Here is a 72,089-nt window from a genome sequence, read left to right as displayed (position 1 = left end):
TCTGGAGTATTTACTGCTCTTGTGGCTTTTCTATACCATACTTTAAAATGTGATCATTAAAAAATAATTTTGCAAGTTTACAAATGCAACATATGTTAGCCATTACACATCGGTATACTACACGCGGCATTTTGGCAGTCGCACAGCTTTTGAAAGCTTTTCTGCTGAGTATTGATTCAGTGCACTGTTGTCACTGAGAACAAAGAAATAGATTGGATGCAAACTTAAACATAAACTTTATTTCCAGTAGGGAAAGATCAGAAATGTGGCATAGAATGGTCTCTTAATCTAAAATGAAAATACAGTTCGTGCCACCAACACAATCAGTGAATTATTTTTACAAAGGATAGGACAACAAGAATTGGTACTTATAAATGTAAAAACATCTTTTGATATCATGGTGTGAATTTTCTCTCTCAAGTCAGAAGTTCATTGCCAGAAATGTTCCTGATGCAGCAAATCTGACTTGGATGTTCTCATTTTCATTTTGGAGGGACAGATATTAATGGGAGCCTTCACTTGGACCTTTGACATAGTGAACCTTATTCCAATGTATACAGCACAAGCCATGCTGCAGACATACAGTAGGAGTCTGTAGGTTTTACTGAAGACCTGATCACACTCGACCCCACCTCACACATCACCCAAGGAAGGCAGCATTGCATACAAGAGCATGCTGTCAACATAGTTCCAGGTGAAAGCACCCAGCTCTTTGCTGTTTTCTAGCCTGTGAGATTAATAACAAGAGGGCATAATTTTAAAGTGAAAGGCAGGAGGCTTAGAGGGGATTTTAGAAAAAGCCTTTTCACCTAGAGGTTGATGTGGGTCTCGAATGAACTGCTGGGAAGGTAGTTGAGGCAGGAAACCTCACAACCTTTAAAAAGTACTTGGATGAGCACTTGAAATGTCATAACATTTAAGGCTAGTGCAGGAAAGTGGGATTAGAATAGGTCGTGGTATATTTTTCATGGTACAGACTTGATGGGCTGAAGAGTGTTTTGATTCTATGATTATCTTTATGAATCATAACCCATGGATTATACTTTCAAAGTTGTCTGTGATTAATTCTACTGCACACAGATGACTATTGAGAATTATTGTCTTCTCTGCATCCCAGCTTGCTGCCTGCAATTCTCACCACAGCAGTGGCTCCTGATAAGCCCCTTAGCTGTTAGTGAACAGACACCCCAGGACTGACCGTATCTTAACCACTTTACCAACTAAGATGATCATCCTGACTGGTGAGTGACCGGGCCCCTGACCGATCTCTGTATACCTCATCAGTGACTTACTGTGAATCCCCTGGGCTGGATCTACAGGATTGACCATGGCCCACCCCTCGGACTGGAATCCCAAGTACTGACTGCATCAAGTGGCTGACAGACCATGTTCAAGCTCCTGGACTGAAATTGGATGCTGCTCTTGGCCTGTCTTGATTGACTGCGGCAGAAAGCCCTGGCTGATGAAACTTTACCTCAATGTGTCTGAGATCTACTGCCTTTTTGACTTTTAAGACATGGCCATTTGGCTGAAGCACATGAAATATGTTTGTGCAGAAGCTGCCGGCACATGGTGTTGGTGTGACATTGATGTAACACAGTGCAGTACAGCAATATTTCCACCTCCTTGACTGATCACAGCTGATGAGGCAGCATCCGAGGAGCAGGAGACTCTCCTGCTCCTCGGATGCTGCCTGACCTGCTGTGCTTTTCCAGTGCCACACATTTTGATTCTGATCTCCAGCATCTGCAGTACTCACTTTTTCCTGATCAGAGCTGATCACAACTACGACAAGTTGCCTGCATTGTCTCTGCATTAAACAGCAAGGGAAGATAGAAGGCTTAAAGCCCAGGCTCAGGGCTAAAGCACAAAAAAGGCAAAGCAAGACATGGCATAAATGCTGTGAGCATCCAAGTAGGCACAAATGAATGAACATTCAGGGAGCAAGTGAGGAGCACTGAGATTTCGCCTGGTCCAATCCATAAGCTAGTGCTTGTCTTTGCATGCAAAGTGGTCTGGCAGCAACATTACAATGAAAGGTACCAATGCACTCCAAAGTGCTGTCATGAAGTACAGCACTGTATTTTACAGGGATCAGAGATATTCTATGACGATAGGATGGAGCTGGTGTGTGTCTAGTGCCAATATCAACAGATGGGAATAGTGGAGAGGAGTCGTTGCCCATGGTGTGTAACCTGAGATGTTGGGGAATGCTGTCCAAAGTGAAGGCCCGGAGAAGCAAGCAATGAGCTGAAGTCACCAGGTTGTTGGAAAATGTTGCCATTAATTTCTCTTTAGAGCCTGGAAGAGTAGGAAACTACGTATGAATAAGGTGAGGATTGTTACACATGAGATGGGAATGCAGCAAGTCTCATATTTCTTATTGGCAATCTCATTTGTCCAATCTTGCCATTTTCCCCCAACTGACTTCTATTGCTCATGTTATTCAGGAGCTGTGAAAATTCAGCTTTTTGTCTCACTTGTCAAGAGAAAAGAAAAATTGTTCTCTAGTCCCCACCCTCTCATATTCTCTCATCTTCCCTCAGACAGTTGCATGCCCCGCCAGCCGTCTCAGGCCACCTTTTGTCTTCTATCCACCATCCATGGTCTTTCATACCATCCATACCTAAAAATCCTTTATAATCATTAAACTGTTTGAATCTGAAATTAAAGTCTGAGTGGACTCCTTGAGTGGAATGTAATCAGGAGAGTGTGTTTCTAGACTATGGGATGAGATATGTGCGCTACCTCCTCTCATGTGTCTCTGCAAATGATCTTTTGGTGCAGTCAATAGGAGGGCAGACATCTCTTTCTCTCCCTCCTTGTACCCCACAATCAGCTGAATCAGTAAAAGGCCCATCTCAACAAATATCCAGACTCATGCAGTTTTTGCGGGAGAATCTAAAGCAATTTAATAGCAAAATTCTTCACGTGCAAGGCAATTAAATATTTTTTCCTTTCTCCTTGATAGCTTTCCTGTATTAACACTTGTCGCACTTCTGTGTCATCTGTCAAACAATGTAAAAACAAATAAGCTGGGAAAACTCAGCAAGCCTGGGTAGCACCTGTGGAGGCAAAGGTTATACAAATTTGGAATAGTTTATCTAAAAACTTTGGGGCCAACTGTTTGTTGGCTGAGGGCTATGTTCACATTTTGGATATACTATTCTTACTCTCTGTTGTCTTTTACTAATCATTTCGCAAGACAAATCTAAATATTCAATTAGCTATTGAACTCATTGCATCCTAGCCTTTTGTGAAATGGGTTATCATTGTTTTTTCTAAAACCTGAGGGTATCTGTACATGTTTTTTTTTCTGTTATCTCTGCACTTATTAATCTTTGCCTTCATTTGTGGCTACATTTACCATATGGGTCCAGTTGGATCAAGCAATGTTTGTTATTCCTGCACATGGCCTGTCTACAGGTCAGTTTGGGTCTGGTTGGGTCCATATATGAAAAGGACCTCAGATATTAGGTCTTTTAATTTTACGGATGTGCAGATAAAGGATACCTAAACTGTAATGTTAAGTTGTGGAAACAGTGTTGAGTACAGAAGGCTGCAGACTGCTGAGAAAAAAACGATAAGACACCGATAGTTGAGCTTGTATTAAATTTCACTGGAATACTGTTGTGAGCCATATATAGAAAGGTCAGCATGTCAGCAAGGTGGAGAAGTAAAATGACAAGTAGCTAGTCTCTTGGGCTCATGCATAAGCACTATACAAAGATGTTCTACAAAATGGCCCCTCAATCTGTGTTCATTCTATCCAACAAAGAGGCCACTTCACAAACAGGAAATTCAATATGCTAAATTGAAAAAAATGAATGAGGAAGGTCTTTGATAAAGCAGCTGATGATGATTGTGTCTAGGACTCCACCCTTAGAAATGTTCCGCGAAAGTGATCATTATTTTCCAACAACCGTAACTATTTTCCTTTGTATCAAGTGTTACTCCAGCCAAGAGAGAGTTTCCCCCAATTTCCAATTATTGTAGCTTTGCTCATGTTCCTTGATGGCACATGCAGTCAAAATGCTTCCTTGATGTCAAGAGCAGTAACTAGCACCTCACCTTTAGAGTTCAACTCTTTTGTTAATGTTTGGAAGAAGGTTGTAATAAGGTCAGGGGCTGATTGGTCTAGATTTATCCTAAATTAAATTATTACTGAGCACTGTTGATGACACCTTCCATTATTTTATGATTGACCATTGAATTATGGGACAGTAATTGGCCAGACTGGATTTGCCCAGCGTTTTTATGGACAGCACATACCTAGCAATTTTCCATATTGTCAGCTAGATGTCAATGTTGTAACTGTACGGAACAACTTGGTTCAGGCACTGACTGGAGGTTAGAATTTTTTTTTAGAATTAGAATTAGAATCCTCCAGCGTGGAAATAAGCCCTTCAGCCCAATAAGTCCACACCGACCTTCCGGAGAGTAATCAAGTCCACACCAGACCCATTCCCCTATCTAATATTTGCCCCTGACTAATGCACTTAACCTACGCATCCCTATGGGCAATTCAGCATGGTCAATTGACCTAACCTGCACATCTTTGAACTGTGGGAAGAAACTGGAGCACCCAGAGCAAATCCACACAGAGTCAGGGAGAATGTGCAAACTCCACACAGACAGTCCCCCGAGGCTGGAATCAAACCCGGGTCCATGGCGCTGTGAGGCAACAGTGCTAACCATTGAGCTATCGTGCCATCTAAAAATGCCAGCCAGAAGAGGGAGTTTATATCCAAGCTAGTGTTGAGATGTATATCCATCTGTGAGAAACCAAATTTTCCTGATAGTCTGAGCTTCTTAATGTCTTTTTTTTGTTGTTCTCTGCTGCAGGACACTTCCAAGGGCCATAGGAGAAACTGAGAATCACATCTCTCATTGTGTGTAAGGACTTCAGGATCATGGAGCTACTTTGCACTGATGTCACAAAACTGCACAGAGTATAAATAGTACTGTGTGGGTGGAGTCAGGCATACTAGAAAAAGCTACACCAGACCACACAGGAACTTTAGAGACTCTGGAAGACACACCATACCAGCCAACAATATGCACATAAACTCATAAAAAAATTAAGTTTATTCCTAATCTAATGTAACAATCAGTCAGAGCCCGGTTCTATGTATGATTACAATGTATAATTGCATTTAGAATGGAGGTATAATAAATGGCGTTAGATTACTTACAGTGTGGAAACAGGCCCTTCGGCCCAACAAGTCCACACCGACCCGCCGAAGCGCACCCACCCATATCCATTCCCCTACATCTAACATTACGGACAATTTAGCGTGGCCAATTCACCTAACCTGCACATTTTTGGACTGTGGGAGGAGACCGGAGCAAACCCACACAGACACGAGGAGAATGTGCAAACTCCACACAGTCAGTCGCCCGAGGCGGGAATTGAACCCGGGTCTCTGGTGCTGTGAGGCAGCAGTGCTAACCACTGTGCCACCGTGCCGCCCGTTACTTTGAAGTCTAAGCTTAAAGCCAGTCCTTGACTCTTCCTTATCCTTGATTAGTCTGTAAAGAATCCAATATCATAAAGTGGCTTCAAACTATGCAGTAAAAAATAGATAATAAAAACTAAGAATATTCTGGAAATACACCACCACTTGCTTCTCCCTCATTCCACACCAGCACAGTTACACTCTTACACGTATTGAAGGATTCCTGTAGAAAATCATTGGACCAGCTGGTGATGACCTCTGGAACATGGGAGTAGACATGGGAGTCTGTCTCATCCAAGGTTCCTTGCCATTAGTGATATGGCTCACATTGAGCTACAGGTTGATGTATTGGCCACAAAAAGCCTGACGGAGATTTAGAGACAGGCAGTGAGAAATCTAGGTGAGGTGTCAGTGGCTGCGGAAACTTAGGAAGATGGTGGGAGGATCCATTCAAGTTGGGTTCTAGCATGTGAGTGTGTGGCACCTTCCATGAAGACACTGGCACAATGAAGAACCAGATCTATCAGATGACACATAAATACCATTGCTCTTGATTGGATCATTACAGGACAGGTTAGGAGAGAGGGGAAGAAGGCACCTGGATATGCCTCCAGGTGGCCCTTCACCCATGAGATACATGGAGGTACAATTGTGCTGGCTTCAGGCTTGAAGACATAGGCTCACATTCACAGCAGGCTATGTCTTTCAGATGATATAGTGATGGTCAGGTGGTTCCCTGATTACTGACCAAAATGATGATGATGAAATCAAGTCTCTCCTTGGCTCTGGTATTTCTGTCCACTTCCTTATAATCCCCTCCACCATCATCATCTGAGGAAGGCACTACTTCCTATGCCCTTGCATAGCAATTCCTCTCCCCTTTGCAGTGCAAGGTTTCAAAAAGCACAGCAGATGTGGGCGGCACGGTGGCACAGTGGTTAGCACTGCTGCCTCGCAGCGCCGGAGACCCGGGTTCAATTCCCGCCTCAGGCGACTGACTGTGTGGAGTTTGCACGTTCTCCCCGTGTCTGCGTGGGTTTCCTCCGGGTGCTCCGGTTTCCTCCCACAGTCCAAAGATGTGCAGGTCAGGTGAATTGGCCATGCTAAATTGCCCGTAGTGTTAGGTAAGGGGTAGAAGTAGATGTAGATGCAGATGTAGGGGTATGGGTGGGTTACGCTTCGGCGGGGCGGTGTGGACTTGTTGGGCCGAAGGGCCTGTTTCCACACTGTAAGTAATCTAATCTAATCTAATCTAATCATGACAACTATCCTGGACAGCCTCTGTTTGACACATTGCAATGCTCTGTCAGTGCAACAAGACAGCGGAAGCACATTTTCAGAAAGCCAATGGTCAGCCCAGTGATTGCCCTGGTTGAACCATGTGCTGCATGTGATGCCCTTTCACTTGGCTATAAGTAATGAGCCTTGTCCTGAGGGGATAGTCCTTGCCACTCGGGATCCAATCTTGTAATTGGGCAGGGGCCTCAGGTACGTCTGGTATGTATGAATTACTTAAAATGCTTGAGTCATGAAAGAGCTCCCTAGGAAACAAGAATACACCATTTTTTTAACTCCTAGCTTCACAGACAAGCTAAATGTGAAAGGAGTGAAACTCTTTCCAGCAGAGCTCCAAGAGTCTTTCTCAGAGAGTTGTCGAGCCAGAGTCACTGAATATTTTTAAGACAGAGGTAGATAGATTCTTGGCTAACAAAGGAGGCAAAGGTTATCAGGGTAGGCAGGAGGTGAGGTTGAAACAATATGGTTTTCAAGACTCCCATTCCCCCTCCCCAGTGTATTAATAGCAAATGTTCAGGCTATTGAGAACAAAATGAATGAACTCAGATATAGACTTACCTACCAGAGGGAACTGAAAGACTGTTGTGTGCTCTGCTTCACAGAGACTTGGTTCACCCCTGCCATTCCCAACTGCGCCCTACAAGCTGATGGGTTCGCTATACATTGCGTGAACGACATGGCGTCCTTCGGGAAGGCGAAGGGTGAAAGGGTATGCTTCATGATCAACACTTCCTACTGCTTGGACACAGTGACTCTGGCAAGCCATTGCTCCCCAGACCAAGAATACCTTACAGTAAAATGCTGTCCCGACTACCGACTGCAAGAGTTCACCTCTACTATCCTGACAGCAGTCTACATACCACTCTATGTGGGTGAGAAGAATGCCCTAAACATGATTTACACCACCACAAACACCCTGGAGACGAAGTTCCTTGAGGCCCTCTTCATTGTGGCTAGCGATTTCAACCAAGCTAACCTCAAGAGGGTGTTGTCAAAGTACCATCTTTGCCCTATTAGAATACTGAATATCCTGGACCACTGCTGCACAACCTCTAAAGAAGCCTACCGTTCCAAACCCTGCCCAAATTCGGAAAATCCAATCACAGCACTGTGTTCCTCCTCCCAGTTTACAAGCAGAAAAGAAAGTACAATACTGGCCTGAGGCAGCAGAAGAACGTCTCCAGTACTGCTTGCAATTGGTGGACTGGATCGTATTCAAGTACTCAGCAGAAGACCTAGACGAGAACATTACCACCATCACAGACTTCATTAACAAACGTCTGGAAAACTATGCACCAAAGAAGTCAATCCGAGTGTTCCCCAACCGGAAACCATGGGTGAACCAGGAAATCCACTCGTTACTGAAGACCAGATGGGCAGCATTCAAGTCAGATGACCAAGAACTATACAGGAAATCCAGATATGACCTCCGAAAAGCCATCAGGAATGCCAAGAGGCAGTACCAAACCAAGTTAGAGGCCCAAATCTACCAAACAGACTCCTTGGCAATACCTAAATAACATTATGGGATATAAAATGAAGCAGAGCAAAATAGCAGATAAAGATCCACCCCTCCCTGATGCGCTCGATGCTTTCTATGCTTGGTTTGAGCAGAACACCAGCGGTATGCTATTACCTGCCCAAGCAGCCCCTGTGCCCATTTTCACTGCTGCAGACATCAGATCAGTCCTTCCCGAGGGGTCAGCCCAAGGAAAGTGACAGGCACGGACAGAATCCCTGGATGAGCTCTCAGATCCTTTGCAGACCAACTGGCAGAGGTTTTCACCAACATCTTCAACTTCTCCCTCCTACAAGCCAAAGGTGCCACCTGCTTCAAGAAGACCACCATCATCCCCATACCCAAGAAAGCACATGCAATATGCCTCAATGACTACTGCCCTGTGGTTCTGACCTCCATAAAGTGCTTCAAGAGGCTGGCCATTGCCCACTTCAACTTCAGTCTCCCAGCCTGCCTCAATTTCCTACAATTTGCCTACCAATGTAACAGGTCCACAGCAGATGCCATATCCTGCACTCATCCCTGGAACATCTGGCCAACAAGAACACCTGTGTCAGACTCTTTCTCATGAACTACAACTCTGCCTTCAACACCACAATCCCCTCCAGACTGATCTCAAAACTCCGAGACCTAGGTCTCAGCTCCGCCCTCTACAACTGGATCCTCAGGTTTCTGACCCACAGATTGTAATCAGTGAACAACTGTACCTCTTCTAGAATAACACTCAACACTGGACACCCCCCCCCCCCCCACCCAAGGATGCGTCTTCAGCCCCTGATACTACTCCCTGTTCGCCTATGATTCTACAGCCAAATTCCAAGTGAACGCCATCTACAAGTTTGCTGATGACACCACCGTAGTAGACGGATATCCAACAATGACAAGGCAGAATACAGAAAGGAGATAGAGGGCTTGATGTCATGGTATAATGATAACAACCTCTCTCTCAATGTCGACAAACTAAAGAACTGATCATTGACTTCTGAAGGGAAGGAGGAGAACATGTGCCCAGCTACATCAATGAACCTGAGCTTGAGAAGGTAGAGAGCATCAAGTTCCTCACAGTGACAATAACTGACAACCTGTCCTGGACCTCCTGCTTAGATGCAACGGTCAAGAAGGAACAACAATGTCTCTCCTTCCTCAGGCAGCTCAGGAGATTTAGCATGTCCATAAAGAGCTGAAAATGTGTTGCAGGAAAAGCGCAGCAGGTCAGGCAGCATCCAAGGAGCAGGAGAATCGACGTTTCGGGCATGAGCCCTTAACGTCGATTCTCCTGCTCCTTGGATGCTGCCTGACCTGCTGCGCTTTTCCAGCAACACATTTTCAGCTCTGATCTCCAGCATCTCACTTTCTCCATGTCCATAAAGACCCTCACCAATTTCAACAATTGAAAGCATACTGTCTGGGTGCATAACGACCTGGCATGGCAACTGCTCTGCTCAGGACTGTAAGACACTACAGGAGGTTGTATGCACAGCCCAGACCATCACAGAAGCCAGCCTTCCATCCATGGACCCCATTTACATGGCTGCCAACATCATCAAAGACCCATTGCACCCCAGTAATGCTCTCCAACAAGCTCTTCCATTAGGCAGAAGATACAGAAGCTTGAACACATACACCAGCAGGGTCAGGAACAGCATCTTCCCGGCTGTTATTAGACTGATGAATGGACTCTCTAGCCTCAAATAATGGTAATCTTGCTAACGTTGCTCTCACCTAGCACCCGCCCAGAACATCTTTTCGATCTGTACATCCTTGCTTACTATGCTTACTAGCACCCGCCCAGAACATCTTTTTGATCTGTACATCCTTGCTTACTATGGTTTGCCTGTACTGCTCATAAACAAAGCTTTTTACTTTACTTCCATACATGTGACAATAAATCAATCAATCACAGAGTGTGGAGTTGATGCCACAATCAAATCTTGACCTTATTGAATAGTGCAACAGGCTTAAGGTGGGAAATGGCCTGTACTTGCTTCTAATGTGTATGCTCGTATGGTTCCATATGCCACTTCACTGCTTGAAACACCTTACTGGATCACCTAATTTGTTGAGCTAAGAAAGCTCTCAGAGAACCAGGTTATTAATTGAATATGGCAGGCAACTCTGGAATGGGAGAAGTTCTGGGTGTGGCCCATGTGAAGGCCATGCATTCCCACTGGGTGAGGACAGCTGCCCTTTGAACAAAGTCTATGTAAACAGGTGTTCAGAACAATTTCATATTGTGGGTATGTTATGGTCCTCATACATTCAATAGTTTAACAAACTCATGCAGTGGAAGAGAGGATTCACAAGAGCGGGACTATGGCTGCACAACAGTATAGGTTTCAAGATCACCAGTTGGGGAGAAAGATCAAGAGGAAGGCCATGCAGAGTGTGACCAAACTGTATCAGTCCATCCGCCTCAATACTTCTCCACCTATCCTTGACCTACCTGCTATCATTCTGAAGCCACCCTCCCTGTGCTTGTTCTCCTTTGACTTTCCCTCAGTGGTCCTTGAACTACCTTCTCACTCACTCAAACTAGATATACTTCTCTGACTGTTGACCTGCCATTTACAATCCAGTTGTATCACTGAGACACACAATTTGTAATGCTGGACCCTGTCCTGTCAGCTGGGACTAGATTTCTTGCAGAAATTTCTTCTTCCCACCCTAGCCCCACACATACCAAAATCTTGATGCACTGCCATTTGAGGAATCAATTATCTGACCCTCATCTTGTTGCAACAGGCACTCCAGCCTCTCCTGCTCCATCCCCCTGTGCTGCTGAGTTAGACAAAGGACGAAACTTTATTAAAACCTTCTTCAAAGTTTGAACAATCTCTCCAAGTTCACTCCACCTTTAAGCTGTCAGAAAACAGGAGGCATGCGTTTCCTGTGTGCCTTTGACTTAATCTTGAAGGTAGGATAAAATTCAGTGAAGTTTCCATTTAATGAATATTCATGTGATTCAAATGCATGACAAAAGGTTCATGCCACCAGAGATGGCTGCTTCATAAAACACTGCTGACAAGTTTCTCAAATTAAACGTCGGGAAATTGAGATTTCTGCATTTACCTCATTAAGTCCACCCACCCATCTCATTTCTTTTTCTGACAGGCCCCATTAAATTCTGCCCCTTAAATTTTCAAATGTGATGGTTATTATCTATAGCAATGCTGCAGTTCAATGTAGGTGACCACATCCTCAGACATTGAACTCTCATCTCATCTCATTAAGACTTGAGCAAAATAACAAATGAAATCATGGTTCCATATGTCACTTCACTGCTTGAACTGGTTTACTGGAGCTCATCACCTATTCCATTTAGAAGTGAAACGATTGGCTGATTTAGACAAGTTATTCTTCTCTTACAACGGAATCTGCTTTTTGGCTGATTAAATACCACGTATTGGTCCATGGATTTTATTATTTAAGCCAAGGGGACTTTAGATTTTGCTGCATCAGTCATTCAACCTTCAAACTGCATCTCATCTGCCATCTACAGCTGAGCTCGCTGAATGCTAGCAATTGGGCTCTCTGATTAAATACAACATATAGTTTATCTACTATGGACACCTCTCTATCAGCTCGTTTTGAAAGAGGAAAAACAGATAATAATAGCAATTTAGCACAAGGTGGCTTAGGTATCCAGGATGATTATGAGGTGATGTACTTAATATAAGTTTATTATGAAAAAAAGATTACTGTGGAGCAAGTGGAGAAAGAGACCTGCTCCAACTAAAGACATAACAGAACAGTAGCCATCAGCTACCTGATATGAGCTGGTGAACCTAAAGTAGTTAATTTGTGTTGGCTACATGCTTACTGTGTAGTTTGTCATTTTTTTATGAAGTACTGAGCACAGTGTTGAAATATGAGTTTGGTGTGTATTTGAAAAGTAAGTCTGGGGATTGCTGTCCATTCTCACTCTAAGAGATCCAATAAACATATTGTTCAATGTTATTATAATGTTGTGAATACAAAGTGTTCAGTTAACATGAGCTTGCTTACTTTGACAACTTGTTGGCTTTCAACAGATTCCTCCTGCATCATGATCTGATTTTCAGGGTTCTGGCAACAGCCATGCTTTCTGTTACTTTCAGACTGCTCTCATGCTCCACCTCAGAAGGTGTGATTCAATGCTCCAAATGAATGCCAGCCTCCTGTCCAATGTTCCAGCTTTTAGACGTTTCAGGTCAGGAATGTTAAAGAGATGGAGGAGGTGTTACTCATAAGGGGGAATATCAAAGCTGTACTGAGGGAGGACACCTTGGAGAGCATATCCAGGGAGGCCAAATGGGTGGAGCTCAAGACCAAGAAGGGCGCAATCACTTCGATGGATTTTACTACAGGCCTCCCAATAGCCAGTGGGAGATGGACGAACAGATATAGGATACAGAGTAGCGGGGGAAGGGTGTTTTCTCTGACTGGAGATCTCTGACCAATGGTTTTCTTTCGGGATGAGTGCTGGGAGCCCTGTTGTTTGTTATACATAGAAATTATTTGGAGGAGAATGTAAATGACCTGATTAGTAAGTTTGTAGACCACTCAATGATTGGGGGAGCTGCAAATGGTGAGGAAGATTGCCAGAGGATACAGCAGAATATAGATAGGCTGGAGACTTGGACAAAAAAATGGCAGATGGAGTTACATTTGGCCAAATGCAAGGTGATGTACTTTGGAAGATGTAACGCAGTAAAGTATACAGTAAATGGCCGAACCCTTAGAAACTTTAACATGCAGAGGAATGGAGGCGTACAGGTCAACAGTTCCCTGAAAGTGACAACACTAGTTGAAAAGGTAGTCAAGAAGGCATACAGCATTCTTGCCTTCATCGATCGGAGCGTAGAGTATGAAAATTGGCAAGTCATGTTGCAACTGTATAGAACTTTAGTTAGGCTATGTTTGGAATATTGTATTTGGTTCTGGTTGCCACACAACCAGAAGGATGTGAAAGCTTTATCCAAATGTTGCTTGGTTTGGAGGTTACTAGCTATGAGGAGAAATTGGACAAACTTGGTTTGTTTTCAGTTTAACGTCAAAGAGGTGGGGTGATCTGATAGAAGTTTCCAAAATTATTAGAGGGGCATGGATAGAACGGGTAGTCAGAGAGTTTATCCAAGGTTAGAAATATCAATTATTAGGGGACATAGGTTTAAAATAAAAGGGGATAAGCTTACAGGGGATGTGAGAAGCATGTTTTTTACAGAAACTAGTAAATGCCTGGAATGTGCTGCCCGAGGAGATGGTTTATACAGTAGAAACATTTAAGTGGCACCTTTACAGATACACGGACAGGCATGGAATTGAGAAATACAGATCGCATCGAGGTGAAAGCTTTTTAGTTTAGAAAGGCACCAGGCATTGACACAGTCTTGGTGGGCTAAAGGAAATATTTCTGGGCTATCGTGTTCTGTGTTCTTTGTTCCTGCTGCAGCTGAACATCCAAAACTGCAACTCTCGTTGTAACCATCTCTACTCTTCAATAGCATTATACCCTCACGGTGATGAACAAACCTTGAAAAGTTACTTGCAACAATAATCTTGTATATTAGTTTAAATAAGATGGCCTTATTTGAGATGAAAATTTAGCATCTAAAGAGCAGATCCTCCTACCAGAGCACCAGGAATATGTTTACAACCATCTGGTTCAAGAATTCTATTATTGCAGTAATCAACAGAAACTCCGCATCTTCTTATGGTAAGCCTGCAGCATAAAAGAATGACTTCTAAAGGGGCCCTGAAATGTCCAAATATTGTTGCACCTTCAACAGCTTTCCTTGTTAGAAAAGCTAATGAACAGTTCCCAGTCCCAGGAATCTCTCAAGGGCCCACAATGAAAGTCCCCCGATTTTCTTCTCCCATTACATTAGCACTTCATGGACCACTAGATTAGACATCATTAGACTGAGAACAAAATCTTTGCCATTACGATGGGAAGCTGGAGTCAATGAATTTTCTGACTCAGCAGACTGGTTTCCTCTGGTAGACGGGCAGGAGGCTGGAAGAATACAGCAAGCCAGGCAGCATCAGGAGGTGGAGAAGTCAACGCTTCGGGCGTTAATTGGGGGTAAGTTTTGGGAAGTTGCAGATAAAGGGGGTGGCAGGGGAAGGGTGTTGAAGTGGGGATAGGTGAAGACAGGGAGAGGGTTGGTCAATGGGAGGAATAAATCTGGTTGGTGGCAGGGAGGAGTGGAAGGGAGGGGGATGCTGCCTGGCTTGCTGTGTTCTTCCAGCCTTTTGACTGTCTAGTTTGGATTCCAGCATCTGCAGTTTTTTTTGTCACTGTTGGTTTCCTCTGGTAGCATCCAGCCTGCCTTATTTTAGACATGTTGAGGTGGGATTGAATCAGGTGTACTGCCTTCTGAGGTAGTTTGGAAATGACTACTCGACAAGTACCAAGTTGGACGAGTTAGAAGGCATCCTCTTCCCTCACACCTCACTCACTCCCCATGACATCTCCTTGCCTTTTAGGATTGAATTAGAATCCCTACAGTGTGGAAACAGGCTCTTCGGCCCAACAAGCCCACACCAACCCTTTGAAGAGTAACCCACACCAGACCCATTCCCCTACATTTACCCCAGACTAATACCCCAACCCATTCCCTTACATTTACCCCAGATACCTAACCTACACACACTGTGGGCGACTTGGCATTGCCAATTCAATTAACCTGCACATCTTTGGATTGTGGGAGGAAACCGGAGCACCCAAAACCCACGCAGACACAGGGAGAATGCGCAAACTCCACATAGACAGTCGCCCGAGGCTGGAATTGAACTCATGTCCCTGGTGCTGTGGGGCAGCAGTGCTAACCACTGAGCCACCATGCCGGCCCAAGGCCCTCCTCAATCTTCCATGGTCACTCACCCAGCATGCACAATGGAACTAATGAGTCATATAATAACAATGGAAAGTTTTGAAATGCACTTACAATATCTCATTCAAAAATCTCCTTTCGAAAAAATCTGCTGCTCTTACAACCCTACACAATTAGACAAAGCCATTATTTTATCAATAAGGGAAGCTCTGCTTCAGTTTACACTTCTTGATGTTGTCCAAATAAACATACAAACCTCGAAGGAAACAGTCATAAGCTTATAACTTATTTCCATCAATAAATTTCCCATAATTAACATCCTGTGGTTTACCATTAACTAGAAACTCAACTAGCGTCACAACACAAACACAGTGGCTAGGAATATTGCAGCGACTAACTCACTTCCTGACTCCCCAAAGCCTGTTGACCATCTACCAGGCACAAGTCACAAGTGTGATGGAAGACTTCTCACCTGCCTGGATGGGTGCAACTTCAACAACACTCAAAAAGCTTGACACCATCCAGGACAAAGCAGCCTGCTTGAGTGGCACCATATCTATAAATATCCACTCCCTCCACAACATAATCTACCAGATGCACTGCAGAAGTTCACCAAAAATCCTTCGACAGCCCAAACTAGACTTGCAAACCCACAGCCACTTCTTCTAGAAGGACAAGTGCAACAGATACAATAGGGACACTGCCATCTTCAAGTTCATCCCCAATTCACTCACTATTCCTTCATTGTTGCAGGGTCAAAATCCTGAAATTCCCTCCCTAACGACATTATGGGTCAATCTACACACATGGACTGCAATGGTTCAAGAAGGCAGCTCACTACCACCTTCTCGAGGGTAACTAGGCATGGGCAGTAAGTGCTGAATTATTAAAAGTAGCCTGTTAAAAATGTCTATCAATCAAAGAAAACAATCTTCTTCCACATGACAAAACTACACCCTGATAAGCTATCAATCAAACTGGGCATTGTATTAATAGAAATAGACAGTACAATTATACATACATGCTTGGTTGAGCTGCAAGATTAATTAATGGATAATCTCATCTGAGCTTTATCTGATTATATTTTTATGCGATTATAAAATCAGCAGTTGTAACCGAAACGCATTTATGAATAGTTGTGTTTTTAAGGGTCGTTGTTCAATGGTCTTACAGTATGCATTGACATGGAAGATGTGGAGGAAAGGGGAGGGGATATGGAAAGCATGGAGGCATGATATGACCTTTTAAACACACTTTTCAAAAAGTTTACAAACCAGGCTTTGGTCTGGGGGGCTGTGAACCACTTATCCTCAAGAAGCTGGCCTCAGCTCTCTAAAAGTTGCAAGGGAGTATGAGCTACCTACTTTGCGCTGGAACAGACCACATCAAAAAGCGGACCCAACACCAGCAGCAATTACTATTACCAGGAATGGGAGATCGGGTCCCGCCTTGGCGTCAGCCCAGTTATATAAAAATCTAGCCTTAAGCACTTAATGTCACAAAGGGTAGTAAGCAGAAAGAAATGTAAAACATACTACATCATAAGTACAAGAAACTAGACGAGGCTGGAAAAATATTGGTGCTCATATTTCCAATAAGAGACATTGTTTTAAACTGAAGCAATTGTTCATTGATGTGGCTGGGAATAGTCGGCTTTAGCTCAAAATGTGTCTGTATGTCTGACTCGGGGCAACCTGATCCAGAATGTTTCTACAAATTCCTGTGAAGTAAAATGATGTTTATTGTTTATCTCAAGCAAGAAAAGCTTACATGTTCACTAACTGTGTCACTTGCTTTGTGGCACCTTCCTTTACTCCAGCTTCTTTTCATTCGGATCCTCATCTCAATACAAGCTAGTGGAATCTAAAGAAATAACAATGTGTATTTAACGATGTATCTCTGAGGTGGTAACTCCAAATCGATTTTGACAAATATATACAAAATGATTGTTCCATTTCTTGTTAAATAGAAATGCCACCATTATCTCAAGCCAAAACTACTCCCAGTGACCTCTTTTCTACATGATTTTTCATCTCTACCTATAGCACTTCTACATTCTGGGTTTCTGAAGCTGAGTCATCCCCTCTATTGTGCTAATACCATCATGAATTAACAAAGCCAACTTTCCACCTTTTCCTAGTTTCTTGCCCTTCCTAAATATAATGAACCCTTCAACATTTAGTTCCCAATCTATGTCATGTACAGTCATATCTTTGTCAAATACTGTCATTTTTTTCTATTTGTGCTATTAGTTGATCTGCTTTGTTTCAAATACTGTATGAATTGAGCCACAGAGCATTTAGTTTTATTCTTTTATATTAATTTTGTAATCTCTAGCCTTATCTGTTGATTTACTCTTCAATTTCTTTCCCTTCCTGTCATGGTCAGTTTATCATTTCCTATATAATTACCTTTTCCTGTTGCCTTGTCACTAGTCTTTGATTTACCACACTCTCTCTAGTGAGATTCGAACCCACAATTTTTTGACTCAGAGACAAGACAATGATTGACATTTTCAAAGTATTTAAGGGACTAAAGAGGATCTCTGCATCAGAAATTGGTGAGGAGTTATTTATATTAATTTGTGTGAATACTAATATCAGAAAAAAGACACCATTGCAGAAAGACTTTATTTTTATATACTTATTTTAAACTGAAAATCCTTTGGTTTTCACAAAATTTTCAAGTGAGTTTAATCACCAAAATGTTCAAGCAACTATCCATCAAAGACCAATGCGTGACAAGATACAATGAACTATGCACACTTACCACCAGCTGGGAGCTCTATATCATGTTTCAGGGACAGCAATGAAAAGACAGATATACTATTGTGTACCAGAAGAAAATACTTATTAAAAATCAAAGTAAAGTACAATATTCAGTCATTGTGGATATATTTATGTTACCCCTGTAGTCAATTTGTATAAAGGGTTCATCACTTTGATGATTAAATGAAAGAGAAACAGTATCTTGGTTTTTCAAAGGAAGAAATAGTGACCTTTGATTTCTATTCTATGTTTGATACAAAACTCAAGTTCATTGACAAAAAGAATGAATACTCATCCCCTTTGGATTTTAAACATTTCTTTGATACTCAATAACACAAAGGCATGCAGAATGCTCTTATAATTTTATGTATTAACTAAAAGACCGATCTGAAAATGTATTGCAATGGACCAAACAGCAGGTTATAATTTATGATTTGGAGATGCCGGTGTTGGACTGGGGTGTACAAAGTTAAAAATCACATAACACCAGGTTATAGTCCAACAGGTTTAATTGGAAGCACACTAGCTTTCGGAGCGATGCTACCACCTGATGAAGGAGCGTCTCTCCGAAAGCTAGTGCTTCCAATTAAACCTGTTGGACTATAACCTGGTGTTGTGTGGTTGTAATTTAAGTAGCCAATTTACATGATGTGTGCACGTTAAAATAAATGCTAACTTAAAATAAATAATGATAAACTGAATAAAAGCTTGTTAATTTATATGAATACGCCATCAGTTATTGCTAAACCTATTGCTAAATAACACGTAATAAATGAGATTATTGATTTCAATTTTAACAGGAAAGCAGAAATATCTATTCAATTTACAGTGCTGAAAATTTTGTACTTTCAGCAGATGTTGCAGCTTAGGCTGTATTTACATGAGAAATTCAACATCAGTGGGAAATGGTTTAGGTTTTGTAATGAAACGAAACACAGATAGTGCAAATTGGGTGACAAGGCTTGTACTAAAGTGTCATCGAGTCATATAGCATGGAACCAGACTCTTTGATCCAACCAATCCACACCAACTATGTTCACAAACTAAACTAGTCCCACTTGCCTGTGTTTGGCCCATATTCCCCAAACCTCTCCTATTCATGTACTTATCTAAATATCTTTTAAATGTTGTAACTGTATCCACCACTTCCTTTGGCAGTACATTCCATGCACGAACCACTCTCTGTGTAAAAATGTTGTCCCTCATACCCTTTTAAATATTTTTCTTCTCACCTTAAGAACATGCCCCCTAGTTCTGAATTCCCCTACCTTAGGGAAACGGCCTTACCTATACCCCTCATGGCTTTATAAACTTCTATCAGGTCACCCCTCCACCTCCTATGCTGCAGTGAAAAACGTCCCAGCTTACCTAGCCTATTTTTATTACTGTTAATCCCACAACAACTCTAATATAAAATGTTTTCCATTTAAATCTTAAATTTAAACCTTGTGTGTGATCTTTTCCAACTTTACCTTATCCCTCCCTTAGTCCCCAAACTCTTTATTGCTCTAATTCTGACCTCTAGTACATTCTTATTATGCCTTCATTCCCCACTGCTGGGTTCACCTACAGCTGCCTAAACCCTAAACCTTGGAATTTTCTATAAAGCCCCTCTGCTTTTTGACTTCTCTTTCATCTTTTAAGACCCACAGTAAAAACACTTTTCTGAACACTTTGCCATCCTTTTCTAATCTGATTAAATGTCTGTAAGCAGAGTCTTCCTTAAGATTACTATATAGATACAATAACAGTACTGTCAGGAGTAGAAAAACTGCTTTGCACTTAAACTTTAGTGGCATTACAAATTCACCCATTGACTTAAAAAATTATATTTTTCCCACAACCTAATTTTTCTGAGCAGTATGTGTATAACTTTTCTCAGAATCTAATACAGCTTTTTACAGCTCAATCAACCTATTTGGATTTCTTATGATGTAACTTCAGGGCAAGTTGGACTTAAATCTTAAGGCCCAGTGGTAGGGCACTACCCCTGCAGAATGAGAGCACTAAATAAATACGATGGAACTCAAACCAACAATCTCTGATAATGTTAAGATATACATCAGAGTCAGTTACCTTAGCAATTAGACCATAACCCCACCGCACTTAAAGATTACTCAAAGGTGAGTCTCAATTCAGTTGCTTGATTATTTCATACTAACCTTCTATTTTTCTCAATTCTTGGAATTGAAAATTCTGTAACTTCAATTCTGTAAATTAAACATTGGTTTTGCCAACTATGCTAAACAATCTAGCTAAGATACGATTTAATAAACGATATTAATGATAAATATAAATTGATGTTATCAGAAAAACCTTCACTTTACATGATATCCAATTTGATTTCAATGGCTGACAGGACGATGTGAAGCAATGTCAAGGAAGGTGAACAAAAATAATGTCAGCAGAGAAAGGGCCATCAACACAAATGGCCTCTTTAAGCCCTGGGAATGCCTGTGGGTGTCTATCAGTTAAGGGAGGCTCTAGCTGTTACTGGGGTTCGGGGGGTGGACAGAATAATGGATATGTTCAGGTTAGGCCCAAGCTTCCTTGTGAGATTCAAAAAAGCATGAAGTACTCTGACGTCTAGCTTACATGGAACGCCAAAAAGTTAAAATTTACCTTCCTATCTGTTAGCCTTAAAAAAAAGGTCACAGGAAGTTTAGCCTGATGGAACAGCCAACACTGACCTCACCCATCATTTAGGTGTCAATCTGACATTACACATGATGACATCAATGGCCCAATTTGCATGCACTAAACATGAATCATATTTCTATCCTGTTCAAAACATTGTTTAATATGGGAAAGGAAGCAAGGCTGGCAGGGTTTGAGTCTCTAGATATTTTGCTTGCTTCACTTGCCTCTGCCAGGCTGCACAGTTAAAACTGGAGAATAGGAGATACACCATTTGATGTAGTTCACTATAAAAAAATGAAATCCTTTCATTGGGTCTGGTGCAACTTTAAAATTATTTAAAATATGAATAATTTTCTATTCTTTCAAATATAGTTTGTGAAACTCATTTCTCATTCTATGCAGTTGGAATTATGGCTTTTCACCATGGAGTCAAGAGAGTGAAAGATTAATTTTCAAAATTGATCAGTTGGACATAAGGAATTGGATCAAACACTTGAATGCTGAAACACTGCTTTAGCAAGCTTATTAAAAACATGATCTATGTTGGAAATTTAAATCACTAGCTTTTTAAGAAAAAAAATAGTTCCACTTCCTTCATAATTTGAGCCCATGGAAAATTAGGAATAAAGACTGAGTTCTCTCTTTCTCAAGTAACTGGGCAGTCTTTCAAACTGGTCTTGAAATAATGGGAAAAGCAGAAGGGAGAATCTTTGGAAAAAGTACTGTCTATGTACAGTCTTAGCAAATTGCTGACACCTTTCCGGAACTATTAAAAGTCACACAAACATAAGAGAAAACAAAGAGGTGAGGAGGGAAACTTTGACTTTGAGTAATAGTGTAAATTGGGTAAGAACAAATAAGCAGCCTACTTTTACTAATGCTTTTCTTTTGGCTCCATAACATGTTTATACTTAATTAAGTGCAGCACAGCGGCTCAGTGGTTATCACTGTTGCCTCACAGTGCACGGGACCCAGGTTTGATTCCACCCTCGGGCGACTGTCTGTGTGGAGTTTGCACATTCTCTCCGTGTCGGTATGGGTTTCTTCCACATGCTCTTGTCTCTCCCACAGAACAAAAATGTGCAAGTTAAGTGGATTGGCCATGCTAAATGCCCATAGTGTCCAGGGATGAGCAGGCTGGGTGGATTAGCCATGGGAAATGTAGGGTTACAGCGATAGAGTAGGGGTGGGATGCTCATCAGAGAGTCAGTGTGGACTTAATGGGCTAAATGGCCTGCTGTAGCGATTCCACACTGAAGTGATCATTATTAATATGTAATCCTTCACAACTAGTTCTAGCAAAATACTAAGAGCCAGGGGCATTACAGTTGAGATTGATTCTGTGCTCCCCAGTGTCCACATGTGTATATGTCCAGCAGGAGTTGCTGCTAGCTCACAGAAGTAATAACGCTGGTCCCCACCAACCCAGGAAGCCTGATTAAATTTGCAGCAGTTAGCATTAGGGTGGGTAAAGTTGCTTTGTTTTTGCAAATATGAGATTATAATGGAGGGTTAAAAAGATGTGAATCCGAACAAAACAAAATTATTTATTTTCCAAAGGCTTCAAGTGGAGAAAAAAATCCAACGCAACGTTTTTCCTGCCATCCTCTGTGATGCCTCTTTCATTGCCACAAGTTGGCACTGTCACAGAAAGTCCAACTATTTAAAGTGGGAGGCTTTCTTTTCACTTTTTACAAAGAGAAGACGAATAAAAGGAAGCTTGTAAGTAAACAGAATAAATTACAGAAATTACGTAAGAGGGACTTGAAAATATTGATTTTCTTCATATGTTTTCATTTGAGGGATAATATTGTAATCATTGTTTAGCATTTGCATATCAGGCCTTTCTTAGGTTCTGTCTCTGATTTTTATGTTTTGATTATCATTAATATGAATAATTTTTGTGGCATCTTGCTAAAATAGCTTCGCATCTAAGAAACTGTTGCTAAATCAGCTTTTACTTCAAATTAAACCACTTCTATTTGTTTAACATGTGTTCTTCGACCTCAGCTGATGTCATTAGTAGATAAGTCATTCCTAGACTGAATTCTGGCTTCATAGATCTTATTTTGTTACTTTTTTCCTTTTGGCTACAACAAGGTGATATCTCACTGAAACATAAAGATACAAGGCTGTGGAGTTGCAGAGTGTGGTTCATCTCCAATCTTCTTGACTCTTGGCCAGCCATCTCTCAAATGAGATTGCAGAAATATTCTTGCTAACAGCAAGGGAAAAGGATGCAAAATCTGTGAAAATTAAGAAAAATAAGGACAATGTAAAATTCAATGTATGGTACAGCAGTAACCTGCACATATTAGTCATCATGGACAAAGAAAAGGCTGAAAATCTCGAAGAGTTCCTGCCTCCAGATCTGAAAGTGAAAGAGATGAAGTATCTGAAATCTCTGATATTATTTAGAATTTGTTAAATTAAAAAGAAGACTACAATGTTGCAGATTTGGTTTTAACAATGAAACAGAAGTTGATTACTAAAAAGAAATGAAGATAACATCTGGAATAAATCAAACTATTTGCACACAACACGCATCCAAAGATTTTGAAATACATGACAAAAATAAAATCCAATTAACCCCAACAGCAAACACTGGAGAGACTGCCCTTCTCTATCTAGGTTTGACTTCGCTGTGGCTTCAATTCCCAGTCATAAGAATCTGATAACCTCCCTTTGATTGGTCATTTAAGTGAGCATAAAATTTCTCAGCTTCCAATAGACCCTTCGATGTTTTAACCATGTAATCTAGTCAGGAACATTCAAACTAAACTCCATTTACAGAAGCAGCTTAGTTTTAACAATTCAAACTATTTTCTCAATTTCTCTGCATTCCAGATCCAGTTTCAGCTAAGAACCCTGCAAAGGTACACAAACCAAAACTAAAACCAAACCAATTTGTCCTGAGCAATGGATTTCTCCTTTAAGTTCAAAAAAAAATTCCACAATCATCTCTCTAAAAACCTAATGCACTCCTTTGTGACTGTGTATGTTCATAGTTTCCCAAAGGAAACAAATTACCATTGAGCACCAAAACTATCCCTCTTGGATTATTTTATTAAAAGACATCACGATGACTACAAAATTGCTAACAAGTTAATCATTACGCCCCTTCAAACCCAAAACACCCATCTGCCACTAGTTCAAATTCAAAAATCCAAACTCAAAAACAAGTTTTTGCAATTAGTGATATTGCAATAAATATAAATCACATACCTTACCTCACACATGAAATAGAAATTTTCAATGTGTTGCAATAAGATTGAGTTAATTTAATGTAATTCACAGTAAAGCAAGAAGTGTTTACGTCAATTTCCATGGACTATTCCACTTTTTAAATTCATTCATGGGTGTGAATATTACAGGCATTTGTTGTTCATCCTTAATTGGCTTTGAGAATGAAGGGGATAAAATTAAATGTGACTGTCCCAAGATAGATACAGCTGAGTAAAATTATTTATCCATAGAGTTCCCACAATTGTCTGCCTTTAAAATCCAACTATAGGTTAAATTACTCCGGAAATTTTGCTTCCACTGCATTACCTTGAAATCATGAGTTGGTCACTGATTGTATGAAGAGCTTTCAGATATTAAGTGTAAATATGCTTCTTTGTAGCTTGAAACTATTTCATCTGGTCCATTTAATATTGAGCACTAATACTGTATAGCTATAGGTTATTTGACCAACCAGGCTATGTAAGTATTTTCTCAACAAGAGCCACAATTCCACACTCTTGCTCACACCCATAGCCGTATTCAGTTTGAAAGGTGTTACTAATCTTTTTTACTGAGCCTTGTAAACCTCCATAACTTAAAGTCATGGTTGGCTCCATTCAATAAAAATCTGCATTTTCAATACTTCATTTGCCTCAATCTCTACTCAATTAGAATCAAGATAATTTTTGCTAATATTAATTGCCAAGAAAACACATGTTGTGTAAGTTATGAATGAAGATTGACATTAAATGAGGTACGAAGGTAAACTGGCCAAGAATATAAAGGAGGATAGTAAAAGCTTTTTTAGGTATGTCCAAGGCAAAAAAATGGTTAGGACAAAAATTGGGCCCTTGAAGACAGAAGCAGGGGAATATATTACTGGGAACGAAGAAATGGCAGAGGAATTAAATGGGTACTTCAGATCTGTGTTCACTGGGGAAGACACAAGCAATCTCCCTGAGGTAACAGTGGCTGAAGGACCTGAACTTAAGGGAATTTATATTTGCCAGGATTTGGTGTTGGAGAGACTGTTAGGTCTGAAGGTTGATAAGTCTCCGGGACCTGATGGCCTGCATCCCAGGGTACTGAAGGAGGTGGCTCGGGAAATCGTGGATGCGCTGGTGATTATTTTCCAGAGTTCAATAGAATCGGGGTCGGTTCCTGAGGATTGGAGGGTGGCTAATGTTGTGCCACTTTTTAAGAAGGGTTGGCGGGAGAAAGCAGGAAATTATAGACCAGTTAGTCTGACCTCAGTGGTGGGAAAGATGCTGGAGTCTATTATAAAGGATGAAATTACGGCACATCTGGATAATAGTAACAGGATAGGACAGAGTCAGCATGGATTTATGAAGGGGAAATCATGCTTGACTAATCTTCTTGAATTTTTTGAGGATGTAACTTGGAAGATGGACGAGGGAGATCCAGTGGATGTAGTGTACCTGGACTTTCAGAAAGCTTTTGATAAAGTCCCACACAAGAGGTTAGTGAGTAAAATTAGGGCGCATGGGATTGGGGGCAAAGTACTAGATTGGATAGAGAATTGGTTGGCTAATAGGAAACAAAGGGTAGTGATTAACGGCTCCATTTCAGAATGGCAGGCAGTGACCAGTGGGGTACCGCAGGGATCCGTGCTGGGACCGCAGCTTTTTACAATATATGTAAATGATATAGAAGATGGTATCAGCAATAACATTAGCAAATTTGATGATGACACAAAGCTGGGTGGTAGGGTGAAATGTGATGAGGATGTTAGGAGATTACAGGGTGACCTGGACAAGTTAGGTGAGTGGGCAGATGCATGGCAGATGCAGTTTAATGTGGATAAATGTCTGGTTATCCACTTTGGTGGCAAGAATAGGAAGGCAGATTACTACCTCAATGGTATCAAATTAGGTAAAGGGGCTGTTCAGAGAGATCTGGGTGTTCTTGTCCACCAGTCAATGAAGGCAAGCATGCAGGTACAGCAGGTCGTGAAGAAGGCTAATAGCATGCTGGCCTTCATAACAAGAGGGATTGAGTATAGAAGCAAAGAGGTTCTTCTGCAGCTGTACAGGGCCCTGGTGAGACCACACCTGGAGTACTGTGTACAGTTCTGGTCTCCAAATTTGAGGAAAGACATTCTGGCTATTGAGGGAGTGCAGCGTAGGTTCACGAGGTCAATTCCTGGAATGGCAGGATTGCCTTACACGAAAGCGACTGGGCTTGTATACCCTTGAGTTTAGAAGACTGAGAGGGGATCTGATTGAAACGTATAGGATTATGAAAGGACTGGACACTCTGGCAGGAGGGAACATATTTCCGTTGATGGGGGAGTGCCGAACCAGAGAACACAACTTAAAAATACGGGGTAGACCATTTAGGACAGAGATGAGGAGAAACTACTTCACCCAGAGAGTGGTGGCTGTGTGAAATGCTCTGCCCCAGAGGGCAGTGGAGGCCCAGTCTCTGGATTCATTTAAGAAAGAATTGGATAGAGCTCTTAAAGATAGTGGAGTCAAGGGGTATGGAGATAAGGCTGGAACAGGATACTGATTGGGAATGATCAGCCATGATCATATTGAATGGCGGTGCAGGCTCGAAGGGCTGAATGGCCTACTCCTGCATCTATTGTCTATTGTCTATTGTCTATTGTCGAAAACAAAATAAAAATCATAATGGTCCTGAGGTTGAGAATTCTGTTCCAATAAAATCAAATATGCCACCATAACCAAACCTGAGACTTGACTGGATTTATTTAATCTACTGTGAGAAAGTTTTACATCAATATTTCCAGATCTTCAAATGTGCCAGCATCCCTGAAAAGGTCTCCAAAGAAGAATTCATGCTTCAGTTAGGAGATAGATAAGGTTCATAAACAATCTATAGGTTCATTTCCAAAAGATAAATTTTCTAGTCATTCAACTCTGGAAGAAAAACAATTTTTATAGGTGCATCATCGAGTGCATTCTGTCTGGATGTATCACTATCTGGTATGGCAACTGTTATTCAAGATCAGACACATGTACAGAGAGTGGTGAACTTGGCCCAGACAATCACAAAGGTCAACCTCCCATCTATAGACCTGCTGACATTTACTAGACCTGCTGACAAGAAAAGGCCGGCAGCATTCTCAAAGATCCATCCCACCCTGGCAGTGTTTTTCTACAACCTCTACCACTGGGGAGAAGGTACAGAAGCCCGAACATACGCACCAGCCGGTTTTGCAACAGTTTCTACTCTACGGTGGTTAGAATACTGAATGGACTAACAACTCTTAACCTTCGCCTGTACCTATGCTTTGGTTTTTGTTGCTGTTTACCTATTATTTACTTATCTATGCGACTTAACTCTGTGATCTGCCTGTATTGCTCGCAAGACAAAGCTTTTCACTGTGCCTCAGTACACGTGACAATAAATTCAATTCAATTCAATTCAATTCAAATTCAATCCAGTTCAATTCAATTCAATACCCACCTACACTAAAAGTGTATAATGATATGTCTGAGCAGGTTGATTTAAAATAGCTGTGAGAATCAAAGGTGTAGTAGTATGTGCTTGTTTTAATTATTTATAATGGCACACCAGATTGCCTCACAGTTATTTTTCCATCTGTTCATGTTGTCTGATACATATTGCCGCAAGGCAGCCAGAGCACTCTGTAACTTCAGGTGAGAGTAGGTGCAAGAAACCCACACACACCTTTCCACAAACACTGCATCTAATCAGCAGTTGAATGTTAACACTGCAAGTGTCTGTTTACTACCTCCAGACTAGCTCAAATTGTAGTAATCAGCAATTATGACAACTGGGTCTGCTAAATCAGCTCTTCAGACAAGTTAGTCTGAGCTGCTCTGCACCCATTTAGCACCTGATTTCACCCTTCAGTCAACATAGCCTCTTTAGTCTTATCATCACTTTTTCATTCTTTAGTTACAGTGGAAAAATAATTTTTTGGCATCATTGCATGCTACCGTCTAACTGGCCTTGAAATGACAATTGGCAAATAAATGGGATTGATCCTTTGATTCTTCAGTTAAACTGGGAAACACGTTTCCCTGATCTCCCCAGATGACCCACCTGCATGTATAATTTGACAAGTTGGCATCTGTGCTCTTATATAAAGCAGGATTGTATTTAGTTTCAACATGTTAATGTTTACATGCATATATATTTTTCCTCCATGACAATTTAATAAAAATAATGGTTTATTGTAAACTGCCTGAGGTTTGAAATAGTACAAGATCATTCTGTGAAAGGTGTCAAGCGGTTAGTATATTTTCAAAATCACTTGAGTCCAAACTAAGGTTTCCTTGTACATTTCCTGCCGCAGAGTTACCTACCGAATATACAAATGGATGGGTCTTAAGAAACTCATTAATCTTGATGGACATTAACTCTTGTGATCCTCTATCAATCTGGAAATTTAGATTTGGTTCTTAAGTGATATACATTTTCATTGACCCAATGATGCATCTTCAACCTACTGTATTAGTGTCTGATATTTGACCACTGAATTCTGTAAATTTAAATTATCTTTTCTACATTGTGCAACAAGTACTTAGTGCTAGTATTAACAATATGTCAGTGTATTTGTAATTAAAGCTATTAAGCAGTTATGTTGTCAGATTTGGAATGTATAAATAATTAGTTAGTTGATGAGACAACTTGTCACTTCTGGAAGATGCTCAGGGAAATAACATATCTTCCAGGATTTACAGTAGTCTTCATTTAAAACAAAACAAATAATCATTATGAACATAAGTTTAAACAAAGATTAACAGAATCAGCAAGAAATGTTTTTAAAAAACAGTTTTACTAATGCTCCACAAAGAGTCTACCTGCAATCATGGAATTATAGTTTTTTGTAAACTAGAGAGGGATTAGAATTTGGCAGTACAGAGTAGAATTTGAGAGGGATTAGAGTTTGGCAGTACTGTGTAGAACAGAGAAATGAGAAAGCTAGAACATTGGGATCATTAGGAACAGGACAAGGCCACTGCGCCCAATAATTCCTAACCTCTCCAATAAAGATAAGAGCAAAATATTTCAAAATTAGAACTCTCCACATATGTAAACTGCATGCGCAAGAGTTTTTTTACAAAGGCTTAAAACCTTGGTCAGCAGCAAGGGTCAGAGAGTGTACACATCATGTATTAGGGTAGAATGGAGAACCATAGCTAGTTTAAACAGCTGTGAACATTGCTAATGGCACATAGGTGTGAAAAGCCGTGTGTTTAAACAGGTTTCTGTAATCATGTACCTGTCTTCAGGTTACAACAAATGGTCTTGCTGAATGTGTACATAGCACAGTGGGGAAGGAAGGGAAACAGGCAAACAGAGGTGACTGAAAATAGAAGTAAGTAACTGGAATTATAAAAGATTTATCATGTTTGATACCAATCCCTTATTGTCCACCTAATTGAAATATACTTCTGGAAATGAACACAGCAGACACAGTACATAAAAGGAGAGAGAGAGAATTAAATGGTAAATTGAGTGCAGGCTGTGATACAGGAAGAAAATGTGCTGAGGGTAACATTATGAACTAAGTGAAAAATATCTGAACAAGCTTGAAAATTCTTTATGCAAATGTCAGAGATTTTAAGAAAAGAATTGACGATCTTTCGATCGTGGCAACCTAGGGAAATAATAGTATGTTTGACTTGGTAATATAATATTGGACGACAAATTATCAGGATTATAAATTTCTCTGTACAAGAAAATGGAGTACTGTGTTTGATCCATTATCTGCTAGAAAGATTTCCACACTTTCCTCTGAAACCATTTCTGGCTTCAACTTATTCCATGTGCATGCCAACTGAGAACCCACATTCATGTTTTCAATCCACCCACAATGACAAATATTTCCAGAGTATTTCATGTATCATGGTCCAGCACTCCCACTTTATCCTACATATAATAACCTACAAAGTAGTAGCAAAAGGAGACCCTTCAGCCCCTGCTTCACCATTCAATATGATCTTGACCTCAACTCTACTTTCTTGTTCACTCCTCATATCTTTTGGTTTGCTGATCAGTCAAAAACGTGTTGAACCCAGTCATACACACACACAATGATGGAGCATCCAAAGTCCTCTAGTCACAGAATCCCAAAGAATTGCAACCTTTGGAATGAAGTAATTTCTTCCCAATTCAGCTCTAAACGATCATTGTCTCATCCTAAAACTGTGCCTTTATGTCCTTAACTCCCCTGTCAGACAAAATAACCTCTCATGTCTACTCTTTCAATTCCCTTCAGAATCTTGCATCATTTAATGAGATTATCTACTGTTCTTCGAAATGCCAATCAGTGTTGGCTCAATTTGCATAGTTTTTCAACACACAACTGTTCATCCCAGCAACTTCCAGTATGCATATTTCTCCTCTCGAATATGGAGAACAAAACTCTGCATACACTCCAGATGTGGATTCACCTAACCTCTATGCTAATGTAGTAGGACTTTCTACTCCTTTTACTCCAATATATTTGAAATAAATGTTAACATACCATTATCTGACTAATTTTTGGCTGTACATTTATGCTAACTTGCTGTGTTTCTTGTTCAAGCATACCTAAGAGTCCCTGAATGTCAACATTTTAAAATTTCAAGCCTTTAAGAACGTAACATAGTTTCCTTTCTTTTGTAGAAAAGTATGATAATGCATGTGAAAACGCTGGTTCAGTCTCAACTGGGGTATTGCGTCCAGTTCTGTGTGCCACATTTTGGGAAACACATGAAGCCATTAGTGATGGTGCAGAAAAGATTCATGAGAATAGTTCCAAGGAAGAGGTACTTCAGTTATATGGATTTATTGGAGAAGTTTGGGATGACTTCCGTAGAAACAGGAAAATTAGGACAAGATCTAAAAAACAAATTTGATAAACCTGTTCAAAATTGTTGGGGACTTGGACAGAGCAGATACTGAAAAGCTATTCCCATTGGCAGAAAGACCAAGAAACATAGGACGCCAATTCAAGATGATTGAAAAAAGAAACAGTGGCAACATGAGAAACCAATGTTATGCAGTGAATCATGAGAATCTGGAATGCTCGGCTTGAGAGTGAGATGGAGGCAGACTCAGTTATAGCCATCAAGAGAGAATTGAATAGTTACCTTAAGAGGAAAAATATTGGAGAGCCATAGGAAAGTGGAAGAGAGTGGGGTTGATTGGGGCTGAATGGCCTTCTTCAGTGCTTAGAAATTCTACAATTCTATTTTCCATTCTTGTTCTAAACTGAATGATCCGACACTTCACAGCATTTTGCTACATTTATCACTTTGTTGCACACTCAGCCTAATACAACTCTTTGCAGCTGCTTTGTATTAAGCTCCCAGCTGATGTTCCCACTTAAGTTTATATCAACAATAACTTTAGATACATTAAGTCTGGTTCCAGCTCTTCTCTTTGCAGTACTCTACCAGTTACCAGAACATTAATTTGAAAATGGTCCATTTACCCCAACATCCTGCTGCCTGTTCAGAAATTATTCTCCATCCATATTAATATATCTGCCTCCAAATGAAATGAATTCTTAGTTTTTCCATGGTAACATTTTGGTGTGGCACTTTATTAAATGCTTTTTAGAATTCAAGTACAGTACATCTACTGATTCCTGATTCATCAAAAATCTTTAATGCAGTTTTTAAACATGGTTTTCCTTTTATAAAGCCATGCTGATTGTCTCAACCCCTTACCACTAATGTTATTTAAAAGGTCACTTTTCAGTTCTAACAATTTGTTATATTTTGAAGTTGTCCATTCCATCCTTCACCCATTTCATATTTTAATAAAAAGCTATTTTTCTTCCATTCTGGATTCAAGAAACACATAAAGGTAGATAAATCTGTGGGACCTGGTCAGGTGCTTCCCAGAATCTAAGGAAGAGATTGCTGGGTCTTTTGCTGAGATAGTATATTATAGTAGAAAGTATATTCCTATCAGGGTGAAAGGGAAGGCTGGTAGGTATAGGGAATGCTGGATGACTAAAGAAATTGAGGGTTTGGTTAAGAAAAAGAAGGAAGCATATGTCAGGTATAGACAGGATAGATCGAGTGAATCCTTAGAAGAGTATAAAGAAAGTAGGAGTATACTTAAGAGGGAAACTAGGAGGGCAAAAAGGGGACATGAGATAGCTTTGGCAAATAGAATTAAGGAGAATCCAAAGGTTTTTACAAACATATTAAGGACAAAAGGGTAACTAGGGAGAGAATAGGGCCCCTCAACGATCAGCAAGGCAGCCTTTGTGTGGAGCCACAGAAAATGGGGGAGATGCTAAATGAATATTTTGCATCAGTATTTATTGTGGAAAAGGATATGGAAGATATAGACTGTAGGGAAATAGATGGTGACATCTTGCAAAATGTCCAGATTACAGAGGAGGAAGTGCTGGATGTCTTGAAACGGTTAAAGGTGGGTAAATCCCCAGGACCTGAGCAGGTGTACCCGAGAACTCTGTGGAAAGCTAGAGAAGTGATTGCTGGGCCTCTTGCTAAGATATTTGTGTCATTGATAGTAACAGGTGAGGTGCCAGAAGACTGGAGGTTGGCAAACATGGTGCCACTGTTTAAGAAAGGCGGTAAAGACAAGCCATGGAACTATAGACCAGTGAGCCTGACCTCAGTGGTGGGCAAGTTGTTGGAGGGAATCCTGAAGGACAAGATGTACGTGTATTTGGAAAGGCAAGGACTGATTCGGGATAGTCAACATGGCTTTGTGCATGGGAAATCATGTCTCACAACCTTGATTGAGTTTTTTGAAGAAGTAACAAAGAAGATTGATGAGGGCAGAGCAGTAGATGTGATCTATATGGACTTCAGTAAGGTGTTCGACAAGGTTCCTCATGGGAGACTGATTAGGAAGGTTAGATCTGATGGAATACAGGGAGAACTAGCCATTTGGATACAGAACTGGCTCAAAGGTAGAAGACAGAGAGTGGTGGTGGAGGCTTGTTTTTCAGACTGGAGGCCTGTGACCAGTGGAGTGCCACAAGGATCGGTACTGGGCCCTCTACTTTTTGTCATTTACATAAATGATTTGGATGCGAGCATAAGAGGTACAGTAAGTTTGCAGATGACACCAAAATTGGAGGTGTAGTGGACAGCAAAGAGATTATAACAGGATTTGGACCAGATGGGCCAATAGGCTGAGAAGTGGCAGATGGAGTTTAATTCAGATAAATGCAAGGTGCTGCATTTTGGGAAAGCAAATCTTAGCAGGACTTATACACTTAATGGTAAGGTCCTAGGGACTGTTGCTGAACAAAGAGACCTTGGAGTGCGGGTTCATAGCTCCTTCAAAGTGGAGTCGCAGGTAGATAGGATAGTGAAGAAGGTGTTTGGTATGCTCTCCTTTATTGGTCAGAGTATTGAGTACAGAAGTTCAGAGGTCATGTTGCGGCTGTACAGGACATCGGTTAGGCCACTGTTGGAATATTGCGTGCAATTCTGGTCTCTTTCCTATCGGAAAGATATTGTGAAACCTGAAAGGATTCAGAAAGGATTTACAAGGATGTTGCCATGGTTGGAGAATCTGAGCTACAGGGAGAGGCTGAATAGGCTGGGGCTGTTTTCCCTGGAGCATCGGAGGCTGAGGGGTGACCTTACAGAGGTTTACAAAATTATGCGGGGCATGGATAGGATAAATAGACAAAGTCTTTTCCCTGGGGTCGGGGAGTCCAGAACTAGAGGGCATAGATTTAGGGTGAGAGGGAAAAGATATAAGAGAGATCTAAGGGGCATCTTTTTCACGCAGAGGGTGGTACGTGTATGGAATGAGCTGCCAGAGGATGTGGTGGAGGCTGGTACAATTGCAACATTTAAGAGGCATTTGGATGGGTATATGAATAGGAATGGTTTGGAGGGATATTGGCCGGGTGCTGGCAGGTGGGACTAGATTGGGTTGGGATATCTGGTCGGCATGGATGGGTTGGACCGAAGTATCTGTTTCCATGCTGTACATCTCTATGACCCTATGACTCTATATTTGTATCATCGACAATCATGGGTGAAGTGCCAAAAGACTGGCTAATGTCGTGCCATTACTTAAGAAAGATTGCAAGGAAAAGCCAGGGAACTATAGACCGATGAACCTTAGGCAGTGGTGGGTAAATTGTTGGAGGGGATTCTGAGGGACAGGATTTGGACACATTTGGAAAGGCAAGGACTTATTAGGGACAGTCAACATGGATTGGGAAATCGAGTCTCACTAACTTGACTGAATTTTTTGAAGAGGTGACAAAAAAGGCCAATGAAGGCAGAGTGGTTGACATTATCCATATGAACTTCAGCTAAACATTCTATAAGGTTCCGCATGATAGACTGGTTGGTAAGATTAGATCACATGGGATTGTGGGAGCTAGCCAATTGGGCACAAAATTGGCTTGAAGGCAGGTGACAGAGGATGATGTTAGAGGGTTGCTTTTCATACTGGAGGCCTGTAACCTGTGGTGTGCAACAAGAATTGGTGCTGGGTCCACTGCTTTTTATAATTTATATAAATGATTTGGATGTGAATATAGCAAGTATTGCTGGTACGTTTACAGATGATGCCAAAATGGGTGGTCTTGGACAATGAAGAAGATAACCTCAGAGTACAATGGGACCTTGATGAGATGGGTCCATGGGCCAAGGAATGGCAGTTTAATTTAGATAAATGTGAGATGCTGCATTTTGGTAATGTAAACTAGGGCAGGACTTATACAGTTAATGGTAGCATCCCGGGAATATTGCTGAACAAAGAGACTTCAGGGAGCAGGTGCATATTTCCTTGAATGTGGTCGCAGGTAGACAGGGTGACGAAGAAGGCATTTGGCACACTTGCCTTCAATGATCAGAATATTGAGTATAGGAGTTGTGATGTCATATTATGGTTGTACAGGCATTGATGAGGCTACTTTTAGAATACTGTGTTCAATTCTGGTCTCCATTTTACAGGGAAGATCTTGTTAAACTTGAGAGGGTGCAGAAAAGATTTACCAGGATGTTGCCATGATTGGGAGATTAGAGTTGGAAATGCTGAATATGCCGGGTTTTTTTCATGGAGGGTCAGAGGCTGAGAGGTGACCGTATAGAGATTTATAGAATCCTGAGGGGTATGGATAGGATAAATAGACAAGGTCTTTTCCCTGGGGTGGGAGAGTCCAGACTAGAGGGCATAGATTTAGGGTGAGAGGGGAAAGATATAAAAGGAACCTTAGAGGCATCTGTTCATGCAGATTGGTGCGTATATGAAATGTGCTGCCAGAAAAAGTGGTGGAGGTTGGTACAATTACAACAATTAAAAGGTGTCTGGATAGTTGTATGGATATGAAGGGCATAGACAGATATGGGTCAAATGCTGGCAAATGGAACTAGGTTAGATTGGGATGTCTGTTCAGAATGGACGAGTTGGACTAAAGGGTCTTTTTCTGTGCCGTATGACTCTATGACTCCAATTACAAGTTTGACATCTCCTGGAAACAATCTCCACTCCAAATCCTTCACTCTTTTCACTTCCCTCTGACCCTCCTCCCCACTCTTCTTTCAATCTTGCACCTCCCAATATTTTATCTTTCCTCTATTTGATTCTAAATGATCAGTCCTAACAAAACATTTCAGCTTTATCCCCTTCCAAAACCATTGCAATCAACGTTGAGCCCATTGCAATCAATGTTGAGCCCAGGCATCAATGAGTTCTTTTTACTTTGGCCAGGAGTCCTTCCCCTACAGAGCAGACCCTTTCTCCCATCTTCAGTATCCTTTCTCCCACTGGGATCCTTTCCACTGTCCTCTTATCTTGTTATTTATTCACTGAGAACCAAGTATGACATCAGGCATTTTAATTTCCCTGTTCCTTCACTCACTGCTACCAGTTTTCCTCTGAACTTCAAGCATTCTTTATCTCAAGTCCAGCCTATTTTTGCTTCACTGGAGCTATTTATTTTTCCTTCCTATTTAGAGCTTGTCCTTTTTTACCCTTTGTCCAGGCAAGCACAAATCATGATATGTTTATCTAACTTGTTGGAGTTCTTTAAGAGCAATCAGGGTTGATGAGGGCATTGTTGATATGGCGTACATGCAATTTCAAAAGGTATATGATACACAATTGCACAACAGTTATGTTAGCAAAATTATAGCTATGGAATAAAAGAGACAATAGCCATATGGATCCAAAATTAGTTAAGTGACAAGAAAGTAGATTTGTCAACTCTCAAAGTAAACACTTGAGAGAAAGTTTAGAACTGTCTGAAGCTAATTGGAGAGAATCAGGTACCCCTGTGGGATGGATCCAGATATGCCTTTGACAAGGGTTAGATAGTCCTTTGGGAGAGGTCAATTACCTCTTTCAGAATGTTGTGAGTTGACATGAGTGTGCATAAAAAGCGGTCAAGGTCTTTGAACTGTCAAGTTGTCAAACTATTTAAATTACTTGCTTTTTTATCCTGTTAAAAAAAAGTCAGCTTGCAGTTGAAAAAAAATCAGTGCTTGTGATTCATTAGCTGTTTGTTGGTATAGCCTGAGGGATATCATCTTATTTTCACTGCTGCTTGAAGGATTGTGGAAGCCATTATCACAGTGTGGGGCCAGAAAGTTTACAGATCTTATAAAAGGATAAACTATCTTTGGCATGGGATTATGAATACAAATATTTGTTTTCATAAGAGATCAAGTATTTGAAGAGATTGTTTTACAAATAAGTAATATGTTAGAGGTTAAAATTGAATGAGATTTTATCACATAGATTTTTTTATTATTGAGAAGTCTCTAATAGAACTTTGTTTAGTACTTTATAATGTCTGCCCTATTTCTTTGTCATGCTGCAGGTCCAGAGCCGCCAGAATTAATGTCACCATACCTTTTGTAGGGCTTAGTGTGGACAAGTGACAAAATCTTCTTCCATATACTAACTCACAACAATACATCCAAAAATAAAATACAGTTGGAAAACTTATCATGTGACACCCTGTGTGCAGATGAATAGATGCTCAGTTGAGAGTGATCAGCGCATATGTACAATAGGCTGTTGGGTGAGTGTTGTGATTCCTATCACTACGAGGTTAAGGCTACCAACATTCCCTTTCCTTGACTGGGTCTAAGGCCCCACTTGATTTACTGTGGTAGAGGAAACCACTAGTGTGAAACCCCTACGTTAAGCAAGATTTAGTTCATTGCATGATAGCAACCAGATACAAGATATATTTTTTGAGGGAGACATTATTATAAAGACTATGATGAGACCTTGGAAGGCGGACTGGCCTCTTCAAGATCATAAGATGTTCTACTTTTAAACCACCTAAATCATTATGAATGTCGCTCCATTCAGTTTCCACATTCATCCCTTCAGAACGATAACCAGCAACATGAACCAGTGCAATCTAAGATTTCAAACTGTGTGTCAACTGGAGCTGCAGATTGACATCATATTCTTGCCACTCCTAATGGTTTTTGAACAAACATGGAATACCTGCACTCTTGTCCTTTCCAACAGGAGTGCCATACAGGCCACAATAGAAACAGATCACCTGCATTTTTATTCTGCAGCATCCGTGGCAATCTATATGGGTAATAATACAGCCTAAAGCATACAGCAACTAAACTTGCAGAGTTTGGATTACTGCTGAATATCTCTGATTCAAAAAAGAAAATTCAGATCTGAACAGATGCAGCCTTTAATTTGTACAGCAATCTTGTGAAGAACACACAGTAAAACAAAAGGCTTATTGCATATTGCTTAGGACTAAAGCACTATTTGTGAGGCTATTTTTAAATGCTGATTTGTTAATGAAACCAACTGTAACAAATTCAATCTTTTAACCTTGCTATACTAGTTGAAACCTGCTGAATAAGCTTTCCAGCAATGAAAAACAATTTTTAAGCAGTCATTTCACAAAGTGAGTGCTGGCTGTGGAATTAGTCCTGCAGTATTAATTTATTTTTGACCACCAATCCTGTTTATCATCACTTCACACTACGTGCCTCCCTTCATATATTACTGTAACTCAATAGTGCACACTACACTTAGAATAAACATAATCAAGAGAATGTTATGCGTGACCAGCACACCAAAGAGTTGGGTAGATGTAAAAAAAAGTAACACCAAGTCTGAATGATTTATCAATGCGTTATGAATCTCAATGTGTATGAGTGTTTTGTAACATCCTTCTGTATGTATTATTTGGTATCTATAGTATTCAGACCCTGTTGACATTATTGCTTCCTTCTGGTAACAATAACTCTTTTGGATATGTTTGTAAGTAAGGTAATGTCATCATCATCAAGGATACAGATACGCAATGCAAAAAGTTTGTCACCAGGTGTATCTGACTGCTCAATGGAGTAAGTATGTATCTGCCACTTTGGTACAATTCACCATTCTGGTTGGGCTATTATGAAACATATTCCAATTCCCAGTGGGGCATTATCCTTAAGCTGGTTCCATGATATTAAATGAGACGACCTTGAGTAGACTTTGACTTCCTATGGGGAGAAAGTGAGGACTGCAGATGCTGGAGATCAGAGCTGAAAATGTGTTGCTGGAAAAGCGCAGCAGGTCAGGCAGCATCCAAGGAACAGGAGAATCGACGTTTTGGGCATAAGCCCTTCTTTTTGACTTCCTATGATTTTGTAAAATTACTCCAGTGGATAGAAACATTAAGAGCAGAAGAAAGTTTAATGGTGATTCACCAAAACCTATCCTAAACAATTACACAAATCGTGGATCTAAGACTAGTAACTTATGCTTACGTTAGGGCAAATATACATGCATGAAAGCTGACGTGAACTGGGATATTAAGCTAGAAAATAAATCAATAGAAAAGCAATGTCAGGCATTCAAGAGGATATTTCAACACTCAGGATAAATATGTGCCTACTATAAAAACAATTCCAAGAGGTAAGATCCATTATTGTTGATTTAACTAAAGTCAGTACGGCACGGTGTCTCAGTGGTTAGCACTGCTGCCTGACAGTGCCAGAGACCTGGGTTAAGTTCCCACCTCAGGCAACTGTCTGTGTGGAGTTTGCACATTCTCCTCGTGGTCTGCGTGGGTTTCCTCCGGGTGGTCTCCCACAGTCCAAAGATGTGCAGGTCAGGTGAATTGACCATGCTAAATTGTCCATAGTGTTAGGTGCGTTAGTCAGGGGTAAATGTAGGGGAATGGGTCTGGGTGGGTTGTTCTTTGGAGGATCAGTGTGGACTTGTTGGGTCGAAGGGCCTGTTTCCACACTGTAGAGAATCTAATCTAATCTAAAGGAAAAAGCTCATCCTTGTGCAAAAATACTGGTAAGTTAGATGATTGTACAGAAAACAAGCAACAGCAGAGAATGACTAAAAGATTAGTCTAGAGACAAAAAAAGTAAGAGTGTGAGAGGAAGTTAACCAGAGATGCTAAAACAAATAGTAAGAGTTTTTCCAGGTATCTAGAAGGAAAGGTTTAAGTGAAGTCGGTATTGGTCCTCTAGAGAGTGAGAATAGGGAGTTACTGGTAGATAATAGGAAATATTAGATGAAATAAATAAATATTTTGCTTCTATCTTTACTACAGAGGGTACAAATAAAAAAGTAATTGCTGTAAATCAGAAGGTCATTAGAAGAGAGGAACTTGCTATAATTACAATCATGAAGGAAGTAGTACTAAGCAAACTTTGCGCTTTTAGGTCCAAATGGATATCATCCTAGGATCTTAAAAGAGGTAGATAATGTGGTAGTCAATTTATTGGTGTTGATTTTCCAAAATCTGCTGGATCCACTGGACTGTGAAGTAGCAAATATAACCTTTATTCTAGAAGGGAGGGGAGCATAAGCAGTTAGTTTGATGTTGATCATAGGAAGGCGTTAAATCAATCATAAAGGAGGTTAGAACTGTGCACTCAGATAAAAAACTAAAGGTAATCAGTAAGAGTGAGCATGGTTTTGTGAAAAGGAAATCATGGGAATTCCATGATTAACATATGCTGTGGATAAAGGGGAGTCCATTAACATACAGTACATGGATTTCCATAAGGCATTTGAAAAGGTGCAACATTTTTGGTTGTTACACACAAACGAAGCACAGTATGTAAGAAACAACAAGCAAGGAAGAGAGTTTGCACAGATAGATTTTTTATCTGATTGACAGCAGTCCTGTTGGGGTCTATATTGGGGCCACAACTTTTAACAAATTGTATCTATGATTGAGATGAATAGAGAGAAGGCCAGCTAATGAAATTTGCATATTACACCAGATAGGAAAGGAAGCATGTTGAGAAGTGCACATAACAACTAATTCAGGTACGTTAAGTTAAAAAATCTGACAGGGGAGTATAATATGGGAACCGTGAAGTAGTTCACATTGGAAGGAAGAATAGAAAAGGATATTGCTTAAATGGAGAACTACTGTAGAATTCCAAGATGCTGGACGATTTAGGTGCTCTAGTGCATAAGTCACAAAGTGTTAGTATACAGGGACAGCAAATAATGAAGAAGGCTAATGGAATTCTATCCTTCATTATGAGAGAATTAAGCACAAAAGAAAGGATGCTCTGCTTCACTTAAACAGGTAATTGGTGAGACTATATCTTGAATATTGTGTGTAATTTTGGTCTCCTTATTTAAGCAATGATGTAAACACATTGGAGGCTGTACGAGGAAGTCCCCCACACTGATGCCCAGAATGAATAGGTTGTCTTATGAGAAACATTTGGACAGACTAGTCTTGCTTTACCTGGTGAGTTGATTGGCACAACTAAAATCCAAATGGCCTTGACAATATGGGCATGGAAAGGACATTCCTCTTGTTAGTGAGCCCAGAAACAGGGGGCACAGTTTTAAAATTAGGGATCATTCTTCTTGGACAAAGATAAGGAAAATTGTGTTTTCTGATGTTTGTGCAATTTTGGAACTCCGCCTGAAGGCAGGGGTCATTGTTTAATTTTAAGGTGGAATTAGGTACATTCTTGTTAGGGAGGGGAATCAAAGGTTATTGGGCATAAATGGGGAATGTGTAACTGGATTCAGCAGCAGAACAGTCGTTATCTTATTGAACAGCAAAACAGTCTTGGGGGACCAAATAGTCTCCTTCTGCTGTTAATTCAGATGTTCATATGTGCCTGATTTGCAACGTTAATGAGTAATTTGATCAAAATTTTCAAAATGATTGGAACAGATGGCCTAGGACAAGAGAAGATACTTCCACAGTTTTGGAAGTTTAGGACTAAAGGATATAGTCTAAAAATTAGAGCCAGATGTTCCAAGAGTGAAATTAAGAAGCATTCCTACATGCAAAGAGTGGTAAACACTTAGAACCCTTGTGCAAGCTGTCACTGATGTGACGTTGATTGTAAAATATAATTCTGATTTGTGGAAGATTTTTATTATTCAAATGTATTAATGGATATGGGCAATGATACGTTGGTATGTTCAGCCCATTGAATGACAGAGGTGGCTCAACCAAACACTCCTGTTTAAAATACTTACATTCCTTACAATTTTGACATACAACATTTGCTTTGATGCAAATTAACTAAATAATGAGGACCATTTTTTAAAGAATGAATATAAGTCTCAATATTTAACAAAAGGATGGATGCTGTCCCAACCTGCAGATCAAGATAGAGTCATAGAGTCACAGAGATGTACAGACTCTTTGGTCCAACTTGTCCATGATGACCAGATATCCTAACCTAATCTAGTCCCATTTGCTAGCACTTGGGCCATATCCCTACAAATCCTTCCTAGTCATATATTCATCTAGAAACCTTTTAAATGTTGTAATTGTACCAGCCTCCACCACTTCCTCTGACAGCTCATTCCATACATCACCACCCTCTGTGTGAAAAAGTTACCCCTTAGGTCCCTTTTATATATTTCCCATCTCACCCTAAACCTATGCATTCTAGTTCTGGACTCCCCGACCCCAGGGAAAAGACTTGTCTATTTATCCTATCCATGCCCCTCATGATTTTATAAACCTCCATAATGTCACCCCTCAGCCTCTGACGCTTCAGGAAAAATAGCCCTAGCCGATTCAATCTCTCCCCATAGCTCAAATCCTGCAACCCTGGCAACATCCTTGTAAATCTTTACTGAACCCTTTCAAGTTTCACAAGGATTCAAGACAATCCAATATTTGGGATGGGAAAAAATTGTGGCTCTAAGAGCTGCTTATTTATTGAAGTACTTTAGGTGTTGGGGGAGATTTCTCGAATTCTAGGAGCAGTAATTATTATTTTCTAAGCTGCTGCATTGTTTTGGAACTTTTGGGAAAAACGATCAAAACAATGACACTTTTAAAAGGAAGAAGACAGACAAAAGGCAGTGACCATATGGTCAGTGAGGGAGAGACGGAATGAAATCTACACTGGTAACTGATACAGCAGTGAATCTGCACTGTTACTGCCTTTGCTGTTGAGTTCATGTGTCTCTGGACATCAGAGTGTGTCTAGGAAAAATGAACAAACAGCAAAATTCACAGCTGATCTTGGAGGAACCTGTGTGGGAGAGCTCACAGCACAGGAACAGATAAGTGCATAACTTTTTACATGTAACCTTGCTGTAAGTCTACAGTGGGTTCTTACTTGATTATATGTTTTAAAATTTAATCAAGAGTCTGACCTCAATGAAAGTATATACCATAAGTACTAAGTTAGCCTGGAGCACTGCTTTGTATAGCAAAAAGACAAAGCTATTTTCTGGTCTGTAGACTCTGAAGAAGCATAGATGGTCTTTAGTCGAGTGATACATTCTTCCTGTTGGAGGTTGGAGATGCCTCGTCTCCTGAAAAAATTCACAAGTGGTTGCTGGGCCTCATGCTGAGATATTTGTATCATCGATAGTCACAGGTAAGGTGCTGGAAGACTGGAGGTTGGCAAACGTGGTGCCACTGTTTAAGAAGGGCGGTAAGGACAAGCCAGGGAACTATAGACCAGTGAGTGTGACGTCGGCGGTGGGCAAGTTGTTGGAAGGAATCCTGAAGGACACTGATGTACATATAATACAGAGACAACTAGCCATTTGGATACAAAACTGGCTCAAAGGTGGAAGACAGAGGGTGGTGGTGGAGGGTTGTTTTTCAGACTGGAGGCCTGTGACCAGTGGAGTGCCACAAGGATCGGTGCTGGGTCCCCTACTTTTTGTGATTTACATAAATGATTTGGATGCGAGCAGAAGAGGTACAGTTCGTAAGTTTGAAGATGACACCAAAATTGGAGGTGTAGTGGACAGCAAAGAGGGTTACCTCAGATTACAACAAGATCTGGACCAGATGGGCCAATGGGCTGAGAAGTAGCAGATGGAGTTTAATTCAGATAAATGCGAGGTGCTGCATTTTAGGAAAGCAAATCTTAGCAGGACTTATACACTTAATGATAAGGTCCTAGGGAGTGTTGCTGAACAAAGAGACCTTGGTTCATAGCTCCTTGAAAGTGTTTGGTATGCTTTCCTTTATTGGTCAGAGTATTGAGTACAGGAGTTGGGAGGTCATGTTACAGCTGTACAGGACATTGATTAGGCCATTGTTGGAATATTGCGTGCAGTTCTGGTCTCCTTCCTATCAGAAAGATGTTGCGAAACTTTAAAGGATTCAGAAAAGATTTACAAGGATGTTGCCAGGGTTGGAGGATTTGAGCTATAGGGAGAGGCTGAACAGGCTGGGGCTATTTCTCTGGAGTGTCGGAGGCTGAGGTGTGACTTTATATAAAAGAGACCTAACGGGCAACTTTTTCCACACACAGGGTGGTACATGTATAGAATGAGCTGCCAGAGGAAGTGGTGGAGGCTGGTACAATTGCAACATTAAAAAGGCATTTAGATGAGTATATGAATAGGAAGGGCTTAGAGGGATATGGAGTGGGTGCTGGCAGGTGGGACTAGATTGAGTTGGGATATCTGGTCGGTATGGACGGGTTGGACTGAAGGGTCTGTTTCCATGCTGTACATCTCTATGACTCCACGACTCTATTAGGGAGATTTTTCCATCTTTTTGACGATTATTTCTGCAGGAAGTGTCTCTGATGCAAATCCTATCAGATCACATGGATCGGTTGGTCTGGAAGTTAGAGGCAATAAGGAATTTACAAGAGTGAGGGGACGTGATGGATGGCAGTTATAGGAAGATATAATCAGGTATATGAGTTAACTCCAGGAAAAGTAGCAGGGTTAGGCAGGTAGTGCAGGAGTCTCCTGTGGCTATCCCCATTTCAAAGAAGAATGGTGTTTTGGAAAATGTATGGGGTGATGGACTCTCAGGGGAATGTAGCACAAACGGCCAAGTTTCTGGCATCGAGACAGACTCTAATGCAATGAGGGGTATGTCGGATTCCAAGTGATCAATTGTGATAGGAGACTCTCTAGTCCGAGGCAACAGACATTTCTGCAGCTGGCAGTGAAAAGTCAGAATGGTGCATTGCCTCTCTGGTACCAGGATCAAGGATATCTCAGGGTGCAGAATGTTCTCCAAGGGAAGAGGGACCAGCAGGAGGTCATTGTACACATTGGAACTAGTGAGGTAGGAAGGGAAAAGGATAAGATTCTGAAGGGAGAATATAGAAAGTTAGCAGGAATTTAAGAAGGAGGTCCTTGAGGGTCGTAATATGTGGATTCATTTCTGTGCTATGAGCTAGTGATGGTAGAAATAGGAGGATAGAGCAGATTAATGCATGGGTGAGGAGCTGATGCAGGGAAGAAGTGTTCACATTTTTGGATCATTGGAATCTCTTCTGGGGTATAGGTGACCTGTGCAAGAAGGACACATTGCACCTAAATTGGAAGGGGTCTAATATAATGGCAGGAAGATTTGCTAGAGTTGCTCGGGAGCATTTAAACTAGTAAATGGGGGGGGGGGGGGGTAGAGGGAAGAGGGGGGTCGTGGTGGGGGGTACCCAGGGAGATAGTGAGGAAAGAGATTAATCTGAAACTGCTACAGTTGGGGAAGCTAGAGAGTCAAACAGTCAGGGCAGGCAGGAACGAAGCAGAGAGCAAGGTAGGACTAATAAATTAAACTATTTATTTCAATGCAAGAGACCTAACGGGGAAGACAGATGAACTCAGGGCATGGTTAGGAACATGGGATATCACAGCAATTACAGAAACGAGGCTCCGGGATGGGCAGGACTGGCAGCTTAATGTTCCAGGATATAAATGCTATAGGAAGAATAGAAAGGGGGCAAGAAAGAAGGGGCAGTGACGTTTTTGATAAGGGATAGCATTACTGCTGTTGAGATTTCAAAGCTCCTCGGATGCTGCCTGAACTGCTGTGCTCTTCCAGCACCACTAATCCAGAATCTGGTTTCCAGCATCTGCAGTCATTGTTTTTACCACCTTGAACATATTACCTGTCAGTGAGAGGTTACAGGGTCCTGCAAGCAAAGCAACCCATCTCCACTGCTCACTAAAAATTAGATCTTTATGATAAATCAATAGAGGTGACCATAGAACAATTAAATGAATGCCTATATGTCAAGACCACCTTAAAAAATCTCCAAGGTTTTAAGCTACAATTATATTTCACTGTACTGTCATACATCACATCCTGTCGCACAAACAAAATCAGTTAAATTAGCCTGAAGTGATTTTCCTTTTATTAACTTAAAGCAAACACCAACCAATTAGTGTTTCCATTCATGAGTAAGTCACTGCTGCCAAGGCTGAAAATGTAGACATTTAGACAACCACACATTAATTTTTAATTTATGCATCTTTAAAAGTTTGGCTCCTAACTTCTATAAAATTTGACTGGAAACCAGATAACAGAAATTAGACAAACGTTTGTTTGAAACTGCATGAAACATGGGAAACATATTCTGCTTCATCAACTAAGCACACTAAATGGAATATTACTGACAGCCAAACTGTGCACTCATTATCTATTGTCTGTCTTTCACCATATGCCAAAATATCAGTACCATAATGTAACATCTTCCAAGGATGGGGGAAGGGAATCTGAACAAGCCTTTTATTTAAACCTTGTTCATTTTTTTGTGAGAGTAATGGATCCTGGGTCAGGTATACATACATCGAAAGTGGTTTAAACTAAAAGAAATTGTAAAATTTAGAGTTTTTTGCAGCTATTTTAAAATGCATATTATTCTGTATTTAAATGCTTCTTGGATATTTGTATTATATCAAAATACTTATTATTTATATACAGGATAGTCATTTTATTTTGCACTTACCTGCAATGAAATAGCTTTATTTAATATTTCAGACAATTAGGAGTACCACTCACAGTGTATCTACTTTGGAGAGGTCAGCCTGGGTTGGGGGAGGGGTGTTGGGGGAAGGGAGGGAATCGATGCAATGACTGCTGTCATACGTTGCTCTCCAGCCTGCTAACCTTGTTCACGTTCACCTTTATGCTTAGTTAAAAGGATTGAAGCTGGCAGATTTTCACACTTTGTGTTGTAGTTTAAAAAGTCTTTTCTACCTTGCATACTCGTCTAATTAGGCCCAGATGTCTGGCATGCATTTCCTAGCTCCACCACATTTTTTAACAGCTGCAGTTAAATATGAGTAGAGCCAAATACAACATCCGTTCTTTTTTTTTCACTTCATTAGATTGGCCCAGTGTTAGCGTGGCACCAGTTTTATGAAAGACTTCAACCTTAGCTAGTGAAAAAAAAGCTATTCTAATTTCCTGTCTGCCCAGGCAGTTAGGCCAATGAAAAGTTTGATGACAGATTACAAATTTTCCACCCTGTCCTGCAGTGATAATCACAGGTGCATGAAATATGGTCAAGAATGAAGAGTGACATCAGATTAATTTGCCATGCATGAAAATATCAATGAACCTGTCAGAGTTTTATTATGAAATGCCTGCTCATGACTTAGGCCCTTTATATTTCTTCAAAGCTTCAAAAACAAATCACCTTGGAAGTATTTATTGTGGGCAGCACTTCCTTGTACCATAATTTCCATTGGAGACATATTTTGTTGTCTCCAAACCAGAAAATGTGAGGATGGAAATTTTAATTCGCAGTTACATCAGTGTATCTGAAGAAAATACAAATATCATTACTGTGTTGAAAATTAAGCAGTTGTGTGAGATTTGAAATATAAGCAACATTAGAGCCAGACACAAGTCAAACTTGATGACATTGTTTTGCTGTATTCCTCAGTTATGGTAGCTGCAATGCTAAGTTCATTTTCAATGGAAACTCATTATGGGGAGTTTTTAAATTCATTCATGGGATGTGGGGATCATTGGCTAGGTTAACGTTGATTGTGAAGAGTCAACTGTGTTTTTTTAGATTAGTATTTCCTACAGTATGGAAACAGACCCTTCGGTCCCATAAGTCCATACCGATCTTCCGAAGAGTAGCCCATCCAGACCAATTCCCCATATTCACCCCTGACTATGGGCAATTTAGCATGACCAATTCACCTAACCTGCACATCTTTGGATTGTGGGGAAAAAACCAGAGCAAACCCACGCAGACACGGGGAGAATGTGCAAACTCCATACAGTCAGTTACCCAAGGCAGGAATCAAACCTTGGTCCTTGGAGCTTTGAGGTAGCAGTACTAACCACTGAGCCACCGTGCCACCCTGTTGTGGGTCTGGAGACACATGTAGACCAGACCAGGTAAAGATGGCACTTTCCTTCCCGAAGGGACATTAATGAACCAGATAGGTTTTTCCAAGAATCGACAATGGATTCACAGTCATCATTAGACTCTTAATTCCAGATTTTGATTGAATTCAAATTCCACCATCTGCTATGGCAGCTTTCCAACTGGGCACCCCAGAACATTACCTGGATCTCTGGCTTAATAGTCCAGTGCTAATACCACTAGGCCATTACCTCCCCACGATTGAATGTTTAATTTCCAAATTCAAAATTTGTGAGTTCAAATCCTAAATATCAGTGCATAATGCTTTGTGTGAAGTCAATGGATCTGACATATTCCATCAATGTGTTAGTGGGAACAATTGGGATGGTGAAGCAAAAATGGAAAAATAGAGGAATGCAATAAAGTTCTTATTGTCAGATATACTGATAATATCCAATGTTAACATGACTAGGTGACAGTATCAGTATCAGAAATACTAATTTGACCCAAATATAAGTAGTGTGTAGCTGTCTCAGTCTTCGTAAGATGGCAGCTGTGGAAAGGTTAAGGTTTAAATCAAAAAAATGCAGACTGAAGGCAGCAAAACTTTTCAAAAGCAGATGGATGCCTATCAAACCGCTCAGATGTGTTTGCCAATATTTAATCTGAGGAAATGATGCAAAGTAAATGGGATTAACAGATTTAAAGATTAAACTGCAAGGTCTCATCAGGCAAGGCCAATGAAAATAAAATAAAAATCAATTGACAGTGCTCTGGTCTATACAAGCTGAAGTATAACAAGCTAGTCTAAATTTGCTTTTAAATTAAAAATGAATTACTCAGGCAGGTGCTTTATCCTTCCAAGGATTTGCATGTGCTAAAGATTGATAGCCTGATCAGCTATTAAAGACTGATAATACAGGAACATAGAACCAACCAAATTGATTAGTTCATTAGCTTTCAAATGCTTTCAATGTTCTTTGTTGAAACACTTGCTTTGAAAATCGTTTTTAGTTGATTACACCAAGACCAAACTTTTTTTTAATACAATTTTTTTCCAAGGCATTTCACTACCTTTTCTCTCTATTGCATTCCCATAACTACATAAATATTGTAATGTGAAAGTGAACCATTTGCCCAAGTTTGCCATACTGAGGTTTAGTCTCCATGTGAGTTAAAGATTCCTATAACATTTACACTTCTTTTTTCAAACCTATTCTGTTTCATCTGTCTGTCCAATCCAAAAAAAACCCAACTCTAGATACAATGGACAGAAATCTGAAGTGCAAGGCCATGTGAGGAGTTGGAAGTTGGTGAAGCTCACAAGAGGCTAGAACACTGCTGACATCCACGTCTCATAGCAGCACACATTTCCACATGCAAGCCACCCCCATGAAAGAAGCAAGTTGACAGTTTCAATGAATTAATCACTAAATTAGTTCAAGATCAACATAGAACTTGCAATTTAACTGTGGGCTCACAGGTTTCCTGCTCTTCCGGGAACTTGCCAGTGAAAGCAAGATGAGAACAATCCAGCAATTGAGGGAATTGTGACAGGGAAGTATGCCAATAAGTTCTGAAAAGACAGAGTTGCTTGCTGGTCTGCTTGTGCAAATGATCTTGCTCACAGCATTTATGTTGAGAGGTTATTTGACAATTAAGAAGGTTTGTCTGTCTGATCTTATCCTCCCCACTGCACACCGTATACTGGCAGAGGATTCGTTTACTTGACATGTCTGAACACCAGTGTCTCAGCTGGTTTAAGTGTCACATTAACTAGTGGTTGACCTCCTAACCTGACACTTTGCCAATGGCTGTTAAAATCACCATGGTCCTCAGTTTTCTTTAGCCTCCAGATTATTCCGGACCTCTGCTGAAGACATTGAAGATTGTTTTAGTTGTCCATCCAAGTGATGGAGGGTGGTAACACTTGAGAGTGTTTGAGCCAAATCCCGACTTCCCTTTTTACTGTCAACCCTCCTAGGGCACAGCCTATCATTTTTGTGCTGGCAATGAGCTGAACAGCATTGCAAATTGGTGGGATATTGAGACATCACAACTCAGCTTTATCAACCCTTTTTAAGGTGGCATTCACAATGAGCAAGGTATTAATGAGGACCTCTGTGACACGTCGATTTGATTCTTCATGCATTTTTTGCCACTGATACAAAAGTATCCTCTTTGTTGATCTCTTCCAAGCTGAGCATAGCTAGGATTTTCTGGCATTGTTGGAGATAAGATCTCTACCATCGGCTCTTGAACACATATCTGTCATACCAGTAAGACCAAAATCTGTGTACATCTATGCAGATGGATGATCTATAGGACTGCTATAGCCTTCAGAGTGTGATTTCCTCTCACAGTCATTGTTCTCTTCTGAATCATCTCCAGTGAACTTCCTAAAAGCCCTATGGGAGATTATAAACATGAACTAGAACTGTCAATGTAAAACTTTGTCAGCAAACATTGCTGTATGCTGCTGATGGCAAATCAACTTATTGTAGTATGGCATTTGACAACTTTCATCAGGTAGCTGGAATGCTCACCCCATCTCCGACTATCAACCCTTGACTCCACTGATATCCAATGCATTCTGCTTTGTATCTATCATTTTAGAGCTGCCGAAAGAGGCAACCTCCAGTTCATTGCTTCTCGCTTGAATTCATTTCTCCCCTCTTATGGCAGAAGAGAAAGAAAATATCTATCGGTGACAACAATTGCAATAGTCCTGGTTACGTCCATTTGGCACATAACTTGAAAAGGCACCAAGCCGTATGCTTGGACTGTAACTCTGAACACTTGAGTTGAAAACACCTTTTGGAGCTCATCATCACAACCACCCAAACCAATTAATTGAGAAATAATAGGTAAACTATTGATTGGATTACAAAGCAACTGACTGACATTCTTTCCTTCTGATTTCTTCATTTGGCATTAGGCCTTTCCACCAACTCTCCAAAGTAAATTGGCAGCTTAAAATTCAACCCTGAAAGTTTCATATTTTTGGCATTTACACATACACTATTAACTCACCGATAAGAGATATTGCAAAATGTGAACTTTTCACCCAGCAGTTGTTGTGGGTGAAGTTGGTTTGCAGTCGTTTTGTCCTCTTTCTAGTGACATCCTCAGTGCTGTGGAGCCTCCTGTGAAGCGCTGCTGTACTGTGTTGGTTTTGTTCCTGCTGCTTCCAGTTGCCAGTTCTGGTTGTTTGTTGCAGAGGTCGGTATATTGGGTCTAGCTCAATGTGTTTATTGATGGAATCCGTGGATCAGTGCCATGCTTGTAGAAATTCTCAGGCTGCCCTCAGTTTGGCTTGTCCTGTTATTGTTGTGTTGTCCCAATGTTCATCCTTCTGCCGTATTATGTTTTGTGTTGCATTGTGCTACTACTGAAATTTACAAGGGTAGAAATTCTGATTGTCAAGTTTTTAAGATAAACTTTTACAGGCGTTTTTAATCAACCTATTGCTGGGTGGATGGGACTTGAACTCAGATCTTCTGGTCTTGAGGTAGGGACATTATTCCTGCACAAGAGCCCACAAATCATTGATATACTTCTACTACACTGTACTTCCAGTCCTGATCTTAACCCTACTACAGTTCTGTATGCTATGCTTGTGTTGACATTAACTAGTTATTTTAGTAGACTCAGAAATGCATTATGAATGTGTTAAGCATTTATCTATGAAATTTGCTGATATGCACCATAATTAATACTATGCAGCATTTTTTACATTCTAGTTGCAATAGGTAACTTAAAACACCCAAAGAAGCACTTTCATGCAGATTAGGTCTTAATATAATATGTTAAATTGGTGGTTTATAAAAATGCCTAACATTTACGCTATTTCAGTGACTTTCAAAGAGCATATTGTACCCTCCTTTGCTACACTGAAATACTTTCCACACAGATGTGTTAGTTTCTTTCTCCAATTGATTGTAATTCAATAAAAGTAAATAGTTTCTGTTTTGACATTTTTGAAAAGAAATCATTTATTATAGTTTTATTTCAAGATGACAGATAGGTGGAGAGAGTGGTTTGAAAGGAAAATGGAATTCCAGACCTTGCAAATAGAGGAAGGGAATTTTGTACACGGTGCATGCCAAGCACTACCAGCTTGTGGTTGGGATAGTTTGCTGCCACCATCCTTTTTACTTGAGTGTATATAAGGGCCAACTTGGTTTACCGCTGTAGAGGAAAACCACGACTGAGTCTTAAAGAGAAGAGGTTCTTGTCTTAAACAAATGCAGTTTATTGTATGGTAATGATAAGGTACATGCAAGGTAGATGAGTAAGTTAGATATTTGTTCATCAAGTTTTCTTTTTATTCATTCATTCATTATGCATTAAGGCAGACCAGCATTTAATACCTGCTTCGAGTTGCACATGGAAAGTGTTGTTCAGCTTAAATGCGGTCCATTTAGAGTAGGCATTACCAAAATGTGGGAGGGAGGGAGGTCCAGGATTTTGACCCAGAGGGCATGTTTCGATGTTAGGATGATGAGTGGCTTGGCGGGTAACTTGTAGGTGGTGACTTGCCTGTATATCATGATTTGGAGGTGTTGTACTGGGGTGTACAAAGTTGAAAAATCACACAACGGTAGGTTAGAGTCCAACAGGTTTATTTGGAAGCACTAGCTTTCAGAGCGCTGCTGTTTCATCATTACCAGCTGATGAATGAGCAGTGCTCTGAAAGCTAGTACTTCCAAATAAACCTGTTTGTCCATAACCTGGTGTTGTGTGATTTTTAACTTCCTATATATCGGCTGCCTTTGTCACTTTGGGTCATAGTGGCTGTAGGTTTGGAAGGTGTTTTCTGAAGAGTCTTGGTATAAAGTCATGTAGACTTTAAACACTTTAGACACAGTTGCTACTGTGCATCAGAGTTGAAAGGAGTGAAGATTTGTGAATGTGGCTCTAATCCAGTGGACATTTTGTCCTGGATTGAGTCAAAGTTCTCAAGGCTGTGTTGATGCCTGACTAACTTCAGCTAAAGATGATCAATTAGCTTGAATAGACTGTGCTGCTTATTTTTTTAAACTCTATGTCTGTAACTTCTAACAAACTTTAACAGAAATTTCTGGAAAAGCTCAGCAGATCCGTAGCCTCCACAGAGAGAAAGCAGAATTAATGTATCGGGTCCAGTGACCCTTCTTCAGAACTGACTGCGTCAAGGAAAAGATTGGAATATATGCTCAAGGTGGGGTGGCAGGAGGGGCGAGAAGTAAACAATAGGCAAAGAGCCCAGAGAAAGAGAAAAACAGCAAGTGGGCAGACAAAGTCATGGGTGAATGGGTCCCGACCCATTGTCTCAGCATGCTCCTGCCCCACTGAACTCATCTCTCCCTACCTCGACACTGTCCTATCCCCCCTAGTCCAGGAACTCCCCACATACATTCGAGACACCACCCACGCCCTCCACCTCCTCCAAGACTTCAGTTTCCCTGGCCCCGAACACCTCATCTTCACCATGGATATTCAATCCCTCTACACCTCCATCCACCATGACCAGGGCCTCCAAGCCTTCCGTTTCTTCCTCTGCCAATGCCCCCAACAGTACCCTTCCACCGACACTCTCATTCGTTTGGCTGAACTGGTCCTCACCATTAACAATTTCTCCTTCGAATCCTCTCACTTCCTCCAGACCAAAGAGGAAGAAACCCGTATGGGCCTCAGCTATGCTTGTTTCTTCGTTGGCTACGTAGAACAGTCCGTCTTCCATAGTTACACCTGCACCACTCCCCACCTCTTCCTCCGCTACATTGATGACTGCATTGGCGCCACCTTGTGCTCCTGTGAGGAGGTTGAGCAATTCATCAACTTCACCAACACATTCCACCCTGACCTTAAATTTACCTGGACCATCTCTGACACCTCCCTCCCCTTCCTGGACCTCTCCATCTCCATTAATGATGACCAACTTGACACTGACATTTTTTACAAATCTACCGACTCCCACAGCTATCTGGATTACACCACTTCCCACCCTACCTCCTGCAAAAATGCCATCCTGTATTCCCAACTCCTCCGCCTCTGCCATATCGGCTCCCAGGAGGACCAGTTCCACCGCAGAACACACCAGATGGCCTCCTTCTTTAGAGATCGCAATTTCCCTTCCCACATGGTTAAAGATGCCATCCAATGCATCTTGTCCACATCCCGCACCTCTGCCTTCAAACCCCACCCCTCCAACCATAACAAGGACAAAACCCCCCTGGTGCTCACCTTCCACCCTACCAATCTTCGCATAAACCACATCATCCGCCGACATTTCCGCCACCTCCAAACAGACCCCACCACCAGGGATATATTTCCCTCCCCACCCATTTCCGCTTTCCCCAAAGACTGTTCCCTCCGTGACTACCTGGTCAGGTCCACGCACGCCAACAACCCACCCTCCCGTCCTGGCACCTTACCCTGCCACCGCAGAAATTGCAAAACCTGCGCCCACACCTCTTCCCTCACCTCCATCCAAGGCCCCAAAGGAGCCTTCCACATCCATCAAAGTTTCACCTGCACATCCACCAATATCATTTATTGTATCCGTTACTCCCGATGTGGTCTCCTCTACATTGGGGAGACTGGACACCTCCTAGAAGAGCACTTTAGGGAACATCTCTGGGACACATGCAACAATCAACCACACTGCCCTGTGGCCCAACATTTCAACTCCCCCTCCCACTCTGCCGAGGACATGCAGGTCCTGGGCCTCCTCCACCGCCAGTCCCTCACCACCCGATGCCTGGAGGAAGAACGCCTCATCTTCCGCCTTGGCACACTTCAACCCCAGGACATCAGTGTGGACTTCACCAGTTTCCTCATTTCCCCTCCCCCCACGTCACCCCAGCTCCAAACTTCCAGCTCAGCACCGCCCTCATGACCTGTCCTACCTGATTATCTTCCTTTCCACCTATCCATTCCACCCTCCTCTCTGACCTATCACCTCCATCCCAACCCCAATCACCTATTGTACTCTATGCTACTTTCTCCCCATCCCCACCTCCCTCTCATTTATCTCTCCACTCTGCTGGCACCCTGCCTCTATTCCTGATGAAGGGCTTTTGCCCGAAACATCAATTTTCCTGCTCCTCGGATGATGCCTGACCTGCTGTGCTTTTCCAGCACCACTCTAATCTAGACTCTGGTTTCCGGCATCTGCAGTCCTTGTTTTTACCTTTTACAAAGTCATGGGTAAATGGGAGAATCAAAAGCTGCTAATAAGGACCATGAACACTGCAGCAAGACCAGTGGCGTTGGCCAGAGAACGTGGAGGTGTGATGAAGTGGCAAGCCATAGAGGCTCAGGGTCATTGTTGCGGACAGAATGTAGGTGTTCTGCAAATTGGCCACTCAGTCTGTACTTCGTCAGCCCAACATAGAAGAGACCACATTTTGAGCAATGAATACAGTAGACTAGATTGAGTGAAGTGCAGGTAAATCACTAGAAGATACGTCTGGGGCCTTGGATAGTGAGGAGTGAGCAAGTAAACAGGCAGGTGTTACACCTTCTTCAATTGCATGGGAAGGTGCCTTTGGGATATAGGGAGATGTTGGGAGTGGAGGAGGAGTGAACCAACATATCCCTGTTGAAAGCTGACAGGGGAGGAGAGGCAAATTTGTTTCTGGAGTTGGTATCCTGCTGGGATGGCAATTAAATAATCTTTTGGGTGTGGATGCTGGTGGGGTAGTAAGTGAGGTCAGGGGAGCCCTGTTGGTGCTGTGAGACCGAAGAGAAGGGATGAGGGCCGAAGTGCAGGAGATAAGTCAGCTGAGGGCCCTGTCAACCCCAGTGGTGAGGAATCATGGCTGAGGAAAAAGGTGGACTTTTCTGAAGTCTCCCTGTGGAAGCTGGCATCAGCATCAGAACAGAGGTGATGAATATAGAGAAACTAAGAGAATAGAATGGAGTCTTCACAGGAATTGGGACTGGAGAATGTTTCGTCAAAGTAACTGTGGAAGTCGGTTGGTTTGTAGTAGATATCAGTGGCCAGCCTATCCCCAGAAATTGAAACAAAAATGTCAAGGAAAGGAAGGGAGGAGTCATGGATGGACCTCGGTATATTGTCCATCATGTAGACTTTAGATACAGTTGCTACTGTGCATCAGAGTTGAAAGGAGTATAGATTTGTGAATATGGTTCTCATCCAGGTGAGGGTGAGAATGGGGTGGAAATTTGAAGCAAAGTTGATAAATTCTTCCAATTCCAGATGAGAGAAGGAAGCAGCACCAAAGATGTCATCCATGTACCAGAGAAAGAGTTGTGGGTGGGGGCTAGAGTAAGACTGGAACAAGGAATGAACCACGTAGCCAACAATGAGACAGGTATAACTAGGGGCCAAGCAGGTACCCATGGCCACACTTCTGATCTGATGCTGCTAGACCTGCTGTTTCTATTTTTGTTTCTGATTTCCAGTATCCACAGCTCCTTGTTTTTTTTTCTCTCTCTCTCTTATCTAAATTATTTTCAGTGAAGACAAGATTGTTTTCCAGGTTTGTTTGGGCTAATATGTAGAAAACCGCATCAGAACAATGGGTAAAGACATTTGATTTACACAGATTAAACTTCAGGCTTCAGCTGAACATCTCACAAGGTTAATTGCATGATAAAGCAACACCACAACACATTGAATTGAATAATTTATTGTCACATGTATTCAATATGAAATACAGTGAAAGGTTTATACAGTCACCATGAATCAGCACCATTCTCATTAACTTAAAATAAAATAGAAAATAAAGATAACCCAAAGAGAGTCCAACCTTTCCTTCTCTGCTGCTATAGTCTTGCTCCGGTCTTCACCAGCCCATGCCATGCCACCTTCCCAGAGTGCCAGTCCAGGCCTCACAGGCCGGCTGACTCTGTAGGCATACTATCCTCTGAGGACACTGCCGCTCCAGACCCCATTGAAGCTGCCTTCCTACAGAAGAGCTCTTGTTAGAAGGTAGGTTTAAGGAAAAACAAAATAAAACTGAGAAAAGAACAAGGGGAAGAAAGGATAAGAAAAAGTGGAATGAAGAGGACAAGCCTGGGCATAGGATCCTGGTAACTGCCTACTCCGCCGCCATCGTCTTGAGGTGTCACTAAGATAATTCATGTTCAAGAAACCTCCGTTTTGAGAATACATACATATGTGTCTGAATTCAGATACACAGTGAGTGCTATTAGTTAAAGAACTTTTCAAAACCACCATCTCCTTTTCAGCCTTAGGAACCAATTTCTATTGCCCACTTATTGTCACTATCTTCTCATACCCATTTGCTGCTGCCATGAGATAATATGGTTTTCTACATTGTAATTTCAAGTATGTAACATATTTTGTTTATTTTATGGCTTAGATTTTGAACTAGTGGTATATGGGATTTGGTCTGTGTAAACGATAGTGTTTAATGAATAACATGTTAGTATTTCTGGAAGTATGGCTTTTTGAAATCAATTTGAGACATAGCATCTGGAGTACTAATGTGAAATTGTTTGCATTTAGAGATTTTTATGATTAGGAAGAGAAATAATTGAAGAGCATTAGCTTGCTTTCAGTTATAAGGATCAGAAATTGATTTTTGATTTATTGAGGAAAACAACCAACATCTCAGAAAGATTTTAACTTCAGTTCGCAGACGTCCTGGTTGAAGTTAGATGTAAGAACACAGTTCTCCACAGGAGGGAGGGTGAGACTTGAGTTGGTTGGATCACCAATTTCCTCTAGAAATGCATGGAGTATCTTCTCTAATGTTGGTGGCTTTACTGCATCAACATCTTTGAATGGATAGTCATTTGACTTTTTGTGCTCTGTAACTGTTGTATTTCTACTCATCTCCTAAAAGTGACCTGTAATTTTATAGACATAGCATTACTTTTTTTATAATTACTAGTAATTTTCTGTCACTACCTTCATTATTTTACTAGATACAAGGGTCTACATGATTACATTGTTAGAAGGAAACCACAAATGAGTCTAAATGAGAAGATGTAGTTTATTGCATCATAACAATGGGATAAGTTACATTATTCAGTTAGGTATTGTTATTCAGACTATCAGGAGACTTAAGAAATAAGTCATCATGTTCAAAATCATAACATGCTCAGTCTTTCTCCACCCAGGTCCTTATGACTTTATCACAGAACCATAACAGCGTGAAAGAGGCCATTTGGCCCACCAAGTCTGCATGGACCCCAAATCTCTATCCCCGTAACCTTGCATTTCCCATGGCTAATCCACCTGCCATGCACACTACGGACAATTTAGAATGCCTAATCCACCTAATCTACACATCTTTGGACTGTGGGAGGAAACTGAGTATCAGAATAAACCCATGCAGAGGTAGAACTGCAAACTCCACACAGACAGTCATCTAAGGCTGGAATTGAACCAGGTCCTTTGAGCTGGTTAGGAAGTCACGTTGAGGTTGTACAGGACATGTGTGAGGCCTCTTCTGAATACTGTGTCCAGTTCTGGTCGTCCGCTTATAGGAAGGATGTTATTAAGCTGGAGAGGGTTCAGAAGCGATTTATCAGAATATTGCCAGGTAAAGGTTTGAGGTATAAAGAAAGGCTAGATAGGCTGGGAACTTTTTCACTGGAGCATTGGAGGTAACCTTATAGAAGTTTATAAAATAATGAGCGGTGTAGATAGAATTAATGGTAGGTGTCTTTTCCCTAGGATGGGAGATTCCAAAACTAGGGAGCACTTTTTTAAGATGAGAGAAGAGAAAATTTCAAAGGACATGAGGGGCAAAGTTTTTACATAGAAGGTGGTTTGTGTGTGGAATGAACTTGTGCAGGAAGTGGTGGATGTGGGTACTATTACAACGTTTAAACGACATTTGGATAATTACATGAATAGGAAAGGTTTGGATGCATATGGGCAGCAGCAGGCAGGTGGAACTAGTTTAGTTTGGGAATATGTTCAGCATGGACTGGTTGGACCGAAGGATCTATTTCCGTGCTGAATGACTCTATAATTCGATGATGCAGCAGTGCTAACTACTGTCCCGCCCAGAATAGGTGAAGTTTAATGCAGTCTTCAACATTAACCCTTTCAGAAATGGTACTTTACATATCCGAGTAAAAAAGCAATTAAAATATGATGAGGTTTTTATAAAATTCTGGTTTGACTCAATGGAAGTATTGTGTCCAGTTCCATGTACCATGTTTTCTGAAGGTGTTTAAGAGGCTGTGGAACAGACTTCTGAGATTGACAGCTGTTCAGTCACATAGATATGCTGGAGTTTTTCACATAGATATGCTGGAGTTTTTCTCCATAGTAGTAGATTGAGAGGTGTAACAATGTTGTCACTTTAATAGGTTACTTTGTCCTGTTTTTCTTTGAAGAGAGCTTCTAAGGCACACATGCAGAACTGTCTGCTGAAGATTAATCTGATCGAAGGAGGGACCCTAGTCAAATGTACATTGAACTTGAGAGGATTAAACAAAATAATTTTGAGAGGTGGATAAAGGTATTGAAAATTGATGAACCAAACGATGCTCTTTGAGAGATAATTAGAGGAGTTCAGAGGAGTTCAAAAATTCACTTGCTGAAGGAGTGAGAACTCATGTGGTGGAACAGGGAGTTAAAACTTCAAGATTAGCAGCTGAAATGGCGGACGATTGCGAATTGGTTCATCAATCAAAGTTTGGCTTCTGACATCAATTTCAATCTGTGAGGGATAGAAATTGGGGACGAGAAATCCTCAGGTTGTAAGGGAAAAGATCTTATTGAAGATAGTAAAGATAATTTCCCACAGCGTGAAAGAGAAACCCATGAAGGGGTAAGAAAAGTAAAAAAGCTGAGGTATTTTCAATATAAAAAAGTAGGCCACATGAAGTCGCAGTGTTGGTGGTTGAGAAAAAGCACTGGGAAGACCAATGTAGGAAAATAGGATAAGCCGGTGAATTTTGTTGAAGTGATAAAGTAAAGCACAGTGGAGGCTAAGAAGTTGCACCAGAATGTACGACCTAATCAAGGGTTGGCTAAGAAGAAAGTGCCAGATCTTTTAAAATCATTTACTTGCAAATGTAAGGTTTACCCGCATATGCCAGGAGCAGCAGGTAAAGAAATTACAATTTTAACAGATACAGGAGTATGCCAATCTTTGATGTTGAGGGATGAGGAGATATGTAATTCAGAAGAACTTTTGCCAGAAAATGTAATAATATGTGAATTCATGGTGAGACAAGAAGTGCCCTATTACTTAAAGTGAGATTGGAGTGTCTGGTGAAAAATGGAGAACTGGTGCACTGAGTACTGGAGAAACACTTGGCTCGAGGAATCCAATTTGTCATTGGTAATGATATAGCAGGATCACAGGTGGGAGTGTTACCTACTGTGGTTGAAAAACCAGTGGAAAATCATGCAACTGGGGTATTGCTGGAAGTATATCCTGGGATTTTTCCTGACCATGTGATAACAAGGTTGCAAAGCCGCAGATTGAAACAGGAGGAGAAATCAATGAATAAGATATGGAAGTTGAAGCAGAATTAATAGAGATCATGGTTGATCAAATGGTTGAGAAAAAGAACAAGAACAGGTAGAGGATAAAGTAGATATTTTTCGTTCCGAGAAATTAACTGAATTACGACAGAAGGAGGAAAATATAAAGCAATTATATTAAAAAAACATACACAGAAGAAGGATTTAAGTTTATCCCAGAATGTTAGTATCTTAAAATGACATCTTGATATTGAAATGGAGACCATCACATATTCAGGAGGATGAGAAATGGGTAGAAGTTCATCAAGTTATATTACTGGTGTGTTATAGAAAGAAGGTGCAGTTCGCACATGAATTACCAGTAGGAGATAATTTAAGAATAAGGGAAACTCAAGCCAAAATGCAAAAATCATTTTTATTGGTCTGGACTGCATAATAATGTGATTAAGTTTTGGCAGACATGTTATATGTGTCAGGGAACTGGAAAACCTCAGGCAGTGAAAAAACTAACACTTTTAATACCAATTCCCACATTTGAGGAACCTTTTACAGGGGTCTTAATTAGCTGCGAAGGGCTCCTACCTGAAACAAAAAGTGAGAAACAGTACTTGTTGACAATAATGCATGTGTTCACTAGATTTCCAGAGACCATTCCATTATACGATATTCCAGCTAAAAGGATTGTAGAAGAGTTACTCAACTTTTTCACTAGATACGGACTCCCCACAGAGGTGCAATCAGATCAAGGGTCAAATTTTACATCAAGCTTTAATTACAAGTTTGATGGCTTATAAGCAAGGCTATCCAGAGGATTTGGATAAAGAAATTCTATTTTTTTTTGCAATTAGGGATGCATCAAATGAATCTACGAAATTCAGTCTATTTGAATTAGTTTTTGAGCATGAGGTGAGGGGACCAATGAAATTAATTAAGAAGAAATTGGTGAGTAAGAATTCAGAGACCACACTTTTAGACTATGTGCCAAATTTTAGGGAACAATTAAATAGAGTGGGTGAGTTGGCATGAGAGCATTTAAAAGTTGCACAGCATGTGATGAAACAGGAAGCAGAAATCAAAAATTCACAATTTTGCTCATGGATATAAAGTGTTTGTGTTACTTTCAGTGACAGGCAAACCTTTAGAAGCAATGTCTAATGGAAAGGAGGTTGAATGAGGTGAATTATTTGATAGGAATGCCAGATGGAAAGAAATCTCACAGAGTGTGTCATGTGAATATGCTCAAAAGGTATTTTGATAGGGAAGGAAGGCAAAAGGAGAATGTGTTAATGGTTACAACACAGAGTGAAGGATTCTGAATTGGACACTCCCCAAATTAGATTGGACAATGGGGAAGTAGTCAAAAATTGGAATGAAGTATTGAGTTACATTCCAGAGGAAAATTGGAATGACCTGAAAGAGTGATTACAATCACATGTGAGAATAAGGTAGAAAATACTAATCTAATTATGCATGACGTAGATATAGGAGATATTGTTCCAAATAAGCAACATCCTTACAGCCTTAACCCTCTAAAATTGGCACAGGTTCAAAAAGAGATTGAATGCATGCTCAAAACCAACATAATCAAATTGAGTTGCAGCTACTGGAGCTCACCCATAGTAATTGTGCCAAATTCAGATGGTACGCAGTGATTATCTGTGGACTATCACAAATCCAATGCCGTCAATGATTCATATCCTATTCCACTTTTGGAAGACTATATGCTGAAGGTGGGACAAGTAAGTTATCTTTCTAAGTTGGACTTACTCAAAGATATTGGCATATACTTTTATCCAAAACAGCGAGACAATTTCGGCTTTCGTGGCACTGAATGGACTACACTAACGTAAAGTCATGTTTTTTTGGCATGAATAATATGCCAGCCACATTTCAAAGACTAACCAATAAAGTCATTTCTGGATTATGCAATTGTGTGGTCGATATCAAGACCTGGTGATTTCTTGTCACATATGGAAGGAATATTTGTAACATCTATTGGAATTGTTTGATTAACTTCAGGAGGCAGGCTTGGTGATAAAACTGGTGAAGAGTGAATTCTCAAAAGCGCAAGTTACGTTCCTGGGCCATGATACCAGACCTGGATAGATGGCCCCACGGAATATGAAAATAAAAGTTTTTGGGGGGTTTCCCATATCATCGATGAAGACGACAGTACTATGATTCCTGGGATTTAGTGTGTTTTATTGGAAGTTTGTACTGAATTTTACGAGTGTGGTTTCTCCACTGACTGACTTACTGAAGAAGTGCAGAACATTTCTGTAGACAGCACACTGTCAGAAGCATTTGACAGCTTGAAAGCTGTGTTAACCACTGCCCCAGTATTAGCCACACCTAATTATGCAAAGCCATTCAAGGTGGTGACTGATGCGAGTAATGTGGGTATTGGTGCTGTTCCAAGAAGACGATGAGAAGATAGAAAGACCTATCAGATATTTCTCCAGGAAACTGAATACTCATCAACAGAAATATTTCATGATTGAGAAAGAAATCTTGAGCTTGGCGTTGGCATTACAAAATTTCAACATTTATATTGCCAGTAATGTGTCTGAGACAATCGTGTATATTGACCATAATCCATGAAAGGTTTTGGAGAAATTAAAAGACAAAAATTCCAGACTGGTTAGATGGAGTTTATTATTGCAGCCATTCACTGTGAAAATTATACAGGTGGCAGGATGAGAAAATATAATTACCGATGTGTTGTTGCAACTTTTATGAAGAAAGATGGAAGCGTTCGATGGCAGGAGTAAACAGACTGGAATAGACTATAGTTGTGCAAGGTTGCATGCTTAGAGTCAATGTAATGTATATGTATTGTAATGTACTAATAGAAGAAGACTTACGGTTTTAAAAATGAAGCCAGCTTTGTATATTGATGGCTCATCTTTTTAAGGGGGTGATTTGATGTTAAGAGGCTATTTTGTCCTTTTTTTGAAGAGAGAATGTAAGGCAGAGTTGACGAACTGGCTGTTGAACACCTCTTGAGTAAACAACTTGGGAGGCCTTGGGTTTTTTTTAAACAACCTGAATGGGCATGGCTAGATCTCACAAATTCAGATTTCTGGATTTAGGTTTTTTTCAGTAATATCCAAAAATAATGGGGTTTCAAAAGAGTTGGAAGATTCAGTGAAAGTCTTCTGGCTGCTACACTCTCTGAATCTTCTCTTGATGTTTTTTCCTCTTTAATTGGAGAACTGCATGTAAGAATCTGTGCCTGAATTTTCTTCTTTACCAAGTTGTGTGTTTATGGGATGTTACTATATTGAAAGTAAAAAATCACACAACAACAGGTTATAGTCCAACAGATTTAGTTGGAAGCACTAGCTTTTGGAATGCTGCTCCTTCATCAGGGGTTGTGGAGTATAAGATCATAGGACACTGAATTTATAGCAAAAGTTTACAGTGTGATGTAACTGAAATTATATATTGAAAAAGACATGGATTAGAACATAGAACATAGAACGTAGAACAGTACAGCACAGAATAGGCCCTTCAGCCCATCATGTTGTGCTGACCATTGATCCTCATGTATGCACCCTCAAATTTCTGTGACCATATGCATGTCCAGCAGTCTCTTAAATGTCCCCAATGACCTTGCTTCCACAACTGCTGCTGGAAATGCATTCCATGCTCTCACAACTCTCTGTGTAAAGAACCTGCCTCTGACATCCCCTCTATACTTTTCTCCAACCAGCTTAAAACTATGACCCCTCGTGTTAGCCATTTCTGCCTTGGGAAATAGTCTCTGGCTATCAACTCTATCTATGCCTCTCATTATCTTGAGAGAGAGGTGCGTTGAGAGTGAGGGGGTTTGAGAGAGAGGGGGGTTGAGAGAGAGGGGGGGTTGGAGGAGAGAGGATTGTTTTTTGAATATTGCATATTGAAACAGTTAAATAGTAATAGTTACTGTATCTATTATTTTGTTAAGTTTTCAATCTAAGTTATTCTAAATTCCTCTTTCTGGTTGTATTTTAACTACAGTGTTTAAATAAATTGTGCTTTGCTTAATGGCAAGTAATTTGACTGGTTGTATTGCACCTGAGACACTTTACATTTGCATTTACAATGAGAAAAAGTTAGAGTCTAGTCTACCTTCTTAAAACATTTTGAGGAGTCTGATCTGGTCAATAACATGAGCCAGAGTAGATAAAAAGAATATGTTCCCATTGGTGTGTGGGATAAGAAACAGAACACACAAACTTACATAAATTGGCAAAAGTATCAAATATAGCTTGAGAAGATCCTTTTTGTATAGTGAGTGGAAATAACGTGGAATGGAGTGTCTGTGTCAATGATGGAGATACCATGATATACTTATGGACATACTGAATTTTAATTATAGCATGTGTTTTTTTTAAATTAAAAATGGACATACAGCTGAAAGATTACTGTGGATGAAATTTCAGTGACTGGCTGCAGGCAAAGACTTGCGATGACACATTTGATGAGGTGTCAAGGAATCTTCATAAGGTTGAAATTAAAAGGGAGAAACACTTTGGAAACTAATCTGTTACCTCATGGGAGTTATCTCAGACTGTAAGGGTGATGGGAGAAAAGGCAGCAGTCTAGGCATGATACATGTCTTGTGTCTCCCTCTTTCAAGAACATGGGTCAAAAGCTGGTTCAATCCTGGTCTGTGTGTGTAAGTAGAAGAAAGTATTATAGTGAGATAAGATGCTTGTATCTGCCAATGGACTGAGGTACTTGTGTTTACGAGCCTGAGTTCAAGTGTAAATTTGCTGTGAAGTTCACAGTTGAAGAATCAGCCACCAGTCATACCTGCTTTGAAGCTAAAAAGATTCTCTTGCTCTGAATGCTCAGACCCAGCTAGCCAGCAAACCAGTCACAATGAAACAGCATAAAAGAAAGTTTTTTTTTTGTTCTGGGTGCCATGGCAGACATTGTCAAAAGAAACAGGTTAAAAGAATTTCAACTAACCTACAAAGCCAAGAATCTCAAAATTGACTGCTTAACTAACATTGTCCCATGATGTGCTGTTTGCAAATGACCAGAGATCGACCCATATAGCTTATAACATTTATTTTTTTTAAACTCATTTCTAATCAGTGCATATGTGTGCTGCATTGTTATTGAATTTAGGAACTAATAATCTTACTCTTTTGTTAACTCAAGAAAACCTGGTTAAATTGGCTCCTATTTGAAACATAAATTAATTTGGTACAGGCCAAAAGCATCCATCAGGGAAGGACCCTTTACAAATTAGCTGTTTTGTGACAAACTTAAGGGACTGGTGAGGAAAAAGGAGCCAATTCATCCCTTTTCAGCCTGGAGCTTGACAGTTTGGGGTATCCTGTCTGGAATCATAACATTGCCTGATAATATGGTTGGGACAGATTTAATTACAGCCTTCAAAAGCGATTTGGATAAGCACCAATTGTAGGGCTTTGGGAAATGTATGGAGGAGTGGGAGTGGCTAAATTGTTTTTGCAGAGTTAACACATGCCTTATTCTGTACTGCAATCAGTTCAAGGATTCAATTAACTAGTTGTTATCTTTATTACTTCGCTTTATCTTAACTCATAATATATACAAACATTTATAATGTTTTTTTCATGTGGCTACACCTGTACATGGCAAGAATAATTATTTCTGAATTACAACGACTTTTATACAAGTTTACAATATACAAATATTTGGATCAGCTTAATTCAAACAAGTTACACTGTCATCCTTAAAATTGAATCGTCTTCCTTTCAATCTTGTGAAAATGAATGTAAAATTCAATGGATAACAAACTATGAACATACTTAAGATGGCCTTATGGTCTTATTAGTTTCTGTTATAGTTGTATTAGGTTCTTGATCAGTAAGGAGATCAAGGGTTACAGGGAGAAGGGAGAATAATGGGGTTGAGAAACATATCTGCCATGATTGAATTGGATGAATGGCCTAATTGTGCTCCGATATCATATGGTCTTATGATGTGTACAGAGGAGGCTGCCTAGTTGCAGATAAGTGTAGACAGAATGATCCCTACCCAACTTGGCTTCACTGAGACAAGGCTACTTACATGTTCCATTTTGCCAGAGCAGTGAGGAGAGAAGGAGTGGTAAAACGAGGGCTGCCGGGAAGGGTCAGTTTTCCCGCATTAAAAGGGACTTACCTCGGGAGTCGGGCCTCCATTTGCCGAGAGGTGCGAGGGAGGAGCGAAGGACTTCTGGGAAGTCATATATTTGTGTCATTGCGTTACCCGAAACACTACTCGGGTAGTGTATCCCACACATCCTCCTCCTCTACCCAAAAGAAAAGGTCTGTGCGCCAGATTGGTAAGGTAAAGAGTTTATTTTTTATTCCTTATTTTTTCATCAGTCACTTTGGGAATTTAGAAAAGTGGGAATGGAAGTTAGGGCAGTTGAATGTTTCTCCTGCAGAATGTGGGAGTTAAGGGTCACCACTAGTGTCCCTGCTGACTACATCTGCAGGAAGTGCACCCAACTCCAGCTCCTCAAAAACCGCATTAGGGAACTGGAGCTGGAGTTGGATGAACTTCGGATCATTCGGGAAGCAGAGGGGGTTATTGAGAGGAGTTACAGGGAAGTAATCACTCCTCAGGTACAAGAAAAAGGCAGATGGGTTACAGTCAGGGGACAGAAAGGGAACCAGCAGTCAGTGCAGGGATCCCCTGTGGCCATTCCCCTCAACAATAAGTATACCATTTTGGATACTGTTGAGGGGGGGGGTCGAACTTACCAGGGGAATGCAGTGGGGCACAGGACTCTCGCACAGAGTCTGTCCCTGCTGCTCAGAAGGGAAGGGGGAAGAGGAGCAGAGCAGTAGTCATTGGGGACTCCATAGTTTGGGGACAGATGGGAGGTTCTGTGGGGACTAGAGAGACTCACGGTTGGTGTGTTGCCTCCCAGGTGCCAGGGTTCATGATGTCTCTGATCGTGTTTTTGGGATCCTTAAGGGGGAGGGGGAGCAGCCCCAAGTCGTGGTCCACATAGGCACCAATGACATAGGTAGGAAGAGAGATGGGGATTTAAGGCAGAAATTCAGGGAGCTAGGATGGAAGCTTAGAGCTAGGACAGAGTTGTTGTCTCTGGTTTGTTGCCCGTGCCACGTGCTAGTGAGGCGAGGAATAGGGAGAGAGAGGAGTTGAACACGTGGATACAGGGGTGGTGCAAGAGGGAGGGTTTTGGATTCTTGGATAATTGGGGCTCTTTCTGGGGTAGGTGGGACCTCTACAAGCAGGATGGTCTTCATCTGAACCAGAGGGGTACCAATATCCTGGGGGAAATTCGCTAAGGCTATTGGGGTAGGTTTAAACTAATCCAGCAGGGGGATGGGAACCAAAATTGTAGTTCGAGTATAGAAAAGGTTGAGGGTAGGGAGGTCCAAAATCAAGTTTCAGGGACACAAGATGGCACCAGCAAGCAAGAAGCTGGTTTGAAGTGGGTCTACTTCAACGCCAGGAGCATCCAGAATAAGGTGGGTTGGTACCTGGGACTTCGATGTTGTGGCTATTTCAGAGACATGGTTAGAGTAGGGATAGGAATGGTAGTTGCAGGTTCCAGGATTTAGATGCTTCAGTAAGAACAGAGAAGATGGTAAAAGAGGGGGAGGTGTGGCATTGTTGGTCAAGGACAGTATTGCAGTTGCAGAAAGGATGTTAGGGGACTCGTCAACTGAGGTAGTATGGGCTGAGGTTAGAAACAGGAAAGGAGAGGTCACCCTGTTGGGAGTTTTCTATAGGCTTCCGGACAGTTCCAGAGATGTAGCGGAAAGGATAGCAAAGATGATTCTCAATAGGAGTGAGAGAGACAGAGTAGTTGTCATGGGGGACTTCAACTTTCCAAACATTGACTGGGAACACTATAGTACGAGGACTATAGATGGGTCAGTTTTTGTCCAGTGTGTGCAGGAGAGCTTTCTGACACAGTGTGTAGACAGGCCAAAAAAGGGTGAAGCCACATTAGATTTGGTACTGTGTAATGAGCCCAGCCAGGTGTTAGACTTGGAAGTAGGTGAGCACTTTGGTGATAGCGATCACAATTCTGTTATGTTTACTTTTGTGATAGAAAGGGATAGGTGTATACCACTGGGCAAGAGTTACAGTTGGGGGAAAGGCAATTACGATGCGATTAGGCAAGATTTAGGAAGCATAGGATGGGGAAGGAAACTGCAGGGGATGGGCACATTAGAAATGTGGAGCTTAATCAAGGAAAAGCTCCTGTATGTCCTAGATAAGTATTGTACTGTCAGGCAGGGAGGAAGCTGTAGAGCGCGGGAGCCGTGGTTTACGAAGGAAGTGGAATCTCTGGTCATGAAGAAGAAGAAGGCTTATGTTAGGATGAGATGTGAAGGCTCAGTTAGTGCCCTTGAGGATCACAAGGTAACCAGGAAAGACCTAAAGAGAGAGCTCAGAAGAGCCAGGAGGAGGCATGAGAAGTTGTTGGCGGATAGGATCAGGGTAAACCCTAAGGCTTTCTATAGGTATTTAAGGAATAAAAGAATGACAAGAGTAAGATTAGGGCCAATCAAGGATAGTAGTGGGAAGTTGTGTGTGGAGTCAGAGGAGATGGGGAAGCACTAAATGAATATTTTTCGACAGTATTCACTCTAGAAAACGACAATGTTGTCGAGGAGAATACTGAGATACAGGCTACTAGACTAGGTGGGATTGAGGTTCACAAGGAAGAGGTATTAGAAATCCTGCAGAGTGTGAAAATAGATAAGTCCCCTGGGCCGGATGGGATTTATCCTAGGATCCTCTGGGAAGCCAGGGAGGAGTTTGCCAAGCCTTTGACATTGATCTTTAAATCGTCATTATCTACAGGAATAGTGCCAGAAGACTGGAGGATAGCAAATGTGGTTCCCCTGTTCAGGAAGGGGAGTAGAGTCAACGCTGGTAATTATAAATCAGTGAGCCTTACTTCAGTTGTTGGTAAAGTCATAGAGTCATAGAGTCATAGAGATGTACAGCATGGAAACAGACCCTTTGTTCCAACCTGTCCATGCTGACCAGATATCCCAATCCAATCTCGTCCCACCTGCCAGCACCCGGCCCATATCCCTCCAAACTCTTCCTATTCATATATCCATCCAAATGCCTCTTAAAAGTTGCAATTGTACCAGCCTCCACCACATCCTCTGGCAGCTCATTCCATACACGTACCACCCTCTGCGTGAAAAAGTTGCCCCTTAGGTCTCTTTTATATCTTTCCCCTCTCACCCTAAACCTATGCCCTCTAGTTCTGGACTCCCCAACCCCAGGGAAAAGACTTTGTCTTTTTATCCTATCCATGCCCCTCATAACTTTGTAAACCTCTGTAAGGTCACCCCTCAGCCTCCTACGCTCCAGGGAAAACAGCCCCAGCCCGTTCAGCCTCTCCCTGTAGCTTAAATCCTCCAACCCTGGCAACATCCTTGTAAATCTTTTCTGAACCCTTTCACGTTTCACAACATCTTTCCGATAGGAAAGAGACCAGGATTGCACGCAATATTCCAACAGTGGCCTAACCAATGCCCTGTACAGCCACAGCATGACCTCCCAACTCCCGTACTCAATACTCTGACTAATAAAGGAAAGCATACCAAACGCCTTCTTCACTATCCTATCTACCTGCGACTCCATTTTCAAAGAGCTATGAACCTGCACTCCAAGATCTCTTTGTTCAGCAACACTCCCTAGGACCTTTCCATTAAGTGTATAAGTCCTGCTAAGATTTGCTTCCCAAAATGCAGCACCTCACATTTATCTGAATTAGACTCCATCTGCCACTTCTCAGCCCATTGGCCCATCTGGTGTTGGAAAAGGTTCTAACAAAGAGGATATATAATCATCTAGAAAAGAATAATTTGATTAGAGAAAGGAAGGTTGTGCCTCACAAACCTTATTGAGTTCTTTGAGAAGGTGACCAAACTGGTAGATGAGAGTAAACTGGTTGATGTGGTGTATATGGATTTCAGCAAAGCATTCAATAAGGTTCCCCACAGTAGGCTATTGTACAAAATGCGGAGGAATGGGATTGTGGGAGATATAGCAGTTTGGATCAGTAATTGGCTTGCTGAAAGAAGACAGAGGGTGGTGGTTGATGGGAAATGTTAATCCTGGAGTCCAATTACTAGTTGTGTACCGCAAGGATCGGTGTTGGGTCCACTGCTGTTCGTCATTTTTATAAATGATCTGGATGAGGGCGTAGAAGGGTGGGTTAGTAAATATGCAGACGACACTAAGGTCAGTGGAGTTGTGGATAGTGACTAAGGATGTTACAGGTTACAGAGAAACATAGATAAGCTGCAGAGCTGGGCTGAGAGGTGGCAAATGGAGTTTAATGCGGACAAGTCTGAGGTGATTCACTTTGGTCGGAGTAATCGGAATGCAAAGTACTGGGCTAATGGTAAGATTCTTGGTGGTGTAGATGAGCAGAGAGATCTCGGTGTCCAGGTACACAGATCCTTGAAAGTTGCCACCCAGGTTGACAGGGTTGTTAAGAAGGCATGCAGTGTTTTAGCTTTTACTAATAGAGGGATTGAGTTCCAGAACCATGAGGTTATGCTGCAGCTGTACAAAACTCTGGTGCGGCTGCACTTGGAGTATTGTGTACATTTTTGGTCACCACATTATAAGAAGGATGTGGAAGCTTTGGAAAGGGTGCAGAGGAGATTTACTAGGATGTTGCCTGGTATGGAGGGGAGGTCTTACAAGGAAAGGCTGAGGGCCTTGAGGCTGTTTTCGTTGGAGAGAAGAAGGTTGAGAGGTGACTTAGTAGAGACATATAAGATAATCAGAGGGTTAGATAGGGTGGACAGGGAGAGCCTTTTTCCAAGTATGGTGACGGCGAGCACAAGGGGGCATAGCTTTAAATTGAGGGGTGATAGATATAGGACAGATGTCAGAGGTAATTTCTTTACTCAGAGAGTAGTAAGGATATGGTATGCTTTGCCTGCAACGGTAGTAGATTCGCCAACTTTAAGTGATTTCAAGTCGTCATTGGACAAGCATATGGATGTACATGGAATAGTGTAGGTTAGATGGGCTTCAGATTGGTATGACTGGACAGCACAACATCGAGGGCCGAAGGGCCTGTACTGCGCTGTAATGTTCTATGTTCTATGTTCTGAAGTGGAGATATAAGGGGATTTCCCATTCAGTGGGATTGATTTTATTGGTACGATTTGGTTGTGCAGGCAATGGTAATTACACAATGTTATTGCACATGCACAGCATGTTTTACTGGTGCTGTTTTCTGTCGGCATAATGTGTTGCATCATAAACAAGGATGTTGCCGGGGTTGGAGGATTTGAGCTATAAGGAGAGGTTGAATTGGCTAGGGTTATTTTCCCTGGAGCGTCGAGGTGACGTTATCGAGGTTTAGAAAAACAAGAGGGGCATGGATAGAATAAATAGATATTTTTTTTTTCCCCTGGGGTGTGAGAGTCCAGAACTAGAGGGCATAGGTTTAGGGTGAGAGGAGAAAGATATAAAAGAGACCTAAGGGGCAACCTTTTCAGGCAGAGGGTGGTACAAGTCTGGGAAAAGCTCCAGAGGAGCTGGTGGAGGCTGGTACAATTGCAATTTAAAAGGCATCTGGATGGGTATATGAATAGAAAGGGTTTGGAGGAATATGGGCCGGGTGCTGGCAGGTGGGACTAGATTGGGTCGGGATATCTGATCAGCATGGACAAGTTGGACCAAAGAGTCTCTTTCCATTTTGTACATCTCTATGACTCTATGTATCAGAGCTCTGCTCATACGGCAAGATAAGTATTGCCTGCCAGTTGAAATCCAAATAATGTTCAGTCTTTTTGATCATGGTTTTCTGTAGAACGTAAGGTTCACCAAGGAAGGAATGAAATCTTTTTCTGATTACCTCTGCATCAACAACTTCCCATGAATTTGTGTCCAGCTTTTTTTTGTGGTATTGATCGTGAAAAGTGAAACAAAGCTTGAACCATTTAACTTTCTTTTACCTTTAGAATTAGGGGTCATCCATCTAGGAATGAGACGAGCAGAAATTTCTTCATGTGAATGTCTTTGGAATTCTTTGGCCAGTGAGTAGTGGATGCTAAGTTGATGAAACAATCAAGACAGAGATTGATAGAATTTTAGATACTAGAGGAATTAAAGGATATGTGGATAATGCAGAAAGGTGGATTTGCAGGATAAGATTAGGAATTGTCTTACTGTTTGGCATTTTATCTCTCCGTCTACACTGCCGCACCCACAATCCCAGTATGTGATTTTCAATTCACTGAGCACAGTATGTGTAATATTCCCCCACACTCCTAGATTCTGCATTACATAGTTTTCTCCATGCATAGTCATCCCATTTTCAAAAATGTGCATTTCTCGTTACCACCCTACCTAGTATTTAACTCTCCCTCAGTTTGTTATGAACTTTCTCTTTCTCTCTCTAGGCTCTGTCTCTATGTATTCACTCCTCCCCCATGCCTCCATCCCCATACCCTTT

Source organism: Chiloscyllium punctatum, chromosome 7 (genome assembly GCF_047496795.1).
Source record: "Chiloscyllium punctatum isolate Juve2018m chromosome 7, sChiPun1.3, whole genome shotgun sequence".
NCBI classification, from domain to species: Eukaryota; Metazoa; Chordata; class Chondrichthyes; order Orectolobiformes; family Hemiscylliidae; genus Chiloscyllium; species Chiloscyllium punctatum.
This window is presented reverse-complemented; position numbering follows the sequence as displayed.